A 72,089-nucleotide genomic window follows, 5' to 3' on the forward strand; every position below is an offset into this window, starting at 1 on the left:
ATTAGGGGGCTCTGACTCACTCAGGGCAGGGGGAGGGAGGGGTAAGGAATGCGGGGCGAGCCTGTGGTGTCAGAGGCCAGCGTGAAGTTGCAACAGCCTGAGGCTGTGTGTTCTCCCAGGGAAGTTGTCCCTGGATCAGGGGACCGTGGCAGCGGCAGGCTGCAAGGCTCCCGGGAGGGGAGGTGTGGAAAGTGACCTGTGCCTACACACAGGCTTCTTGGTGGCTACAGCAGCAACATTAGCGTTTCATACCCGTCTCTGGTGTCCACGCTGATAGCCGTGGCTCTCACCCATCTCTGAAGATCATTTAGGCAGTGCTCTGAATCCCCTCTCCTCGCGCACCCCGAAACAATTGTCTCTTGACTCTTAGGCAGTTCCAGACTTTTTCTTGGACTCCCTCCCAGCTAGCTGTGGTGCACTTGCCCCCTTCAGGCTCTGTTCATGCAGCCAATCCCAGTCCTCTCCCTGGGATCTGACCTCCGAAGCTTGAGCCTCAGCTCCCAGCCCCCGCCCGCCCCGGCGGGTGAGCAGACAAGCCTCTCGGGCTGGTGAGTGCTGGTTGGCACCGATCCTCTGTGCGGGAATCTCTCTGCTTTGCCCTCTGCACCACTGTTGCTGCACTCTCCTCCGTGGCTCTGAAGCTTCCCCCCTGCCCAGCCCCCGTCTCCAGTGAAGGGGCGTCCTAGTGTGTGGAAACTTTTCCTCCTTCACAGCTCCCTCCCACTGGTGCAGGTCCTGTCCCTATTCTTTTGTCTCCGTTTTTTCTTTTTTCCTTTTGCCGTACCCAGGTACGTGGGGAGTTTCTTGCTTTCGGGGAGTCTGAGGCCTTTTGCCAGCGTTCAGTAGGTGTTCTGTAGGAGTTGTTCTACATGTAGATGTATTTTTGATGTATTTGTGGGGAGGAAGGTGATCTCCACATCTTACTGCTCCGCCATCTTGAAGGTCCTTCTCGCCATTTGCTTTCTTGGTTCTCTAGCTTGCAGATTGCAGATTGTGTGAGCCAATTCCTATAATAAATCTCCCTTTATATCTATATCTATATCTGTACTCTATATCTATCTATATCTATACTCTATATCTATATATCCATATCTATATTCATATCAATATCTATATACTCTATATCTATCTATATTTATCTCCTATTGGTTTTCTTTCTCTTGGGCTGGATCTCTGGGTATGTGAGTTTGAGATTCTGATATATATTGCCAAAATATTTGCTCTAGAGGCTGTACCTATTTGCAACCTACCAACTACGATTTAGCATGTTTGTTTCCTTTGATATAGGAAAACAACACAATGTTACCATATTTTTGGGTCATTGCTCATATAATAGGGGAAAAATGGTATCCCACTGTACCTGTAAATTCAGATGGCTATTATGTGTAATGCTGAGCCTCATTTCAGGTCTTTGAAAGCCATTGGTTTCCTTTACTTTGAATGATGTCCTCCCCTATTTTTCTTTGAGGCTCTTGGTTTTTTCCTCATTGATTTGTAGAAATATTTTATATGCTAACAAAGGTAGCTGTTGTCTATAATATATGTTGCAAATATTTTTCTCAGGTTGTTATTTGACCTTTGACTTTGCGCTCTTTTTCCTAGGCAGAACATTTTTTATGATATGTGGTCATGTTTATCATCTTCTTTTTAAGTTTTCTGTATTTTGTGGCATACTTAAAAGTCTTTCTCCACCCCAGAACAGTTAAACAAACTCTTTATATTTTCTTTTAATGCCTCGATAGTATTTATTTTTACACTTAGTCTGTAATTAATTTTTCTGTAAAGAATAAGGAGCAATCCAATTTTTATATATATATATATATATATATATTTTTTTTTTTTGCGGTACGCGGGCCTCTCACTGTTGTGGCCTCTCCCGTTGCAGAGCACAGGCTCCAGATGCGCAGGCTCAGCGGCCGTGGCTCACGGGCCCAGCCGCTCTGCGGCATGTGGGATCTTCCCGGACCGGGGCACAAACCTGTGTCCCCTGCATCAGCAGGCGGACTCTCAACCACTGCGCCACCAGGGAAGCCCCAATTTATATTTTTATGCAAATTGGTAAAGTGCTACTTAATTTTCCCAATAGCATTTATTTATTAATTTTTATTTTATTTATTTACTTTTGGCTGCATTGTGTCTTTGTTGCTGCACGCAGTATTTCTCTAGTTGTGGCGAGCAGGGGCTACTGTTCATTGCGGTGTGCAGGCTTCTCATTGTGGTGGCCTCTCTTGTTCCAGAACATGGGCTTTAGGCACATGGGCTTCGGTAGTTGTGGTGTATGGGTTCAGTAGTTGTGGCTTGCGGGTTCCAGAGCACGGGCTCAGTAGTTGTGGAGCACGGGCTTAGTTGCTCCACGGCATGTCAGATCTTTCTGGACCAGGGTTTGCTTCTGTGTCCCCTGCGCTGGGAGGCGGATTCTTAACCACTGCACCACCAGGGAAGTCCCTCCCAACAGCATTTGTTGAGTAATTCATTCCCTCCTTTGATTTGCAAGTCTACCATATAATCTTCTAAATGTCTGTATTCTATTCCATGGTTTGTCTGTCTAATCATGCACTTGTATCATACCATTTTAATTACTGTGTCATAATAATGTATTTGAGTATCTGGTACGTTTGGGTTTGCCCTGATTACTCTTCTTTTTCAGACTATCTTGACTATTCTTTTTTTTTTTTTTGCAATTAAGTCGGGTTTTATTTATTTTTAAAATTTTTATTTATTTAATTTATCTATCTTTGGCTGCATTGGGTCTTCACTGTGGTGCACGGGCTTCTCACTGCAGTGGCCTCTCCAGCTGCGGAGCACGGGCTCCAGAGCGCAGGCTCAGTAGTTGTCACACATGGGCTCAGTAGTTGTGGAGCAGGGGCTCAGTTGCTCTGCGGCATGTGGGATCCTCCTGGACCAGGGCTCGAACCCGTGTCCCCTGCATTGGCAGGCAGGTTTCCAACCACTGCGCCAGCAGGGAAGCCCTATCCTGACTATTCTTGAATGTTCATTTTCACATATGAAATTTAAAATTAGCTCTTGTTGATATTTTAATTGGTATCACATTCATTTTATAAATTATTTTAAGGAAAATTGGCATCCTTGCAGTATTCCTGTCCACAAATAAGGTATACCTTTCCCTTAATTCAGCAATTTGTCATTTTAAAATCAAATTTTATTGAAACCAATTTTAAGTTAATATACTCCAGAGTTTTTTGGTCATAATTTAGACTAATTTTTTAGTGAAGTATAGGTGATTTACAATATTGTGTTAGTTTCAGCTGTACAGCATAGTGATTTGATTTTTTGTTACTTTTTTTAGATTATAGTCCATTATAAGTTATTACAAGATATGGAATATAATTCCCTGTGCTGTACGTAAATCTTTGTTGCTTATCTATTTTATGTATAATAGTTTGTATCTGTTAATCACATACTCCTAATTTGTCCCTCCCCTCTTCCTCTCCCCTTTAGTAACCATGTTTGTTTTCTATGTCTGTGAGTCTATTTCTGTTTTGTACATATTTCACTTGTATTATTTTTAGATTCCATGTGTAAGTGATATCATATAGTATTTTTCTTTCTCTGTATGGCTTATTTCACTAAGCATAATGTTCTCTAGGTCCATCCATGTTGCTGCAAATGGCAGTATTTCATTCTTTTTTATGGCTGAGTAATAGTCTGTTGTATATATATACACCACATCTTTTTATTGTATGAGCTGTTTGTATATTTTATATATTAACCCCCTGTTGGTGGCATCATTTGCAAATATTTTCTCCATTCCATAGATTGTCTTTTCATCTTGTTGATGGTTTCCTTTGCTGTGAAAGAGCTTTTAAGGTTGATTAGGTCCCATTTGTTTATTTTCACTTTTATTTCTTTTTCCATGGGAGACTGATCTAAGAAAATATTGCTTCAATTTATGCCTGAGAAGGTTCTACCTATGTTCTCTTCTAGGAGTTTTATGGTGTCATGTCTTACATTTAGGTCTTTAAACCATAATGATTTTTTTTTTTTAAATCAGTATGTTTTATTTATTTATTTATTTATTTTTGGCCTTGCCGTGGAGCATTCAGGATCTTAGTTTCCCTACCAGGGATCAAATCCATGCCTCCTTCGATGGAAGAGCAGTGTCTTAACCACTGGACCACCAGGGAAGTGCCCATTTTGAGTTTATTTTTGCATATGGTGTTAGGAATGTTCTAATTTCATTGTATTACATGGAGTTGTCCAGCATTCTTAACACCACTTGTTGAAGCGGGCTTTCTTGATATACTTGTTTAACTATGAACAGTAAACAAGTAGGAAAACATACTTGTTTAACTACTTTTAAAAACTGAGTATATTTGACATATACATTATATTAATTTCAATTCAGAGTATGGCCCAGACCAAAATATGGACGTCAGTAGGCAGCTTGTTAGAAATGCAGAGTCTTAGCCACATCAGACATGCTATACCTGAATTTGCATTTAACATATCTCCCAGGTGACTTATGTGCCCATCAACATTTGTGAAGTGCCAGTTTAGTCTCCACACCTTTTTAATTTTATTTTTATTTATTTATTTAATATACATAAAAATTTATTTATTTATTTATTTTTGGCTGCATTGGGTCTTTGTTGCAGTGCGCGGGCTTCTCATTGAGGTGGCTTCTCTTGTTGCAGAGCACGGGCTCTAGGCATGCGGGCTCAGTAGTTGTGGCTCGCGGGCTCTAGAGCACAGGCTCAGTAGTTGTGGCGCACAGGCTTAGTTGGTCTGCGGCATGTGGGATCTTCCCAGACCAGGGCTCGAACCCGTGTCCCCTGCATTGGCAGGTGGATTCTCAACTACTGTGCCACCAGGGAAGCCTCCACACCTTCTTTTTTAAATCATGCATCCCTATCCATTATAAAAAGTAATACTCTCCAATATGTGTGTATATATTTGCAAATTATGTGTGTATTACTGTAGCATGTTGCAATATATATTTTGGAAACAATGCATAAAAAATTAAAATTACAAAAAAATACATTATATTAGTTTCAGGTGTGCAACATAATGATTTTATATTTGTGTATATTTCAAAATGATCATCACAGTAAGTTTAGTTAACCTCCGTCAGGACTTCCCTGGTGGCACAGTGGCTAAGAATCCGTCTGCTAATGCAGGGGACATGGGTTCGAGCCCTGGTCAGGGAAGATCCCACATGCTGCGGAGCAACTAAGCCCATTTGCCACAACTACTGAGCCTGTGCTCTAGAGCCCGTGAGCCACAACTACTGAGCCTGCGTGCCACAACTACTGAAGCCCCTGCACCAAGAGCCTGTGCTCCACAACAAGCGAAGCCACCACAATGAGAAGCCCGCGCACCACAACGAAGAGTAGCCTCCGCTCACCACAGCTAGAGAAAGCCTGCATGCAGCAATGAAGACCCAACACAGCCAAAAATAAATAAATAAATGAATACTAATGCACTCATTAAAAAAAAAAATCCATCACCGTGCATAGTTACAAAATTTTTTTTCTTTTGATGAGAAAATTTAAGGTCTACCCTCTTAGCAACATTAAAAAATACAATACAGTATTATTAACTATAGTCACCATTATATCAGGACTTATTTATCTTATAACTTGAAGTTTGTACCTTTGACTCCCTTCACCCATTTTGCCCATTCCTGACATCTTCCCCTGGCAACCACCAACCTGTTCTCTGTATCTATGAGCTTGAGCTCATTTTTGTTTTTTTTAATATTCCACATGTAAATGAGATCATATGGTATTTGTCTTTCTCTGTCTGAGTTATTTCACTTAGCATAATGCCCTCAGTGTCCATCCATATTGTCACAAATGGCAAGGTTTCATTCTTTTTTATGTCTTAGTAATATTCCATTATACACGCACACGCGCGCACGCACACACACACACACACACACACACACACACACACGTCTTTATCCATTCATCCATTGATGGACACTTAGGTTGTTTCCATGTTATGGCTATTGTAAATTTTGCTGCTATGAGCATGAGGGTGCAGATATCTCATCAACACAGTGTTTTCATTTCCTTCAAATATATTCCCAGAAATGGAATTGCTGGATCATATGGTAGTTCTATTTTTAATTTTTTGGAAAACCTCCATGCTGTTTTCCATAGTGGCTTTACCAATTTATGTTCCTACAAAGAGTGCACAAGGGTTCCCTTTTCTTCACATCCTTGCTAATACTTATTATTTTTGTCTTTTTGATAATAGTTGTCTTTTCATTTTGCTGATGCTTTCCTTTGCTGTGCAGATGCTTTTTAGTTTGATGTTGTTGCATATATTGATTTTTGCTTTTGGTATCAAATCCAAGAAAACATCACCAAGACCAATGTCAAGGAATTTACCACCTATGTTTTCTTCTAGGAGTTTTATGGTTTCTGGTCTTATGTTCGGTTCTTTCATCTATTTAGAGTTGATTTTTATGTATTGTTTAAGATAGGGGTCCAGTTTCACTCTTTTGCATTGCCTATCCAGTTTTCCCTGTATCATTTATTGAAGAAAACCCATTGTATATTCTTGGCTCCTTTGTCAAAAATTAATTGACCATATATGTGTGGGTTTATTTCTGGGCTCTATATTCTGTTCCGATGACCTGTCTGTTTTAATGCTAATACCATAGTATTGATATTTCAATTACTATAGCTTTGTAATATAGTTTGAAGTCAGGGAGTGTGATGCTTCCAGTTTTGTTCTTCTTTTTCAAGATTGCTTTGGCTATTTGGGGTCTTTTGGTTCCACACAAATTTTAGGATTTTTTTTTATTTCTATGAAAAATGCCTTTGGAATTTTGATATGGATTGCATTGAATCTGTAGATTGCTTTAGATAATACTGCCATTTTAACAATATTAATTCTTATAATCCATGAGCGTGGAATGTCTTTCTATTTCTTTGTGTCTTCTTCAGTTTCTTTCATGAATGTATTATAGTTTTCAGTGTACAAATCTTTCACTTTCTTGGTTAAATTAATTCCTAAATCTTTTATTCCTTTTGATGTGATTGTAAATGGGATTGTTTTCTTAATTTCTCTTTCTGATTGTTCATTGTTAGTGTATAGAAATGCAACAGATTTTTGTATATTGATTTTGTATCCTGCAACTTCACTGAATTGTTTTATTAGTTCTAACAGTTTCTTGGTAGGGTCTTTAGGGTTTTCTATGTATAATATCATCATCTGCAAATAGTGACATTTTAAGCTACTTTTTGATAACATTTCTTTGTACGTTAATGCTGTAAAATCAACATTTCACTTTTGATTTTTTGATTTTGATTTTTTATTTCGTACCAAATTTCATTTTTCTTACCAAATTTCATTTCGTACCAAATGAATAGTAAATGAATATTAAAATCTAAGAAAAAATTGGTAAGTTACTTAAGTGTTGGGATATTGGAAGGATTAATTGGTTATAAGAACAGGAAAGATAAAATCTGGCTAAATTCTGACTCCAAATTCCACATTACTTGTTTGATGAAACAGCACTGCCAGTGGATAGTTAAGGCATTTCCCCTATGTTAGATAAGCTACTTTGAGGACTGTGGAAAAAATTGAAGAATACAGTAAATGTCTTCCTACAAGGCAATCTGTAGGAAACTAAACATACATCCAATGACAAGCTGGACAACATCAGGATCAATTGTTGGACATTCAAATGATCAAGTATAAATTTATCTTGAATTCACTCAATACCTGAAGTCAATTCTTCAATTTTGAGCTTCCCAAATATTTTCAGGGCAATATATCCATTTCTTATTTAAACGAAATATTCAAAGCCGACTTCTCAAATTCAGCATGTTGTGATTTTTATCTTCAAAAGGGTAGGAATTGTTTTAAAATCAATTTTATTTAAACATTCAAACCAAAGTTAAGCATGAAGCTAGTTTTGAATGTGTGCATTGGCACAAAGACCATCTGAACCCGTTCTATGTAAAAACTTAGAGTGTTGTATGCAGGGATGAGTTTTTCATGGTCTTATTGTTGATAGGTATTTCTTTCACTGCAAATACATATTATGTGTGCTTACCTCTTGCCTTCTTAAGAAAGTGACTTCAGACAATGATCATGAGTCAACATTTTAATGAATCTGAATGTTATATTGCTAAGTTTGCTAAGGGGAAGGTGAGATGGAGGTGGGAGAGAGGAATATAAGAAGACACAGGACTGACAGGTAAAATAAATGGGGACTCTTTAAAGAGTAGCTTTCCTTCAAAGCTTCCAGGAACACTTCAGATCCCTTGACTCAGGGGACTTCTAAGCCAGCAGTATGAAGATCAAACTAAATTGCTTGCAAAAGGTAGAAGAACTGATGGCTGTTAGTTTTTGAGAAAAGAAGATCTGTGGGTTAAGGTGAAATGGAGGGAGTGAAATGAAGACAAAACAAAAATGATGTTTTTGCAGTACACCTCAGGGGAAAGAGAGACAGTGACGAGAGCCTTGGGATGGCCTTATTACGAACTGAGTGAGTGAGTGTGGAAACGGGACCCAGGTCAGAATGTCCTGTTAAGTTTTGCTGGGCTCTAAGAATACTCCCAGAAGAATTACAACTCTAACACTACACACCAAGGAGGGTGTTGGAAAAGCCTCCTGCCGTGAATAAAGCTTTTCCACCTGCTTTTCAAAAATTGTTCTGTGTCAATAAATTTTCCTTATTTATTTCCTCAAACACCTCATGTTCTGCATCTCTGTGGTCACAGCTACATTAAGAGTTGGTAATAAACTACTACCTTTTTTGCGTGCCCAATTCTAAAGCATAATCTATCTAAGAACATCTTTGTTAGGTAATAGCTCATGATGATTATAAACAAACCCTGTAGGATGTTATTTCTTGTCTGCTACAGTGATTTCATGCTAGCAACAACATTCAGAATCCCTTTTCAAGGCTGCATTAGATATCAGGGAGAATAAGTTTGGCCTCTGCTAATTATTTTGGTTATAAAAGAGATTTTATTATTTTATTTCTTAAAATAGAAGATTTGCTACAAAGTCAATAGTTTGACCTTTAAGCTACTGGTTTGAACTGTCAAGTTACTAGTACCCTTCCCTGTCTACTGTTTTCCTCTTTTCAAAGAAAGCATAAAAAAGGAGTCTGGAAAAATATATAGTCATTTGGAATGGATTGTACCAATCCATATGCAAAACAATGCAATTAGAGCTATCTAAAGAACTCTTACCTCTTCCTTCTGTTCTAATTTTGCTTCTGTACATTTTAATACTCTTATGCTAGCATGTAGAAAATAACATGCGCATTTGAAAGTCTGGCTTTTGACTGCTGCAATAAAATTATAATCACCAATAGCTTTTAGAAGACAATATTCCTTCATAATTAAATACAAACAAAGCACTTATTTTCCTTTCCTTTCTGACACTTGTAGAGGGGAGGGGATGAACCTGATGAGCCGTGGGGGAATGTAGATAGAGGGTGGCCAACACTGATGGTTGCTGACCCCAGAGCCACTTCTTCCCCTCTGCTGTGTTAGGCAGAATGAGGTCCTCCAGCCCCAAGGCGTCCACTTCCTAATCCTTAGGACCTGTGAAAATGTTACCCTTTATGACAAAAGGGACTTTGTAGATGGGGTTAATTTAAGCATCTTGAGATGGGGAGAATATTGTGGAATATCTGGGTAGGTCCAATGTAGTCACAAAGGTTTTTATAAGGGAAAGAGGGAGGCAGGAGAGTCAGAGGAGATATGATGATGGAAGCAGAGGTTGGAGTGTTGTGAAGAAGGGGCCATAAACCAAGAAGTGCAGGAGGCCTCTAGAACCTGGAGAACACAAGGAAATTCTCCTCTTGAGTGTCCAGAAGGAGCTCAGCCCTTCCAACACCTTGATTGTAGCCCCATGAGACCCCTTTTGGACTTCTGACTTGCAAAACTGTAAGAAAATAAATTTGTGCTGTTTTAAGCTACAAGTTTGTGGTAATTTGTTACATCAGCAATAGGAAACTAATACACAGCCCTAGAAGATGAATCAAAATTTGTCTAAATCAACTGTGGAAATTCCACTGACCTTTGCCAAGTATCTCTTGTGATTTGCCATAAAGAAAAGTCAGCTTTCAATTGCTGGGAAATTTTTTCCTTTCTTATCCATCCATCCTTTCCCTCCTGCTTGGGATGTTGGTATAAGAATGTAATGCCTGGACCTGCAGCAGCCATCTTGTGACTGTGAGTTGACAATATCTTAAAAATCTAAAGACCTAAAAATCAACACGTTGAAGATGCCAGAGTTAAAGGTCCTTGATGACATTCCTGAAACATTGCACCAAATCTGGAACCATCTATATGTGAGATTATGTATGAGATAATTAACGGTTATTATTGCTTATGCCACTATTACATGTGGAATTCAAGTTAGATACATTTCATATGTGTGATGTAATTAACGAATAATTGACTAAATATTTTTCAATTAAATTTCTTCAGGTTTATCCTGTCATTCATTCTGAGAAGACTGATTTCACTGTTAGGCTGTTGAAAGCATCATATCAACTAGAAGAATATTTGCTTTGCTAGCAATTTGAATCAAACTACATATTTTTTGCAGACATTTTGGAGAAAAATATGAGTTATACCAATTTGTTGGCTTTGCTTGCAAGGTAACAAAATCAAGAACTAAACAGGCAAACTCATTTTGATGGCTAAGTGAAAACCTGGCTGACATTCCACTGATTAGAGACCTAGGCAACTAATGAGTACATAAAGTATAATGGAATATTATATGTGAAACACTTAATGTAGTTCAAACAAATTAGACAGCAAAGTATTAATTACCCACTTTGATAAATGGTCTTCTGGCCTTATCCTGCATGTTCTTCTCTATAACTATTGTAGCAGTAGAAAAATGAGTCATATTTAAATAATTTCAAGACAAAGAAAAACAAGATTGTGCATTGAAAAATATTTAAATTATACTCCTAGATTTGCAAAATTATTCATGAGGAAATTTTAAAATAACCTTTAATTAATAATATCCAAATCCCTTGATTTTCTTTGACTAATAGAATAGCTGAGTTTATAGCTATAACTGAAAACGTGAATTGATTTTTCTTCCCCTCTAAATAGCTTGAAACACATTTATCTAGTGAATTATAGACCCTTCAGAGTTAGGATTTTCTCCACTTTTCTTTCTCTACAAGTAATCAAGTCTTCATCCCATTAACATTTTTTGGAAGAGAAAATACTACAACACTATGTGCGGCAACACCTTCCTATTTATTTTTAAACTTCAACCCATAAACTCTTTTTTTAAAAACCCATAAACTCTCTATTCCTTTTCTCAGGTCACATTGAAGAGGGCAATTCATTTGAGTTATTCCTGGACTATTTCAACTAGACACCACTTCTCATCTTCAAAAGTAACCTTGGCATAACTCACTCTTCCTAATTCCCTAGGAGTGACCTCAAGGTTACCCGAGGCCATTTCCAGACACTCCAGGCTAGGGCCACATTCATTACTTTGGTTTTTTGTGTTTTTTTTTTTGCCTGATTGTCTTCCCACATGCTGGGAACTACTTGAGAAAAACCCATATCTTTCATCTATGCAGACCCCAAACTTAGCCCAATGCCCCGAAGTTGGTCGGGAAAATGCAGGAAAAATGAATGAACACAGAAAAGGTACCTATCAGGGAAATACATTTTACCTTATCATGTATCTGATACTACCTGATCTCAGGCCTTGAACATATGTTTGGAACTTATGCAAAGTTTTGAAGTATGTTTTTCTCCTGTATTTTAATAATTAGAAAGTTATTACATGGAGAACTGAAATTTGAGTTGTATAGCCACTGTTGCCAAATCACTCTTTTGTTCTGCTAATCTTACCATACATTATTAATAAGAATGCTTGGCTGAAAGTTAAAATAAAAGTTTAACCATCAAAAAAAAAAAAAAAGAAAGAAAAAGAAAAGATGTTATCTCACAAAGTAAGAATTTCAAGCACAGTGCTTTTCAGGGTTGGTTAGTTCAGTGGTTCTTTGATGTTATCCAGCACTTAGGTCTTTCCAGAATTCTTCTTTGCTGCCCTCAGTGTGTGGACTTGCGTTCTTCAAGGGAACAACTGTAGTAGTTCAAGATATCATGTCCAGAGCATCAATGTCTAGAGGCAGAAGTGAGCTACCATCTCTTCCTAGTATCTTTCTCTCTTTTAAAATATATCCAAACTTATATATGTTCATAGTTTAAAGAGTCAAATAGTTTGACCAAGTTTGTTATTTAAATAACAGCAAGCTCCTCTCCTCTCCATTGTTCTTCTCTCCCCAAAGCCTTTGAGCTCTCGTAGCTGATTATTATCTTACCTTTCACCTCTATGTCTCCAAATAACAAACTTGTGTCACATGCTTCTTGATTTTTCAGTCATTAGACATTATATATTGATTTCTCACTGTGGAAAAGGAAGATTTTTCTCTCTTTTTCCCCAGACTCACTTCTCTTCTCTGTGTCTGGCATAAAGTTTTATTTGATCTTCCTTTGCTATTATCCTGGGGAATCCTTTTGCTCCTCTTCTGCTATTTACTATTTACAGTAACTCTTGCAATGCTCTTTCTTTCTTTCTTTCTTTCTTTTTTTAACATCTTTATTGGAGTATAATTGCTTTACAATGCTAATTTCTGCTGTATAACAAAGTGAATCAGCTGTACGTATACATATATCCCCATATCCCCTCCCTCTTGCGTCTCCCTCCCACCCTCCCTTTCCCACCCCTCTAGGTGGTCACAAAGCACAGAGCTGACCTCCCTGTGCTATGCAACTGCTTCCCACTAGCTATCTATTTTACACTTGGTAGTGTGTATATGTCCATGCCTCTCTCTCACTTCGTCCCAGCTTACCCTTCCCCCTCCCCACGTCCTCAAGTTCATTCTCTATGTCTGTATCTTTGGAATGCTCTTTCATATTTTAATCTCTCATTTTATGGAGAAACTTCTTCTAGTAGTTTCCTGAGAAAGGGTGCCAGGGAAGTAAATTTTTGAAACTTTGAATTTTTTATTCTCCTTTATGCTTTACCCTTAAGTGACAGTTTGATTAGGTGTAGAATTTTAGGTTGGAAATAATTTTCTTTGAGAATTTTGAAGGCATTGATTTCTGGCTTCCAGCTTCTAGCTTCTGGCTGCTGTTCATATGAAGTTGTTTCCTGGTCCTTTGTAGGCCATCTTCCTCCCCCCAGCCCCCTACCTGGAGGCTTGTTTTTGTTCCCAGTATCCTGAAATTTTATGATGATTTTCACTGTTGTGGTTCTATTTTCATCTGTTGTGTTGGGTGGCTGGTGGATAATTTCAATCTGGAAATTCACAGTTTTCATTTTTGGCAATTTTTCTTATACTATTTCTTTGATGATTTATTCTATCATCTTTTCAGGAATTCTTATTATTTGAATGTTAAATCCCTGTCATGGTCAGCCTCCAAAATGGCTCTCAATGATTCTGGAGTCTTGGTATTCATATCTTTGTGCAGTCCCCTCCCACACTGAATAGGCTGACCTGTGTAACCAACAGGAGATTGTGAAAATGGTGAAGTATGCCTTATGAAGTTAGATCATAAAAGACATTGTAGCTTCCAGCTTGCTGCCTCTGGAATAATTTTCTGGGGGCGGGGGATGTCAACTGTCATGTTGGGAGGATACTCAAGTAGCCCTGTGGAGGGATACTTGGGTAAGGAATGGAAGCCCCTGCTAATGTCCAGCATTAACTTGCCAGGAACGTGAGTGAGCCACACTGGAAGCAGATCCTTTAGCCCCTGTCAAACCTTCAGATGATTGAAACTCAGCTGTCATCTTGACTGCAACTTCATGAGACCTTGAACTACAGCCACTCAGCTAAGCCACCCCTGAATCGCTAACCCATAAAAGCTGTATGAAATAAACATTTATAGTTTTAAGCCAGCATAGTTTGTTTTTGCATAGTTTATTATGCAGCAGTAGATAACTACTACGACCTTGCTTGAGTCTTAAATTTTCTTATGTAATGTTGAAGTCCCAAGCTATCAGCTAATAGCTTGGGACTTCAGCTGCTCTCTATGTGGGCTCTCTGTGTGAACTAGTTTGGTCTTCCTCACACTATATAAGCTAGACTCCAGAAGTCATGCTGCATCACTCTTGTTGCATTCCGTTCATTGAGGCAGTAACAAAGTCCTCCCCAGATCCAAAGAGAGTGCAAGGTTCTGGGAGAGCATGTAGGACTGGAAATGTTGCTGTGACCATTTTTTTAAACAATTTTTAAATTTTGGCTGTGCCGGGTCTTCGTTGTGGCATGTGGGATATTTTTAGTTGCGGCATGCGGACTCCTAGTTGTGGCATGCATGCGGGATCTAGTTCCCCGACCAGGGATCGAACCCGGGCCCCCTGCATTGGGAGTGCGGAGTCTTACCTACTGGACCACCAGGGAAGTCCCTGCTGTGGCCACTTCTGAAAACACAATCTGCCACACAGAGTCTATACTAAAACATTGATTAAGACTCAGAATTTAACTTCATGCCAATGGGGCCAACACTTACATGTTGGAAGATCTCAACTTTTGTCATTAAAAATTAAATTAAATACTACCTTCATAACAACGATTAAAGAGCAAACTTCTCTCTCCACCCCACACCTTTCTGTTTTCCCTTGCCTTCACCTATTTTTATTTCAATACAATAGTGGTTAATATAAGCTGTAGTATCTTTGGCTTATTCTCTATGGGTTTTTTTTTTTTTTTGGTGTTTGTTTTTTTTTTATGTTGGGGGTAGGAGTTTATTAATTAATTAATTAATTTTTGCTGTGTTGCGTCTTCGTTTCTGTGTGAGGGCTTTCTCTAGTTGTGGCAAGTGGGGGCCACTCTTCATTGCGGTGCGCGGGCCTCTCACCATCGTGGCCTCTCTTGTTGCGGAGCACAGGCTCCAGACGCGCTGGCTCAGTAGTTGTGGCTCACGGGCCTAGTTGCTCCGTGGCATGTGGGATCCTCCCAGGCCAGGGCTTGAACCCATGTTCCCTGCATTAGCAGGCAGATTCTCAACCACTGCGCCACCAGGGAAGCCCTGTTTTTTGTTTTTAATTTGAGCATGTTGACTGATACACCAGCAATGGTCTCTGACTACAATGATGTCTTCAGCACTGAATTGTCCTCATTTCTTTTATGTAAATGTTATTTTTCTCTGATCCATGAGCAAAGTGCAATACTTGTAACTTGACTGCTTTCTCCTCAGTTGTTTTGAGCCTTGCTGTTGAGCTGTCTAACCCCATTTGCATGCCTGCACAACAGGATCTCTGGTTGTCCCAGCACCTGAGTTGAGCTTCCCCGGGCTGGCAGGTTCATGATGACAATGTCAATCTTTATCTTTATGAAGAAACAGCTTGAAGTTATTTCTTCAAAAATACTCTTTCCAAATCTGCAACAGATGGTGTTGGCTTTAAAATCAGAATTGACAATCAGGTGGCTACACTGAAGTTTTAAGGCTACTCTGGAAAAATAAAGTTTTCTGAAGAATCTGATTTATTTTAAAAAATAAGGGCTAAAACCGAAGCATATATACTTGGAAATTTCAGGTGATACTTAACGATTTACTCTCAGAATATATTAAAAAACATTCTCAAATTAAGGACTAACACAAAATAACTTTAAATGTAGCATTCTCCTGATTCAAATAGCTCTGAACCTGCATTTTAGCTGACTCAGACTTTTGAATGAACTAAACATTTTCGTTAATTAAAAATGCATGTTATGTTATCAATAAAATCATTTTTTCCCCATATGGAAGAATTCCATTATTCCACTCTCCAAAGTTACAGTTAAAAATTCTAAGATTTAGAGAAGACTTCATGAACTTAATTTAATATTCTCAAATAGTCTTCCTTCAATAGTTCCATAGTTTCAAAAGTTTTTTTTAATGTTATGAAAGAGGGAAATCAAAAAGATACACTTATAAAAATCACTTTTCCAGTCCAAGTTTGATCATTCATTTATAGAGACGCTACTGTAGGCCAGGCTCTGAAGAAATAGAGAAAGTGGAGGAGACAATTTTGTAAGCAAACTATTTCAAACCAATATAATAGGTAACAGAGATAGAAATACAGAGGAGTGGGAGCACAGACAAGGGGGCGACTTATTTGTCTAAGGAGTTGGAAAAATTTCATAAAGGACAAATACTCTTCATAGAAGAGGGATCTTTTTTTTTTTTTTTTTACGGTACGCGGGCCTCTCACTGTTGTGGCCTCTCCCGTTGCGGAGCACAGGCTCCGGACGCACAGGCTCAGCGGCCATGGCTTACGGGACCAGCCGCTAGCTCCGCGGCATGTGGGATCTTCCCGGACTGGGGCATGAACCCGTGTCCCCTGCATCGGCAGGCGGACTCTCAACCACTGCGCCACCAGGGAAGCCCCAGAGAATGACTTTAAACAGGGCAACCCCGTTAACAGCTTACACTGAAGGAACATAAACACTGGGAGGGGAATCAGATGGTGTGTAGAGTGAACAATAGTTAGGAGAGGTGACAAGGAGTTGCAGCAATGGGGTGGAATGGGGAGAAAACTGAGAAGTAGTTTATAGGTAGAATTAATAGAGTTAAGAAACTGATTTGGCGTTCAAAGGAAGAATGCATCACTTAGTATCTAAAACTGAATTTATTGCTTGTTACAGAAGAGTTTGCTATGCTTGTACTATACAGTCTCCCTGAGAAGTAAACTGCTTTTACGAAGCATGGAGATTGTGAATTTGTGAACATCCATTGACAGGAATTTTAGTGATTGGTTGCCTGTTAGCCATGGAAACATGGTTACTAGAGTGAGGCTGTTGTTGATTGTAACAACAAAAAGCTGTCATTGAATGTTCAACGTTTAGAAGCGTGGTTTCTTTTCTTTTTTAAAAAATTTTATTCATTTATTTATTGGCCGCGCTACCTGGCATGCAGGATCTTATTTCCCAGATCAGGGATCAAACCCGCAGCCCCTGCATTGGACGCACAGAGTCTTAACCACTGGACCACCAGGGAAGTCCCTAGAAGTGTGGTTTCTGAAGTGAAGTTGTCATTGATTGAGTGGGATGTGTTTAAAACTGATTCTGATGGTTACTTCTTCCTTTGGGCAAAATGCAATCTATCTCTTCCTTTCTTTCTTTCTCTCTTTTGCTGTAATTTATTTATTTATTTTTGGCTGTGTCGGGTCTTCAGTTCTGTGCGCAGGCTTTCTCTAGTTGCGGCGAGCGGGGGCTCTACGCGCATGGGCTTCAGTAGTTGTGGCACATAGGCTCAGTAGTTGTGGTGCGTGGGCTTAGTTTCTCTGTGGCATGTGAGATCTTCCCGGACCAGGGCTTGAACCCGTGTCCGCTGCATTGGCAGGTGGATTCTTAAACCACTGTGCCACCAGGGAAGTCCCTCTTTTCCTTTCTTTAATTGAAAGAATAAGAACTTTTATTTTTAGGGGTTAAAATGGAAGAAGAAAAAGTCACCGTTAACTTTTGCTTGATGGAAAGAACTAGAACAGGAAGAAGAATCAGTGTGGGACATAGGTGGGGAAAGGAGCAAGAGTGCACAGCAAGATGTGGGGATTTGGCCATGTTAACATGTATGTAGGACATCCAGTAGGAAGCTGGAGATTTGGAAAATGGTTGGTCTTTAGGCATCATGGACGTATAGGAGGGAATTGAAACCATGAATGAAATAAAGTAGCTCAGGAAAAGTTTGTGGAGTAAAAGTGGACATTGTCCCGTTATAACACTGAGCAGTACTTGAGAACAGAAGAACCAGGAGACGGTAACTGGAGAAAGCAAAGGAGGAAAGAATTTCAGACTCTTGAGTTGTCAACACTAGGGATTTTTTTAATAAAAAAAAAAATCTGGGGCTTCCCTGGTGGCGCAGTGGTTGGGGGTCCGCCTGCCGATGCAGGGGACGCGGGTTCGTGCCCCGGTCCGGTAGGATCCCGCGTGCCGCGGAGCGGCTGGGCCCGTGGGCCGTGGCCGCTGGGCCTGCGCGTCCGGAGCCTGTGCTCCGCAGCGGGAGGGGCTGCGGCAGTGAGAGGCCCGCGTACCGCAAAAAAAAAAAAAAAAACCAAAAAAAAACTGAAGAGGCCATTGTCTTCAGTAAGAGTCACTTCAGTAAAATTATAGCTCTGAAAATGACATTTAAGGGGTATCTAAACATTTTGGCTGTCAACTTCTGATATAGTGCTTCAAATTTGTTTCATTTGTCTTAGGTACTCATGAATTTTATCAATGTTTTAATGTTAGAAGTATTTAACTCAAAAACTACTTATTAAGCACTTGCTATTTAACTACATTGTGAATTTTTAGCTTGAACATCCTAACAGATCACATCACGTCCTTATAGCACACACATTTTAGCAATGGGAAGTTAAATTTTATATCATAATTAACTTGATAAGCAAGAATGAACTTTTATATCTTAGAAGGTGATCTGAGCAGTACAGTGGTACTCTAATTGACTAAAAAATGAACAAATTGAGTCATATCATAAATTATTCCTAAAACGTATATGTTAACATACAAACTGGGTACAAAATAGCTATTAAAAATAATAACATGACTAATCTCTTAAGGGCAGAATTTTATCATGTTTGGTATCATACTATCAGTATTGCACTACTGAGCACTTTAATTATACTTTCTTAATCATACTTGTTTTGGTGTGAAATGCCTGTCTTAATTCCTGACTTTTTCATGCTTTTTACACTGTGAACATGTCTTTAATTTTATATTCCCTGACTTTTCAGAATATCTGAATCCTCAGAAGTTGCTCAATAAATATTTGGCAGTTAATAATCTGTCCCATAAAGGGCAGTTTGACAATGCCTGCCCAAGTTCTTGTTTATCCTTGTCCAATATTTTTTCTGATTAAATGTGACTTTTATACACTGGGATCATTTCCTGCCTCTCACCTCACTTAGGAACTCTAAGGAAATAATTTCTTGATGTTGAGTGTGATTTTTGTAGTGGTGCCTTTTTTTTTCTCTCTCTCTCAAAATTTCTGCTTAATAGAATAAAATGAAAGGTTTTCTTTCTTTTTTTTTTTCCTGCTTTTTTTCCCCTTGGCTTTTATCACTTTCCAATATGCTGCTTCATTTACTCATTTGTTGTTTATTGTCTCTCTCTCCTTTGCCTGAATGTAAACCTGGTGAGGAGAAGGGTCTTGTGTTTCGTTCAGTGATCTCGTCCAAGTACCTAGAAAGAACACATAGTAGGTGCTAGTTGCATATTTGTTGAATTAGTAAATAATACTAACAGTAGTGACCATTTTTTAAGCCTATTATGTGCCACATACTCTACAAACATCCCACATAAATCTCATAAAGTAGAATTTTGTTTTAATTTCACCACACAGCGTGGCTTGTGGGATCCGTTTCCTGACCAGGGATTGAACCCTGGCCACCACAGTGAAAGTGCCAAGTCCTAACCACTAGACCACCAGGGAACTCCTGAAAGGGTTTTCTTATACTTTTATCTTTTTGGAATATTTTGGGAAAGTATCATCCTCATTCTCTTTACCCCCTGAGTTGCCCCACCTCTTAAGGATAGTACTTCATTTGATAGGTGAAATGGGAGAACTTTCAATAACTGGAACTCACTGCATTAGAAAGTGAGGCTGGAGGGTCTTTGGGTGGCTCTTTCTTTCTTGTGTGAAGTGACCACAACCTCCAGATGGCTGGGAATGGGTCTGCTCTGTACTCGCAACTGTTCCCACAAAGTTCTAAAGTACAACCTTGAGAGGAGGTGAATGGAGGCCCTTATATTTCAAGTGTATGTCTAAGCTGGATTAATTACTAATTTATTTATCAAATCTAAGACCTGTTAATTGCAAGCTGCACCTTTGTTTTCTGTGCTACTAAGAAAAAAATGTTGCCAGTTGAACCACAGTAAGATGTTTTATTACTTAGATTTTTTATCTTATGCTAATTGTGAGGGTCTTTTAGATAAATTTTGCATGGGTTTTTCTCACAATCACTCACTGTGTATTCATAAAAAGAAAAATATAAGGAAAACAAATTGATTAAGGTATTCTTAAAATTTCTTCACATTAAAACTTAGACTCCGGGTTGTATTTTGATTGGGTTGTCAGTGTCTGTGATTTGCACACATTATTTTCCTCTGTGCCACAGCACTAGTGACCCAACATTTCTTAAAAGCATGCTTCACGCTGTCATCAGGATTCTTTCCTAAGCCACTGGTACCCTTTCTGCAAACATGGCCGTGCAAGAGTAGTGGCTGGGCAATAACAATTCCAAAACACATCCTCACTTCAGATTTGTTAAAGTATGAAAAAAGTGACTTTAAAAAATATATTTTACTACTCACATCTTTTATTAAGGATATGATCTATGTGTAAAACAAAGCATCCAGGAAATTTACTCAAGAAATCAAAACACAGTATTCTTCTTCCTGTGACTTATGGGAGGAAAGCAGATGTACAGATGAGTTCGGGTTAGAGGTTCAGCTTGATAGCACGAGGGAAAATGATAGAGGAAAGAATAGTTTAGCTAAAGCCAGAACCACGAATTAACAGTGAGATCATGGGAAATACATTTAATTTCCAATCCTCAGGTACGTCCATTGTAAAGTCAAAATCAAAATAATTGTCTAGTGAGGCTCAAAAGAGATAGAGTTTGGGAAAGCAGTTTATAGACTAAAACTTCTCCTGAGGGATGCTGTAATTGTGGTTGTTACTGCAGGCAGATAGATCCCTTCCTCTGATTTTCTCTGATCAAAATGCCCTTTGCTCCATGACTAGGAGCAAATCTGTACCAATCCTGAACTATAAAATATACATTTTAAAAGTGGCTCTTAAAATGGATGAAACTTCGTGTTTCTGCTGTGTCCATAGTCTTCTCATTTCCCGGTACCCAACACTCTAATAAGAAAACATAGTAGGGAACCTCCCTGGTGGCACAGTGGTTAAGAATCCGCCTTCCAATGCAGGGGACACGGGTTCGAGCTCTGGTCCGGGAAGACCCCACATGCTGCGAAGCAACTAAGTCTGTGTGCCACAACTACTGAACCTGTGCTCTAGAGCCCGCGAGCCACAACTACTGAGCCCGTGTGCCACAACTACTGAAACCCACACACCTAGAGCCCATGCTCTGCAACAAGAGAAGCCCCCACACTGCAACAAAGTATAGCCCCTGCTCGCGGCAACTAGAGAAAGCCCGTGCACAGCAACGAAGACCCGATGTAGCCAAAAATGAATTAAAAAAAAGAAAACATAGTTAGGGAATCACTGTTAAAAGTCAGTAGATTTTTCAGTCTTGATTCTAGACCTGGGTAGTTCACACAAATCAGTGCTCTATTTTCAGGTGCAGGCATAGTTGCTAAAGCATGGTTTTAGCTGTAGATGCAAGTAGCTGCAAAGTAGGCTGGGTGGTAACTTGGGGTGTTGCAACCAGGGTTGTGTGGCTCTCAGGATGAAGCCCACTCCACAGGTCAGTTCTCTGTTGTATTGGCTCCTCCAGGATCATCGTGTCTGAGAGTGGTGTTTGGCCAATGGATTTAGGTAGAATGTGACTTTTATTGTTGGGAGACGCCTTAAAAATCTTCTAATACAACTATTTTATTTTACTTTATTTTATTTTATTTTTTATGGCTTAATAGCTCTTTATTTTTTACTGTGGAATAATATTCCAGTGCGTATATGTACCATAGTTTATCCATCTATCAAGGGACATCTTGGGTATGTATGGGGGGTGGGGACTTTTTGGTTTTTGGCAATTACGAATAAAGCATTACTTTTCAAATCAGTTGGAGAAATATCTAGCAATGCAATTGCTGAATCACATGGTGGCAACTCTTTCATTTTAAATATAAAGAACCCTGTTCTGGAGAATTTAAGTTCTTTGCATAAAATAACATTGTTAGGGAGTGGCAGAAATGGGAGCTCCAAATGCTTTTTGTGAATTGCCCTGCGTTCAACTCTATTTGTGCTGTAAACAGGGTAATAGGACTGTATTTTCATGGTGTATGTTTGTTTTGAAAATTCATAGCAGAGGAGATGGAGAAGAAACCCTTGGATTTTCATTTGTTTGATGAACGTTTCTCTGAAAAACCACGAAATAACTGATTTCCCAAGAAGTGGTCTAGGGCAGTCTGAAGGAATGATCTTAGAACAATCATGTTTGAGAGGTATACTTTGGAATCTTTGGTGAAGAGTAAGCTGGGAGGAAAGAAATTGGGACAATATTCCCTCACTTTTTCTGTAATACCCTCATCTAAACTCCTTACCTCACTTCTTTTTTTTTAATAAATTTATTTTTTTATTTTTGGCTGTGTTTGGTCTTCGTCGCTGCATGTGGGCTTTCTCTAGTTGCAGCGAGTCGGGGCTCCACTTCGTTGCGGTGCGTGGGCTTCTCATTGTGGTGGCTTCTCTTGTTGAGCATTGGCTCTAGGTGTGTGGGCTTCAGTAGTTGTGGCACGTGGGCTCAGTAGTTGTAGCTCGTGGGCTCTAGAGCACAGGCTCAGTAGTTGTGGCTCATGGGCTTAATTGCTCCGTGGCATGTGGGATCTTCCCGGATCAGGGATTGAACCCATGTCCCCTGCACTGGCAGGTGGATTCTTAACCACTGGGCCACCAGAGAAGCCCTAAACTCCTTACCTCACTTCTAATTCTCCTTCCTTCAAACAAAATACTATTAAAGATATCACAATTCATGACAAGCTAAAGAGCTCTGGGTGCCTGCAAGCCCCCTGTCTTGAAAGATAATCTCCAGCACTTGGTTTCTGTGGGATAGGATACTATCTGGTATCTATTCACAAAGGCAAATTCCACAGGCAGTGCTTTTCTTTCTTTCTTTTTTTTTTTTTTTGCGGTACGCGGGCCTCTCACTGTTGTGACCTCTCCCGTTGCAGAGCACAGGCTCCGGACGCGCAGGCTCAGCGGCCATGGCTCACGGTCCCAGCCGCTCCGCGGCATGTGGGATCTTCCCGGACCGGGGCACGAACCCGTGTCCCCTGCATCGGCAGGCAGACTCTCAACCACTGCGCCACCAGGAAAGCCCTGGCAGTGCTTTTCTTCACTGTAGATTTAATTATTTCCTAGAGGCTCCTGTGATGCGACTCTTTTGGTTGAAGTAATGAACTCTTTAAACTACCTTAAGTAAGAAAGGACACAAAGCGTTTCATGGATCAGAAGATCAGGGTTGCACTCAGCTGTAAGGATAGAACTGGAACCTCAAATCGAACACCTGAAGAGCCTTTTTTCTCTGTTCCTCTCTATCCAGCTGCCTCGCTCATGGCTGATTGACTTCCTCTGCTTCTCTGGTTCAGGTGAAAAGTGAAAATACGGCTGCTGACAGCACCCAAGTATATATTACAACTCAAGCCTCCTGCCTCCAGGAAGAGCAAGTGCTAGTAATAGGTAGGTTTGGAGCACATCTGTAGAAGGTCTTGAATATTTGGTTAATAAAACAGTGCTGTTATTATTATTATTATTATTATTATTATTTGTCTGCACGGCATGTGGGATCTTAGTTCCCCGACCAGGGATTGAACCCATGCCCCCTGCAGTGGAAGCACAGAGTCCTAACCACTGGACTGCCAGGGAAGTCCCTATTTTTCTTATATCATTAAACATCTTATACCAATATACAGAATAGCTTTAGTGAAATGTTTTCAACTAATTAAATTCACTATTGTAATAAGATGAAAAGAAATAAGGGAAAACTGTAGACATATGCTGACAACTAAGAAGCATTTCATTGAAAGACAGAGTTGGAAAGCGTGGCTATATGTGATGAACTCTGGTCTCCGGTTGAGGAGGTGGGCTTGAAAAATAATTGAATATTGCAGAGTAGAGTGTTGCTATGGGAACAGTTACCTAAAGATCTAATCAGTGTCTTGCTGAGTGAAAGGATTTTCTCTTTAGTATGAAATATTTCAGCAAGTGCTAAAAATAGTTCTTTTTAAAAGCCCCACAATTTCTCTGCTAGTTCCCCCCAAATCTGCTAGTTCCTAAGATTTTTAAAACAAATTATTAAAAGCAATCAGAACAATGTAATGAGCATGTTGCTAAATTTTGATAAATGTGATGAGGTTAAAACTATGTTTATTACATCATTTATTTAGTTAGAAGGATCAAATGTGTCATGGTTGGCTTCCCCCAAAGCAGAGCCTAAGAAAAGGACCTGGGGGAGAGGTAGTTTACTTGGAAGGTGATTCAGCAAGCAGGTGGGCGAGAGTTGGCAGAGTGAGGCAGGGAAGAATTGCCCCTCTGAAAGATGGAGGCTAGGGCATTTATCCACTAGTTCTGTCCCCCATCGGTTGACGGTTGCCTCCTGAATGTGTTTGTTTCTCAGCTGACCTAGAAAGAGGGCCAAGTGACCTCTGGCAACCTGGGAGGAGGTACTTGGGCAGAATGTGGAAAGATGAGAAGCTCAGGCTTGAAGCAGGATGCTGGCAGTAGTTGAGTCTAAGCCCATACAGAGATGATGTGACACAAGTAACAGTGATGTCTGCTATATCTAATTCCAGGACAATAGTTCCCTGACCTCCCCCTACACCCAAGTCTCTTTTCTTATGGCATATTACTTTAACTTCTAGCACAACGACACTTAGTGAGTTATTTAATCTCTCTCTGCATTAGTTTCTTTGTCTCTAAAATTGGCATAAATAATATTATTTGCAAAAGAGTTGTGGTGGGGATTAAATGCATTAGAATCTGTGATGCCCTTAACACAGTGTGCAGTCCATAGTAAGTGCTGGATAAGTGTTAGCCATTATTACCATTAATAGTGGTGGAGTAGTAATATGCCACCACCACTACGATTGATGGTGAAGCCTATTGTTGCATCTAGTACCTCCACAATGTCAATAACTTCCAGGTTTCTGGAGTTTCCACTTCTAGTTCCCATGTCTTCTGGCACATTACAGATTACATGAGAAAGCATGTGTTTCGGAAACTATGACCCTTTGTACTACCCACTTTCCTAAGCTGTGTAAAAACCAAGTGAGGAAAAGCAGTAGGAAAATTAGAAAATAAATCCTAAGGGTGGATGAGCAGGTTTATTTCTTTATCTTCCTATGGATTAGCTCTGTTGTTGCTTTCCTTTTCAAAACTGTAACCCTCACGGCCAGCTGATGAATTCTTAGAGAATCTTTAGAGACTCTTTAATGGAAAAACAGAGGCTGTGTTTTTGGTATGCTTAAGTGGAAAATCAGTACCTCCTGCTTAGGGAAATGAGAAACATTAAAAAGTTAGCTGTGGGCTTCCCTGGTGGCGCAGTGGTTGAGAGTCCGCCTGCCGATGCAGGGGACACGGGTTCGTGCCCCGGTCCGGGAAGATCCCACATGCTGCGGAGCGGCTGGGCCCGTGAGCCATGGCCGCTGAGCCTGCGCGTTCGGAGCCTGTGCTCCGCAACGGGAGAGGCCACAGCAGTGAGAGGCCCGCGTACCGCAAAAAAAAAAAAAAAAAAAAAAAAAAAAGCCGTTGCCTTACGTAGCAATCTCAGTCTTCAGCTATAAGTTTTCAGTTGAACACCCATGATGCTTTACAGTGCAGATATGCTAGTCATTTAGCAATTATGTTATACTCACAACCATTCCACATAGAGCTCAGCTCTAAACAAAATGATCAAGGCAGAACAAAAGAAAGGCAAATTTGGGATTGGTGGCCCAACAGAATTAAAACACACCATTATTAGATGGCAGCGCTGGTACCTGCTCTATATTTTACATTCCATAGAAAGAGAAGACTATCGAGATCCATTTTCTCATTAATTCCTTAGGTGTTTTTGTGTTCTTATGTTTGCTGGGCATTGCTCTAGGAGTTTGGAATAAAATACTCAAAGTCTGTACTTGCATTGAGCTTATATTCTAGTGGAGGTGGCAGACATTAAAAAAAAAGACAAACAGTAAACAAACAAGATAATTACAGATGGCAACACTTGCTTTGAAGACAATAAAACAGTACAGTATGATAGGGTTGCATCATGTACGATGATTTTTGTTAAAAAAGGTATGTGTCAATTATAACTCAATAGAAAAAACTCCCCCAAACAAACAAACAAAAAACCCCAATCAAAGTGGCTTAAATAACATGGGAATGTATTGGTTCACTTCACTGAAAATACAGAGGTAATAAAAGTTGGGGGTTAGTTGATCTAGGAGATTAGCAGTGTTAACACTGACCCAATTTTCTCACCCTTCTGTTCTGTAGTCCACAGAAGAGGCTTCATCTTAGGGCTGGGTAGGAGGCTGTCTACTGGCAGGAATCATGTGTCAGGGTCCCATGTGTTCTTGTTCATATTCAGCAGGGCTTCTGCATTTTAGTAAAAGGTACTGAGATTCATTAACTTAAGGCTTTTGCCCATCACTGTATCAATTACTGAGGCTGGGAATAAAATCTTCTGATACTGTAAACCAATCAGGGTCCATCCCTGGATCTGGAAGAGAGGGGCTGCATGGGAGTGGGTAGATACCTGGGAAAGATCTATCTGCTATTATTAAGGAAAGAGGGAGGAATTGATGCTGGCTAAGTAACTAAAAATGTTCACTACAGAAAGCAACCAGGAACAAGAGATACTTTATATAAGGGAAGAGGTGAGTGGAGAAATGAATGATGAGAAGAAGCTAGGTATGCTAGAATCTGGGGAAAGAGCGCTTCAGGCAGAAGGAGCGGCCAAGTATAAAGGCCCTGAGGTGGAAATGAATTGTTATATATTCTTAGAGCAGAAAGATGTAGTGGAGTGCAATGTCATAGAGGTGGAGCAGTGTGGTGATTTAGTACTTGTCTGTTTAGCTAAGCTGGAACTACATTTGCCAGAACTCCCTTCCCTGTACAGTCATAGATTAGGGTTGGCCATAGCAACATTTCAAAAGCAGTATCCACGTTTATATGCAGAGGGTTGGTGTACCATCTGGCACTGTTGCATTTCCCATATTCTTGTTGCTGATCTGCTGACTCACCTTAGCAGCATGTGGTGGCAGGCATGCTTGCAGTTCTTCCAGCTCCTGCCAGACTGCTCCCTAAGCGTCTCTGAATCCTGGACCACGTGTTTGTGTGGTGAAGGTGCAAGCACCTCCTGCAGATCACCCATTATCATCCAAGTTGGAGGCCTGGAGGTAGTGAGAAACATAAGGGGGCTCCAAGTTCCTACTTTCGGTGTCCAGCTTGTTCTTTCAAGTTCACATTAGTCCTCGCTCTCTTCCACCTATCTTTTCTTCCAGATTACCGGCCTTGCTAACATTGAGCGAGGTACCAGGTATGGAAGCAGCAGCCTCATATAGACTGTTTGACCACCTTCTGCAATTGCTTAAGGTCAAACTCGTCTAATAGCTTTTGATCAAACCCTAACTCCACAGAATTTGGTACAGGAAGTGGTTCCAGAAAAATAGGACCCTAAAAAAGAGTTTCTGAACTGGTTCTCTGAATTAGTTCTTTATTCTCAGGAATTATTTCTCTGATCTGATTAAATTTAGAGACATAATAATCCTGTTTCCAGTGGTAAAGGAGACACTGGTAGTTCATAGCGTGCAGAGGTAAACAGTTAATAATATTACCACCTGTAGTTACCTGTAATCAAATGTCTGTAAAAGACCCTTAGGGGATCAAGTATTTGCCGCCGTAAAACATTTTAATGAAAATTGGGAGTGAAATGGGATTGAGTGGTTGCTTATATATGCACTGGAATAGAGGTAGAACGAAAATGATGAGTATAGGGCTTCAAATTTCCAGATAACTTCTATTACTGTTATAAAAAACCCCACTTATCTCCTGTAGCTGTAGGGCTGCGATTTCTGAAAACAAACACCCCCAAAGTCTAGGCTTGTATATGGCTAAATAGCAGGATAAATTGAATTCTCAATCTCTCAAGGTCTTTTGTGTCAATTTAGGGCTTGGATTGGGAAGGAATGGGACCCTGAAAATTGAGAGAAAGATATATGGGAAAATTCTCTTGAAGCTAGGGCTCTTTAACCTCTAAATTATGCTGAGTTTCCCTCACCGGAAGCAGCCCTTCTTCTCCCTGAGAAGATATTTGCCTTGCAAGGGACTGATTATCTTCACCAAGCACTTCCCAAATACCTTTCAGTGCCATCCTCTGCGATAGCTATTCTCTACTTAACAGAGTCAATATGAAATTAAATTATCTAAACTTATAATTAAATAAATTGCATTAAAATAATGGTAACAAATACCCCAAACTCATCACTTTATAATTAGGTATATTACATTTTACTATTGTTTGTATTCTGGAGGTTGTTTATATATATGGTATCTGTAAGGTGGGAATACTATATATATAATATATATAATATATATAATATATTATATATATAAAAATATATATTATATAAAATACATATATAATATATATAGTTATTGAAGTGTACTTGATTTACAATGTTGTGTTAGTTTCATGTGTACAGCAAAGTGATTCAGTTCATATATATATATATAATTTTTCAGATTTTTTTCTGTTATAGGTTATTATAAGATATTGAATATTGTTCCCTGTGCTATTCAGTAGGTTACTGTTGTTTATCTATTTTATCTACAGCAGTGTGTAGCTGTTAACCCCAAACTCCTAATTTACCCCTCCTCCTTCCCTTTCCCCTTTGGTTTGTTTTCTATGTCTGTGAGTCTGTTTCTGTTTTGTAAATAAGTTCATTTGTATCATATTTTAGAGTCCACATATAAGTGATATCATATGATGTTTGTCTTTCTCTGTCTGGCTTACTTCACTTAGTATGATCGTCTCTAACATGGTCCATCCATGTGCTGCAAATGGCATTATTTCATTCTTTTTTTTATGGCTGAGTAATGGAAATACAACATATTGATGTGCTACTGTGTATTTCTTTTCAACTCTGCTTTCAGTGATATCACATTTGGTGCCATGAAATTGAGCATGGTGGGAGTATTTATACAATGGAAACTGGCAAACAGTATGTATCATGGTTTGTAATTCCTCAGAGAACTCGTTACTAAACATTTATCAGCAAACCACTTCTTATATCTCAGTGTTTAAATTACAAGATATCAAACAGAGAGGGTGACTCAGCTAGAAAAATTAGGCAGAAACATAATTTTTCTACTGTCATTATTTATAATTTAAGTATGGTTAAAAGAGGTGTGTTTGGGCCAGATTCACAAGAGGTGGCTAGTGGTAGGCTTATACTGTGTTAATCTACCTGAGCTAGAGCTTGGAGCCTTGCCTTCCTTATATGATTCTGAATAGGGGAGACCCTTGCATGAGATTTGGAAGACGTAAGCAAAGGAGCAGTCACATCTGTGTTCAGAATGTCCACGTGTAGACATTGCCCACACACATCGTCTCTGACCTGCTGGCTCACGGTGCTGTCATGGAACAGCAGCTGAGCTTGCAGGTACTCCAGCTGCTGCCGGGTCTCCTTCAGTTCCTCCTAAATGTAGGCCAGGTATGTGTGCAAAGCCAGGATGAAGAGCATCAGCTTCTTCTGCAGGTCACTCACGTCACTGAAATTGAGACAGACACAAGTTCTACTTCATTCTCATGGCTTCTAGCCTATCCTTGAAGGTTTCAGCTCATTCTTGCCCTCCCTCACTTCATGTTCATCCTTCCTTTCGCAGCATCAGATACAGGAACAACATCCTTACATAGACACTATTTTTTTTTCCCTCTCTCTCCCTTTTCTTCTCCCTCTCCCTCTCTTCTGACCCCACCACATTCTACCCTCAGCCTTTCTTCCTATGTATCTCTTCTTCCCAAACATCAATATGAAGTTATGTATTAAAGTACATGCAAACACTAATTATAAAACTATTCAATATAATTCTTTTTTTCTTTAGATCTTTATTGGAGTATAATTCCTTTACAATGGTGTGTTAGTTTCTGCTTTATAACAAAGTGAATCAGTTATACATATAATGCGTCCCCATATCTCTTCCCTCTTGCGTCTCCCTCCCTCCCACCCTCCCTATCCCACCCCTCTAGGTGGTCACATAGCACCGAGTTGATCTCCCTCTGCTATGCGGCTGCTTCCCACTAGCTAGCTATTTTACGTTCGGTAGTGTATATATGTCCATGCCACTCTCTTACTTTGTCACAGTTTACCCTTCCCCCTCCCCATATCCTCAAGTCCATTCTCTAGTAGGTCTGTGTCTTTATTCCTGTCTTACCCCAGGTTCTTCATGACAATTTTTTTTTCGTAGATTCCATATATATGTGTTAGCATACGGTATTTGTCTTTCTCTTTCTGACCTACTTCACTCTGTATGACAGACTCCAGGTCCATCCACCTCACTACAAATAACTCAATTTCGTTTCTTTTTATGGCTGAGTAATATTCCATTGTATATATGTGCCACATCTTCTTTAGTCATTCATCCGATGATGGACACTTAGGTTGTTTCCATCTCCTGGCTATTGTAAATAGAGCTGCAATAAACGTTTCGGTACATGACTCTTTTTGAATTATGGTTTTCTCAGGGTATATGCCCAGTAGTGGGATTGCTGGGTCATATGGTAGTTCTATTTGTAGTGTTTTAAGGAACCTCCATATTGTTCTCCATAGTGGCTGTACCAATTCACATTCCTAACAGCAGTGCAAGAGTGTTCCCTTTGGGTTTCCCTGGTGGCGCAGTGGTTGAGAGTCCGCCTGGTGATGCAGGGGACACATGTTCGTGTCCCGGTCCGGGAAGATCCCACATGCTGCAGAGCGGCTAGGTCCGTGAGCCATGGACGCTGAGCCTGTGCGTCCGGAGTCTGTTGCTCCGCAACGGGAGAGGCCACCACAGTGAGAGGCCTGCGTACCGCGCAAAAAAAAAAAAAAAAAGAAAAAAAAAAAGAGTGTTCCCTTTTCTCCAAACCGGCTGCAGCATTTATTATTTCTAGACTTTTTGATGATGGCCATTCTGACTGGTGTGAGATGATATCTCATTGTAGTTTTGATTTGCATTTCTCTAATGATTAATGATGTTGAGCATTCTTTCATGTGTTTGTTGGCACTCTGTATATCTTCTTTGGAGAAATGTCTATTTAGGTCTTCTGTCCATTTTTGGATTGGGTTGTTTGTTTTTTTTGTTATTGAGCTGCATGAGCTGCTTGTATATTTTGGAAATTAATCCTTTGTCAGTTGCTTCATTTGCAAATATTTTCTTCCATTCTGAGGGTTGTCTTTTGGTCTTGTTTATGGTTTCCTTTGCTGTGCAAAAGCTTTGAAGTTTCATTAGGTCCCATTTGTTTATTTTTATTTCCATTTCTCTAGGAGGTGGGTCATAAAGGACCTTGCTGTGATTTATGTCATAGAGTGTTCTGCCTATGTTTTCCTTTAAGAGTTTGATAGTTTCTGGCCTTACATTTATGTCTTTAATCCATTTTGAGTTTATTTTTGTGTATGGTGTTAGGGAGTGTTCTAATCTCATACTTTTACATGTACCTGTCTAGTTTTCCTTGCACCACTTATTGAAGAGTCTGTCCTTTTCTCCACTGTACATTCCTGCCTCCCTTATCAAAGATAAGGTGACCATATGTGTGTGGGTTTATCTCTGGGCTTTCTATCCTGTTCCATTGATCTATATTTCTGTTTTTGTGCCACTACCGTACTGTCTTGATTACTGTAGCTTTGTAGTATAGTCTGAAGTCAGGGAGCCTGATTCCTCCAGCTCCATTTTCCATTCTCAAGATTGCTTTGGCTATTCGGGGTCTTTTGTGTTTCCATATAAATTGTGAAATTTTTTGTTCTAGTTCTGTGAAGAATGCCAGTGGTAGTTTGGTAGGGATTGCATTGAGTCTGTAGATTGCTTTGGGTAGTAGAGTATTTTTCACAATGTTGATTCTTCGAATCCAAGAACATGGTGTATCTCTCCATCTATTTGTATCATCATTAATTTCTTTCATCAGTGTCTTATAATTTTCTGCATACAGGTCTTTTGTCTCCTTAGATAGGTTTATTCCTAGATATTTTATGCTTTTTGTTGCAATGGTAAATGGGAGTGTTTTCTTGATTTCACTTTCAGATTTTTCATCATTAGTGTATAGGAATGCTAGAGATGTCTGTGCATTAATTTTGTATCCTGCAACTTTACCAAATTCATTGATTAGCTCTAGTAGTTTTCTGGTAGCATCTTTAGGCTTCTCTATGTATAGTGTCATGTCATCTGCAAACAGTGACAGCTTTACTTCTTCTTTTCCGATTTGGATTCCTTTTATTTCCTTTTTCTTCTCTGATTGCTGTGGCTAAAACTTCCAAAACTATGTTGAATAAGAGTGGTGAGAGTGGGCAACCTTGTCTTGTTCCTGATCTTAGTGGAAATGCTTTCAGTTTTTCACCATTGAGGATGATGTTGGCTGTGGGCTTGTCATATATGGCCTTTATTATGTTGAGGAAAGTTCCCTCTATGCCTACTTTCTGCAGGGTTTTTATCATAAATGGGTGTTGAATTTTGTCAAAAGCTTTCTCTGCATCTATTGAGATGATCATATGGTTTTTCTCCTTCAATTTGTTAATATGGTGTATCACGTTGATTGATTTGCGTATATTGAAGAATCCTTGCATTCCTGGAATAAACCCCACTTGATCATGGTGTATGACCCTTTTAATGTGCTATTGGATTCTGTTTGCTAGTATTTTGTTGAGGATTTTTGCATCTATGTTCATCAGTGATATTGGCCTGTAGTTTTCTTCTTTGTGACATCCTTGTCTGGTTTTGGTATCAGTGTGATGGTGGCCTTGTAGAATGAGTTTGGGAGTGTTCCTCCCTCTGCTATATTTTGGAAGAGTTTGAGAAGGATAGGTGTTAGCTCTTCTCTAAATGTTTGATAGAATTTGCCTGTGAAGCCATCTGGTCCTGGGCTTTTGTTTGTTGGAAGATTTTAAATCACAGTTTCAATTTCAGTGCTTGTGATTGGTCTGTTCATATTTTCTATTTCTTCCTGATTCACTCTTGGCAGGTTGTGCATTTCTAAGAATTTGTCCATTTCTTCCAGGTTGTCCATTTTATTGGCATAGAGTTGCTTGTAGTAATCTCTCATGATCTTTTGTGTTTCTGCAGTGTCAGTTGTTACTTCTCCTTTTTCATTTGTAATTCTATTGATTTGAGTCTTCTCCCTTTTTTTCTTGATGAGTCTGGCTAATGGTTTATCAATTTTGTTTGTCTTCTCAAAAAAACCAGCTTTTAGTTTTATTGATCTTTGCTATCGTTTCCTTCATTCTTTTTTCATTTATTTCTGATCTGATTTTTATGATTTCTTTCCTTCTGCTAACTTTGTGGTTTTTTGGTTTTTCTTTCTCTAATTGCTTTAGGTGCAAGGTTAGGTTGTTTATTCGAGATGTTTCCTGTTTCTTAAAGTAGGATTCTATTGCTATAAACTTCCCTCTTAGAACTGCTTTTGCTGCATCCCATAGGCTTTGGGTTATCGTGCCTCCAGTGTCATTTGTTTCTAGGTATATCTTGATTTCCTCTTTGATTCCTTCGTTATTAAGAGGTGTATTGTTTAGCGTCCATGTACTTGTATTTTTTACAGATCTTTTCCTGTAATTGATATCTAGTCTCATAGCATTGTGGTTGGAAAAGATACTTGATACAATTTCAATTTTCTTAAATTTACCAACGCTTGATTTGTGACTCAAGATATGATCTATCCTGGAGAATGTTCACTGAGCACTTGAGAAAAATGTGTATTCTGTTGTTTTTGGATGGAATGTCCTATAAATATTAATTATGTCCATCTTGTTTAATATATCATTTAGAGCTTGTGTTTCTTATTTATTTTCATTTTGGATGATCTGTCCATTGGTGAAAGTGGGGTGTTAAAGTCCCCTACTATGAATGTGTTACTGTCAATATCCCCTTTTATGGCTGTTAGTATTTGCCTTATGTACTGAGGTGCTCCTATGTTGGGTGCATAAATATTTACAATTGTTATATCTTCTTAGATCGATCCCTTGATCATTATGTAGTGTCCTTCTTTGTCTCTTCTAATAGTCTTTATTTTAAAGTCTATTTTGTCTGATATGAGAATTGCTACTCCAGCTTTCTTTTGCTTTCCATTTGCATGGAATATCTTTTTCCATCCCCTCACTTTCAGTCTGTATATGTCTCTAGGTCTGAAGTGGGTCTCTTGTAGACAGCATATATATGGGTCTTGTTTTTGTATCCATTCAGCCAGTCTGTGTCTTTTGGTGGGAGCATTTAATCCATTTACATTTAAGGTAATTATCGATTTGTATGTTCCTATGCCCATTTTCTTAATTGTTTTGGGTTTTTTTATTGTAGGACTTTTCCTTCTCTTCTGTTTGTTGCCTAGAGAAGGTCCTTTAGCATTTGTTGTAAAGCTGGTTTGGTGGTGCTGAACTCTGTCAGCTTTTGCTTGTCTGTAAAGATTTTAATTTCTCCATCAAATCTGAATGAGGTCCCTGCTGGGTAGAGTAATGCTGGTTGTAGGTTTTTCTCTTTCATCACTTTAAATATCTCCTGCCACTGCCTTCTGGCTTGCAGAGTTTCTGCTGAATGATCAGCTGTTAACCTTATGGGGATTCCCTTGTGTGTTATTTGTTGTTTTTCCCTTGCTGCTTTTAATATGTTTTCTCTGTATTTAATTTTTGACAGTTTGATTAATATGTGTCTTGGCCTGTTTCTCCTTGTATATACTCTGTATGGGACTCTCTGTGCTTCCTGGACTTGATTAACTATTTCCTTTCCCATATTAGGGAAGTTTTCAACTATAATCTCTTCAAATATTTTCTCAGTCCCTTTCTTTTTCTCTTCTTCTGGAACCCCTATGATTTGAATGTTGGTGTGTTTAATGTTGTCCCAGAGGTCTCTGAAACTGTCCTGAGTTCTTTTCATTCTTTTTTCTTTATTCTGCTCTGCAGTAGTTATTTCCACTATTTTATCTTCCAGGTCACTTATCCATTCTTCTGCCTCAGTTATTCTGCTATTGATCCCTTCTAGAGTATTTTTAATTTCATTTACTGTGTTGTTCATCGTTGCTTGTTTCATCTTTAGTGCTTCTAGTTCCTTGTTAAATGTTTCTTGCATTTTCTCTATTCTATTTCCAGGATTTTGGATCATGTTTACTATCATTATTCTGAATTCTTTTTCAGGTAGGCTGCCTATTTCCTCTTCATTTGTTAGGTCTGGTGGGTTTTTATCTTGCTCTTTCATCTGCTGTATGTTTTTCTGTCTCTCATTTTGCTTATCTTACTGTGTTTGGGGTCTCCTTTTTGCAGGCTGCACGTTCGTAGTTCCCGTTGTTTTTGGTGTCTGTCCCCAGTGGCTAAAGTTGGTTCAGTGGGTTGTGTAGGCTTCCTGGTGGAGGGGACTAGTGCCTGTGTTCTGGTGGATGAGGCTGGATTTTGTCTTTCTGGTGGGCAGGTACACATCTGGTGGTGTGTTTTGGGGTGTCTGTGGACTTATTATGATTTTAGGCAGCCTCTCTGCTAATGGGTGGGGTTGTGTTCCTGTCTTGCTAGTTGTTTGTCATAGGGTGTCCAGCACTGTAGCTTGCTGGTCGTTGAGTGAAGCTGGGTGTTGGTGTTGAGGAGGGGATCCCTGGGAGATTTTCGCCGTTTGTTATTATGTGGAGCTGGGAGGTCTCTTGTGGACCAGTGTCCTGAAGTTGGCTCTCCCACCTCAGAGGCACAGCACTGACTCCTGGCTGCAGCACCAAGAGCCTTTCATCCACACGGCTCAGAATAAAAGGGAGAAAAAATAGAAAGAAAGAAAGAAAGAAAGAAGGAAAGAAAGAAAGAAAGAAAGGAAGGAAGAAGGAAGGAAGGAAGAAAGAGGATAAAATAAAATAAAGTTATTAAAATAAAAAATAATTATTAAGAAAAAAAATTTTTTTAAGTAAACAAAACAAAACAGAAAAACGGGCGGATAGACCCTAGGACAAATGGTGAAAGCAAAGCTATACAGACAAAATCTCACACAGAAGCATACACATACACACTCATAAAAAGAGGAAAAGGGGAAAAAAATCATAAATCTTGCTCTCAAAGTCCACCTCCTCAATTTGGGATGATTGGTTGTCTATTCAGGTATTGCACAGATGCAGGGTACATCAAGTTGTTTGTGGAGCTTTAATCCGCTGCTCCTGAGGCTGCTGGGAGAGATTTCCCTTTCTCTTTTTGTTTGACCAGCTCCCGGGGCTCAGCTTTGGATTTGGCCCCGCCTCTGCGTGTAGGTCGCCGGAGGGCGTCTGTTCTTCGCTCAGACAGAACGGGGTTAAAGGAGCCGCTGATTCGAGGCCTCTGGCTCACTCAGGCCGGGTGGGGGGGGGAGGGAGGGGCAAGGAGTGTGGGGCGGGCCTGCGGCGGTAGAGGCCGGCGTGACGTTGCACCAGCCTGAGGTGCGCCGTGCGTTCTCCCAGGGAAGTTGTCCCTGGATCCTGGGACCCTGGCAGTGGCGGGCTGCACAGGCTCCCGGGAGGGGAGGTGTGGATAGTGACCTGTGCTCGCACACAGGCTTCTTGGTGGCGGCAGCAGGAGCCTTAGCGTCTCATGCCTGTCTCTGGGGTCGCAGTTTTAGCCGCGGCTCGCGCCCGTCTCTGGAGCTCCTTTAAGCAGCGCTCTTAATCCCCTCTCCTCGTGCACCAGGAAACAAAGAGGTAAGAAAAAGTCTCTTGCCCCTTCGGCAGCTCCAGACTTTTCCCCGGACTCCCTCCCGTGTAGCCGTGGCGCACTAACCCCCTGCAGGCTATGTTCACGCCGCCAACCCCAGTCCTCTCCCTGCTCTCCGACCAAAGCCCGAGCCTCAGCTCCCAGCCCTGCTGGCCCCGGCAGGTGAGCAGACAAGCCTCTCGGGCTTGTGAGTGCAGGTCGGCACCGATCCTCTGTGCGGGAATCTCTCCGCTTTGCCCTCCGCAGCCCTGTTGCTGTGCTCTCCTCCGCGGCTTCGAAGCTTCCCCCCTCCGCCACCCGCAGTCTCCGCCCGCGAAGGGGCTTCCTAGTTTGTGGAAACTTTCCTCCTTCATAGCTCCCTCCCACTGGTGCAGGTGCCGTCCCTATTCTTTTGTCTCTGTTTTTTCTTTTGCCCTACCCAGGTACGTGGGGAGTTTCTTGCCTTTTGGGAGGTTTGAGGTCTTCTGCCAGTGTTCAGTAGGCGTTCTGTAGGAGTTGTTCCACGTATAGATGTATTTCTGATATATCTGTGGGGAGGAAGGTGATCTCCGCGTCTGACTCTTCCGCCATCTTCCCCACCGTCCCATAGACTCTTTTACTAGCTCTCACATTGCCCAGTGTCAGACCTCTACGATAAATCTTATTCTGTATCACTCATAATGGATCTCTAATTTGACTGAGCCCAAACTGATATAGAGAAACAGTTCAAATTAATATTAATAGGCTAAGGTAATGAGTGTTGATTTTATTTTAAATGCATCAGGAGCTTTTTGGATAGTTTTAAGCAGCTTGCTCTAATGAGACTTAATTTAGGAGAGTCATGGGAATAAGGCAGCTGAGCAGTTCTATTGTAATAGTTTAAGTGAGAAATGATGGTAACTTGGACTAGAAAGGTAGCATTGTAGCTGGAAGTAAGTGGATGGATTCAGGATACTTTGGAGATGAGGCCAATATGACTAGCTAATGAATTGGATGTAGATGATGAGGGAAAAAAAGAATCAAGACTCCTAGGTTTTTGACTTGAGTAAACTAAGTGGAAGAGCCCTAAAAGACTGGAGGAAAACAGATCAGTAGTTCTGTTTTGCAGTTATTAAATTTGAGAATCATATTGGACATATAAGCAGTCAATAATATATAATAACTGGATCTCAAGAGAGAGTTCAGTGCTGAGTATATGAACTTGGAAATTATCAGCACAGAGGTGATATATGAAACTCTGAAGTTCGATGGGATCATCCAGAGAGAAAGTGCATTATTCACTTATGGCATAATAATTGAGTAGAGAATACTGTCTTCTCATGTTTTCTTGGAAGTCCACCATGTACTCACCTTGGTACCTTGGTTATTATATAACACAATGCCCCACACATTATAATTCTTTGGCTCCCAAATGGGAATCAAATGATATAAAGTAATCATAATGGTAACTCTAATGGAATAACCGTTATTAATATGAATTAACTTTACAAAAGGAAAAATATTGTGACACACTTAATGTTATTCACTATTCCTTGCCTTATCAGGACAGTGTAGGATATGACTTGCATGTTTAGAAGTATATCAGGTATCAAAATTATGAGTCAGAGACTATTAGGCGGGTTCTGGTTCTTGTCCTTGGAATAAAGACAATGTGGGCTTGTCTGAAAAGCTACTTTAAGATATAAATTTTTTCCTTTTTAAAATCAGCTTATTCTCTTTTATTGTCTAGAGACACAACTAATTCAATTCATGTCTATGTTACTCTTGGATGAGTGGGAAAATTGCTCTTTTCAGTTCTGCACTAAGATTATGAAAATGTAACACCATCTGAAACCGGTCCCATAGCTTCTTGCATACAATTGTAGAGACTTAGGTTAGAGAAGTATGAAAGCAATTACTGGGGGCCAGAATCTGGACTTTCCAATTTGGCATTGGCATGGTCACATGTCATCAATGAGATGCAATGCAGAGGCTTTGGTGTCAGAGTTCTGGGTTCCAATTTTGGGTCTATCGCTATCTAGCTGTGTGACCTTAAAGATAAGTTATTTATTCCCTTTGAGTCCTAGTTTTCCCACTAAAGTGAAAATAATAATAACAAACTTCTAGAAATATTATGAGGATTTAATGAAGTAACACAGTGCCTGGTATTCCCTGAGCATATGCTTAATTTCTACGAGCTGTCATTTGCAGCTCAGGTGTAGTTATTTATACATATTCTATTTATGTCTCTGATCTCCCATAACACCCTAAATTCAACAGCCCTTCTTCTTCCTCTTTCTTGTTTTCCTCTTTATCCCCCCCTTTCTTTTTTAAAAATTTTTTTAAAATTTATTTTTATAAATTGAAGTATAGTTGATTTATAATATTAGTTGTAGGCATGTCACAGAGTGCTTCTGTATTTTTACAGATTATACTCTATTAAAAGTTATTATAAAATAATGGCTATATTTCCCTGTACTATACAATATATATTTGTTGGTTATCTATTTTATTTTTTTATTAGAAATATTTTATTTATTTTTGGCTGCGTTGGGTCTTCGTTGCTACGTGCGGGCTTTCTCTAGTTGCAGTGAGCGGGGGCTACTCTTCATTGTGGTGTGCAGGCTACTCATTGCAGTGGCTTCTCTTGTGGAGCATGGGCTCTAGGCGTGCGGGTTTCAGTAGTTGTGGCACACAGTCTCAGTAGTTGTGGTTTGCGGGCTCTAGAGCACAGGCTCAGTAGTTGTGGCGTACGGGCTTAGTTGCTCCACGGCATGTGGGATCTTCCCAGACCAGGGCTCAAACCCATGTCCCCTGCATTGGCAGGCGGATTCTTAACCACTGCGCCACCAGGGAAGCCTGCTTATCTATTTTATACATAGTAGTTTGTATCTCTTCATCTCATACCCTCAATTTGCCCTTCCTTCTCCCCTCTGGTAACCACTAGTTTGTTTTCTATATCTATCAGTCTGTCTATGTTTTCCTATATACATTCATTCATATTATTTTTTATATTCCAGGTATAAGTGATATCATACAGTATTTGTGTTTCTCTGTCTGATTTATTTTACTAAGCATAATATTCTCTAGTTCCATCCATGTTACTGCAAATGGCAGAATTTCATTCTTTTTTATGGCTGAGCAATATTCCATTGTATGTATATACCACATCTTTATCCATTCATCTGTTGAAGGGCACTTGGGTTGCTTCCATGTCTTTCCTATTGTAAATAGTGCTGCTATGAACATTGGTGTGCAAGTGTCTTTTTGAATTAGTGTTTTCATTTTCTTCAGATATATACCCAGGAGTGGACTTGCTGGGTCATATGGTAGGTCTATTTTTAGTTATTTAAGGAACCTCCATACTGTTTTCCGCAGTGGCTGGACCAATTTACATTCCCATCAGCAATGTACAAGGGTTCCCTTTCCTGTACATCCTCACCAGCAATTTGTTATTTGTAGACTTTTTGATGATAGCCATTCTGACAGGTGTGAGGTGATATCTCGTTGTTTTGATTTGCAATGTATAAATGTATCAAATGAATGTGTAGTGTGCTTTAAACTTACATGATGTTATATGTCACCTATATCAGTAAAAAAGAAAATTTTAAATTATAGCTCTCTCTTTCTTAGAGATATATGCACATGATACACAAATAAAATTGTGGTGGTTTTGAATATTTCCACAAATGATGTGATACTCTTCAAGAGGTAGAAGTCCAGTTCACCTTTCCTTGAGTGTGAGCCGACTTAGTGATGAGCTTGTGATGAATAGAAAAAAGCAGAAGTGGCGATGTGGGACTTCAGAGACTAGGTCATGCAAGATACTGTCACTCCTTTCTTTCTCTTGAATTGCTCACTCAAGGAGGGCTCTTGCCATTGGCCAATGAGTTACCAAGGCCTCCAGCCAACAGCCATGTGAATGAGTCTTTTTGGAAGTGAATCTTCCTGGCCTGACCACCTTCAGATGTCTATGTCTGCATCTCCAACCAACATTTTGACTGCAACCTCATAAGAGATGTGGAGCCAGGAAAACCCAGCTAAGCTGCTCCTGGATTCCGGACCTTCAGAAACTCCTGTGAGATGATACATGCTTCCTGTTTTAAGCCACTGAAATTTGGGTGTAATTTGTAATGAAGCAGTAGATAACTAACATAAATATATTCCTTTATAGGAATAACCTTATTAGATAATTTATTATATTAAAAAGTTAAATATTATGTACTTATTGTATATCAGACACTGTATTAAATATTTTACCTGTACTGTCTTGTTTGATTCTTATTGGAATCTAACGGTATAGGCTCAATTTTACATTCTTATTTCACAGAGGAGTAAACTGAGCCTTAGGGAGTTTATGTAACCTGCTTACCTTGGCATTGTAACGCAGATGTCCACATTAGACTGACTCATCCTTCTGACAGTTGGAATAAATCTCTTATTAATGTCCTTGGGAAAGTGAGATGCCAAGCATTATACGTTCCACATTCCAATGCTCAGAATGCTATTTTGTCCTTTCTTTTCCATATTATATGCTTTGAGCTTCCTAAACCTGCTTCTTTTTCTGTCAGTGGTAACCAAAGGAATCGCAGTACTTAGGCTTGAAATGCAGACCCTCCTAATCATGAAGAAAAGAAGACAGTGCGATATAAGAAGGAAATGTTTGTTTCCTCTTTCTTTGCACTTGCAGAGAAAAACAGAAACTATTCTTGCTTATATTAATTCTAGATAAGGATTTTTATAAGGTACCTGGATTCGAGAGATTGTTGCTAACTACTCTTGATAATAACCTTTCATCTCTGAAAGGTCAGTAATTTTGATTGGTTGTTTTATTTAATAATGTGTTGCCTTGGTGATAATTTTATAGTAGCCATCATTTTTTTCTAAAAGCTATAAAACTTGTGGACTCTGAAATCTGAAGGAGATCATTGTTATTTCCCTCTTATTTCACATGCTTGAGGTAAAATAAAATTACTCTGCCAATTTCTTATTTAAACAAAGATCTTGGGAATCTTGTCTTATTTAAATTTAACAAGGACATACTTCAGTAGTATGTTTTTTAGTCTTATTTGAGAAAGTCTTTCTGTTTCTGTCACAGATGAATAATTACTTGAATAGCTATAAAATTCCTATGTCACACCTGTGACCTGCTACTCATCATTCATCAGAATCTGATTGTTCTACTGTCTTCTGGTATGTTTAGGGTTGGAGAGAAATGTGAGGCAGATATTTTCCCCAGATACTTGTAGACTCTCTTTTTCTTTGAAATTATGGAATGGTGTGTGTGTGTGTGTGTGTGTGTGTGTGTGTGTGTGTGTGTGTGTGTGTGTGTGTGTGTATGTCTGCATTTTGTCTTATTTTTTTCTAGGATCCCCATGAATACTTGGCTCATGTGTTTTTTCAACTGAGGTGTTTTCTTCTATTTGATTATCATTTGTGTTCCATTATTTTTCCTTTCATTGGAAAATGTATATTCTTAACTCTTTGTCCTCTACCCTCCACATGTATTATCTTTCTCATTATTTTCTTCCGAGCTTCTCATTTTTGTCTTCAGTACTGATTTTCTGGGGGTGGGGTGCCCTTTCCTTCTGTTTCAGAGGGTAGAGTAGGCGATACATGGTTCAGTAATGTACATCTCAATCCATCTTGACTGATGATGCATTTAGTGAGAATTCCACCAGGATTTTCCAAGATCTTTTCTTATCATTTTGTCTCAAAGTCAGCTTTTTCATTTTTGTGTGTCTTCAAGGATATTTTGCTAGGAAATTAAGAAAAAGTTTGTTAGACATTTGTCATCATATAGAATCTTCAGTAATTTAAAATGCTTGCAAACACAACATGATATATAGGTCATACTTTTTTTCAGACATCTCTTTGGAAACTTACTAGACTCTATATCTCATTCTTTCATTAGTGATTAGGGTATAAATATATCACCTTCTACATTTTCCCTGTTGATTTTGTTAGCAATGTACTTCTAATAATACAAAGTTTTAAACAATCTTTTGATCTCTGTCCTGGGAATTAGGAACACTCACTATTTGATCTTTATGAAACGTTACTTCCTAGGATAAAAATATTAATCAGGTTTTTATAAATTTCTTATTAATTAACAAGGTTGAAAATTTGCAAACACTTGTAAAAACCTTCACCAACTTTCTAAAAATCTTGCATAATGCTTGGAAGAAAATACACTATATCATAGAACATGTTCCTTTGTGTGAATTTCAATTTAAGAAAAATATATTATCTTGTATGTCTAGAACTGTTCTTTATGCAGTGGGGAGCACAAAAGAAAACATAGTTCCTGATCTTAAGGGAGTTCAAAACCTTCTTGGAGACAAAAGAAACATGAAGTAATACAAGACTATATATATATGTGTGTGTGTGTGTGTGTGTGTGTGTGTGTGTGTGTGTATAAAATTGATCATGGATCAAAAAGAAAAAGAAAATTACCTACGAGGTGATTCTGTCCACTGGCAGTTAATTTGTTTATTTATTTTTAATTAGAAGATAAAGCAAGGTATTGAATTGCTTAATATTTAAAAATAAAATAAAATCTGCGTTCTTCTCTGTGGGGTTGTCTTAAGTCTGTGTTTAAATTGCATAAGGAGCAACATATTTTCCAAGATGGATTGTTTAGACAATAGTTTGTGTTTCAAGGATTGTTGACTGTCTTTACTTTTAACAAAATCTTTAATCTCTTTTCTTACTAAAAACAAAGAAGATAAAAAGAAAGACATCTCTGAAGCTGCAATATCTCTTTAAACTTGATTTTTTTTTTAACAAATAAAAAAATCAGTATTTGTGGGTCAGAATTTCTGCTGCTGGGAAATTATGTATAAATCGATATTGGACAGTAGCAAAACGCCGTTTTTTCCAGCTTTTTTTTTTTTTTTTTTTTTTTGCGGCACGCGGGCCTCTCACTGTTGTGGCCCCTCGCGTTGTGGAGCACAGGCTCCGGACACGCAGGCTCAGTGGCCATGGCTCACGGGCCCAGCCACTCCGCGGCACGTGGGATCTTCCCGGACCGGGGCACGAACCCGCGTCCCCTGCATCGGCAGGCGGACTCTCAACCACTGCGCCACCAGGGAAGCCCCCAGCTATTTTGAACCTTAGCATGCCACCTAGCAGTGCTGGATTCAACAGCAAACATTTCTTCAGACAGAAATTCCCTGGAATCAATATTTTGGCCATATTGTGTCATTGAATAAAGTCCTTATTAGTTTCTTTTCCTTGGATAGTTTCAGATTTTTTCCTTGTTATTGGGCTGTTTAAGAATAGACAAAATGAGGGCTACTTTGAAATATCTGCATGACAATACTCAGGAAAAGTTTTCTTAGTATATCAAATCTCTTAACTTCCTAGGACAAAAAAAGAAATAGAGTGAGGGGAGAGAGAGACAAAGAGAGGGGGAGAGAGAGAGAGAGAGAGAGAGAGAGAGAGAGGGAGATTAATAAAGTCCTACATATCAGAAGTGACCTTGTTTTACAAATTTTTATGAGCTGTTACATGGCTTTAAATAAGTTGTTTAATAGCTCTGTTCATAACTCCAGAAATGAAGGTGCTGTTATTGCGCCCAGAAGGGAATTGTGTCGGTTAAGTAAAAGAATTGCACAGGTTCCCCTTGCCCCAGCCAGTTGCACCAGGACCTGGCCCAGTTGCATCAGCCTTGGGCACCCCCGAAAGGTCCTGCAGCCAGCCACTCAGGGACCAGGTCCACCAACCAGCAGAATAGCACCAGACCTCCTACGCCCTGCAGTGAGCTGTACCAGGACCCAGCCACATACACCAGTGGGCCAGCAGATACCACTCAAGGCAGGGTCTGGCTGCCAGTTGGACCAGGGGGCCCTGTCTACCAGCATGTCCACAGTAGTAAGCCCCATCACAACAGAAGGGTCCACGAAGTTCATTGCAACACTATTTACAATAGCCAAGACATGGAAGCAACCTAAGTGTCCATCGACAGATGAATGGATAAAGAAGGTGTGGCACATATATACAGTGGAATATTACTCAGCCACGAAAAAGAATGATATAATGCCATTTGCAGCAACATGGATGGACCTAGAGATTATCATACTAAGCGAAGTAAGTCAGACAGAGAAAGCCAACTACTACATGATTTCACTTATATGTGGAATCTAAAAAACAAAACAAATGAACAAACATAAAGCTGAAACAGATTCATAGATACAGAGAATGAGCTGGTGGTTGACAGAGGTGAGGGATGAGGGAAATAGGCAAGGAAGTTTAAGAGGTGCAAATTTCCAGTTATAAAATAAGTCATGGTGTTGTAAAGTACAGCATAGGGATTATACTCAATAATATTGTGAAAACTTTGTATGATGATAGATGGTAACCAGACTTATTGTGGTGATTATTTTGTCAGGTATAAAAATATTCAATCAGGCTTCCCTGGTAGCGCAGTGATTGAGAGTCTGCCTGCCGATGCAGGGGACACGGGTTCGTGCCCCGGTCCAGGAGGGAGGATCCCACATGCTGCGGAGTGGCTGGGCCCATGAGCCATGGCCGCTGAGCCTGCGCGTCCAGAGCCTCTGCTCCGCAGCGGGAGAGGCCACAACGGTGAGAGGCCCGCGTACCGCAAAAAAAAAAAAAAAATTGACTCACTTTGTTGTATGCCTGAAACTAATATAATATTGTAAGTCAATTATATTTCAATTAAAACAATAAAAGGAATTGCAAATTTTTTAAGACTGTGTGGTTGCTGTTTCATATACCTTACTCTACTGATTTCAGGCCAGGTTGCTTCTATGTATGTATAATACTTTCACGTTGTCTACTTTTTCACTGACCCAAGCGAGAGGGAGACATCACAGGACTGCCACATAAAAAATTCTGAGCACGTGGTCCCTGTTTAATCCTCTTATGCATAATTCAAATTCTTTTCCTCAGGATCTCATCTTTTATTTGCTGCAAAAATGGCTCCTTCACTCCTCTCCAGATCCTTCCTCAAAGTGGGATTAGTTCTGCCTTAATTATTATAAGCTTAATTTGCGTGTTACTTTCTCATTGTGGTATCATTAACCTAAGAGGATTCTGCTGCTGAGGGCACCTACATGGCACGTGCATTTTAGTCTCAGTTGGACCCTCTCCTCCATCTGATCAAATTCTGTTCTTGATTTGTTTCAATTTTGTTGTAACAAGAAAGAAAATAGTCTCCAGTTTCTGTCCTCTTACTTTGTTTTCACAAGGTCTTGGTAACTTGTAAGCGTTACCTTGAATTTACTGACATCACACATTCTATTCCTATAACTAACCCTGACACATTTCCTTTTTTCCAATAAAAACATTCTCCTCTGACCGGTGCTGCCCACTCAACATCACTCAGTTAGAGTCTATTGATTGGCAGCCGAATCCAAAATTATTCTCTCCCAGGGCATAGTTCTGTGCAATTTCTCATTTCATATTTTGGAATTCTTTCTGTTCCAGTTAACTCCTGCTGTTTAACAAACTACCCCTAAACTTAGTGGCTTAAAACAACTATTTTGTTATATGTCACTGTTTTGTTGATCAGCAATTTGAGAATTCTCGTGATTCTTCTATTCCATGTAGTGCTGCTAGAGGTCCCTTGGTGGTACTGAGCTGGCAGATGGGCTGCTCTGAATGGTTCAAAATGGCTTCGCTCACATGTCTGCCACTTTGATGGTGGTGGCTGGGAGACTGGCCTTAGCTTCTTGGGAGAATTGGACTCCTTACATGGAGCTCAGGTATTCTAAGTGGCCCAGGCAGAAGCTGAAAGCCTTTCAAGACCTATCTCAGAATTTCCAGAATGTCAGTCCTGTCACATGCTATTGGTCAAACAATTCACTAAGGCCAGCCCAGATTCGAGGTGAGGGAAATTAGAATCACTTCTTCAATAGAAGGAATAGTAAGAATTTGTGGTTATCTTTAACCTACTACACTCTTCCTGCAGATTTAGTCTAAAACTTGATGTTTAGGGTAAGTGGCATGGCAAACAATTTAGAAGTGATTACTTTGTATGCCTGAATTCACGTTTATTAGTGTGTGTGTTTTATTATTTATTTTAGGAACCAACCAATAGAGATAGATACATGTCCCCTTGAATTCTGTTACGTATGTAGTGACTGCAAGATGAATTTGGTTGTAGAGGAAGTCCACTCCAGCCATGACAGTGACAACAATGATGATAGCAACAACAGCTACTACTGCTATTACTGTTCCCACCTCCACCACCACCGTGTACCTAGGACCTGTGAACTGTGTGCCTGGCACTGTGCTATGAGCTTTATATAAATTGGCTTTAATACCAAAACGGTTGTACAAGGGAGGAGTCATTATCTTCATTTTGTACATGAATACAGTGGGGCTCTGAGCAGCTAAGTAAACTGCAGCATAGTAGACACAGAGGGAGGTATCTGGAACCAGACTGAGTTCAAATTCCAACGCAGCCACTAACTACTAGTCTCGCTTTTGAGCAAGTTCCTTAATTTATTTGTGCTGCAGTTTCCTCCTCTGTAAAAAGGGGACTAATAGCAGCAACCACCTCATGAGAATGTAATGGGTAAATATAGGCACCAAGGACAGTACCTGACATTTGGTAAGTGTTAGCTATTACTATTATCATTGCCCAAGGTACACAGCTGATAAATATTACAAAATTCTGCATGCTGCAACATGGGATGAAAGTGAACAGCTCCAAAATACCCAAGAGACCTTACTGACTTAGGGACTAGAGCTACAGTAAGTCTACATATTGTAGAAAGTTGAGTGGACTTTGGAATTCATAGCACTAAATTCCAATGAATCTGAAAATTAAGATCTGACTTTGCAAATGCTCTCCCTGTGTATCTGTCTCTGGGGGCTGTTGGAGATCTGCTTGTTCACCTTCAAGCTCAGTGGCTGTGCTTAGTGTCCTGTCAAAGGACTTTTAACTTTCATATCAGTAGATCCTAGACTGCTGACAAGGGTAGACTTAGCCTACCTGACTCTGATAATTCCACAGCATCCTATCTTTTAAATGAAAGTCAGAGGAAAACATATCCTGTGTTTTTGTTTGTTTTGTTTTGTTTTTGATTATATTCCTTTAATTGTTACAGTGCTTTTTTTATTAAAAAATTTTTTTATACAGAAGGTTCTTATTTGTTATCTATTTTATACATATTAGTGTATACATACCCATCCCAATCTTCCGATTCATCATACCACCCCCACTCCCACCCCTCCACTTTCCCCCCTTGGTGTCCATACGTTTGTTCTCTACATCTGTATCTATTACTGCCCTGCAAACCGGTTCATCTGTACCATTTTTATAGATTCCACATGTAAGTGTTACTATACGATATTTGTTTTTCTCTTTCTGACTTACTTCACTCTGTATGACAGTCTCTAGGTCCATCCACGTCTCTACAAATGACCCAGTTTTGTTCCTTTTTATGGCTGAGTAATATTCCATTGTATATATGTACCACATCTTCTTTATCCATTCATCTGTCGATGGGAATTTAGGGTGCTTCCATGACCTGGAATATATAGTGTATATATTGTATATAGTGCTGTATATTGAATATATAGTGTATATATTGTATATAGTGTATATATTGTATATAGTGCTGCAATGAACATTGGGGTTCATGTGTCTTTTTGAACTGTGGTTTTCTCTGGGTGTATGCCCAGTAGTGGGATTGCTGGGTCGTATAAGAGTTCTATTTTTAGTTTTTAAAGGAACCTCTATACTGTTCTCCACAGTGGCTGTATCAGTGTACATTCCCACCAACAGTACAAGAGGGTTCCCTTTTCTCCACAACCTCTCCAGCGTTTGTTGTTTGTAGATTTTCTGATGATGCCCATTCTGACTGGTGTGAGGTGATACCTCATTGTAGTTTTGATTTGCATTTCTCTAATAGTTAGTGATGTTGAGCAGCTTTTCATGTGCCTCTGGCCATCTGTATGTCTTCTTTGGAGAAATGTCTATTTAGGTCTTCTACCCATTTTTGGATTAGGTTGTTTGTTTTTTAATATTGAGCTGCATGAGCTGTTTATATATTTTGGAGATTAATCCTTTGTTCGTTGATTCATTTGCAACTATTTTCTCCCATTCTGAGGGTTGTCTTTTTGTCTTGTTTATAGTTTCCTTTGCTGTGCAAAAGCTTTTAATTTTCATTAAGTCCCATTTGTTTATTTTTGTTTTTATTTCCATTTCTCTAGGAGGTGGGTCAAAAAGGATCTTGCTGTGATTTATGTTGAAGAGTGTTCTTCCTATGTTTTCCTCTAAGAGGTTTATAGTGTCTGGTCTTACATTTATGTCTTTAATCCATTTTGAGTTTATTTTTGTGTATGGTATTAGGGAGTGTTCTAATTTCATTCTTTTACGTGTAGCTGTCTAGTTCTCCCAGCACCACTTATTGAAGAGACTGTCATTTCTCCATTGTATATCCTTGCCTCCTTTGTCATAGATTAGTTGACCATAGGTGTGCAGGTTTATCTCTGGGCTTTCTATCCTGTTCCATTGATCTATATTTCTGTTTTTGTGCCAGTACCATATTGTCTTGATTACTGTAGCTTTGTAGTATAGTCTGAAGTCAGGGAGTATGATTTCTCCAGCTCCATTATTTCCCCTCAAGATTGCTTTGGCTATTTGGGGTATTTTGTGTCTTCATACAAATTTTAAGATTTTTTGTTCTAGTTCTGTAAAAAATGCCATTGGTAATTTGATAGGGATTGCACTGAATCTGTAGATTGCTTTGGGTAGTAGAGTCATTTTCACAATGTTGATTCTTCCAATCCAAAAACATCGTATATCTCTCCATCTGTTTGTGTCATCTTTGATTTCTTTCATCAGTGTCTTATAGTTTTCTGAGTACAGGTCTTTTACCTCCTTATGTAAGTTTATTCCTAGGTATTTTATTCTTTTTGTTGCATTGGTGAATGGGATTGTTTCCTTAATTTTTCTTTCTGATCTTCTTTTGTTAGTGTACAGGAATGCAAGAGATTTCTGTGCATTAATTTTGTATACTGCAAGTTTACAAGATGCATTGATTAGCTCTAGTAGTTTTCTGGTGGCATCTTTAGGATTCTCTATGTATAGTATCATGTCATCTGCAGACAGTGACAGTTTTACTTCTTCTTTTCCAATTTGTATTCCTTTTATTTCTTTTTCTTCTCTGATTGCCATGGCTAGGACTTCCAAAGCTATGTTGAATAATAGTGGTGAGCGTGGACATCCTTTTCTTCTTCCTGATCTTAGAGGAAATGCTTTCAGTTTCACCATTGAGAATGATGTTTTCTGTGGGTTTGTCGTATATGGCCTTTATTATGTTGAGGTAGGTTCCCTCTATGCCCACTTTCTGGAGAGTTTTTATCATAAATGGGTATTGAATTTTGTCAAAAGCTTTTTCTGCATCTACTGAGATGATCATATGGTTCTTATTCTTCAGTTTATTAATGTGGTGTATCACACTGATTGATTTGCGTATATTGAAGAATCCTTGAATCCCTGGGATAAATCCCACTTGATCATGGTGTATGATCCTTTTAATATGCTGTTGGATTCTGTTTGTTAGTATTTTGTAGAGGATTTCTGCATCCATATTCATCAGTGATATTGGTCTGTAATTTTCTTTTTTTGTAGTATCTTTGTCTGGTTTTGGTATCAGGGTGATGGTGGCCTCGTAGAATGTGTTTGGGAGTGTCCCTTCCTCTGCAATTTTTGGGAAGAGTTTGAGAAGGATGGATGTTAGCTCTTGTCTAAATGTTTCATAGAATTCACCTGTGAGGCCATCTGGTCCTGTACTTTTGTTTTTTGAAAGATTTTTAATCACAGGTTCAATTTCATTACTTGTGATTTGTCTGTTCACATTTTCTATTTCTTCCTCGTTCAGTCTTGGCAGGTTGTGCATTTCTAAGAATTTGTCAATTTTTTCCAGATTGTCCATTTTATTGGCATAGGGTTGCTTGTAGTGGTCTCTTATGATGCTTTGTATTTCTGCAGTGTCTGTTGTAACTTCTTCTTTTGCATTTCTTACTTTATTGATTTGAGTCCTCTTCCTCTTTTTCTTGATGGGTCTGGCTAAAGGTTTATGAATTTTGTTTATCTTCTCAAAGAACCAGCTTTTAGTTTTATTGATCTTTGCTATTGTTTTCTTTGATTCTATTTCATTTATTTCTGCTCTGATCTTTATGATTTCTTTCCTTCTACTAACTTTGGGTTTTGTTTGTTCTTCTTTCTCTATTTCCTTTAGGTGTAAGGTTAGGTGGTTTATTTGAGATTTTTCTTGTTTCTTGAAGTAGGATTGTATTGCTGTAAACTTCCGTCTTAGAACTGCTTTTGCTGTATCCCATAGGTTTTGGATCGTCTTGTTTTCATTGTCATTTGTCTCTAGGTAATTTTTGATTTCTTCTTTGATTTCTTCAGTGATCTCTTGGTTATTTAGTAGCGTTTTGTTTAGCCTCCATGTATTTGTGTTTTTTACATTTTTTTCCCTGTAATTTATTTCTAATCTCATAGTGTTGTGGTCGGAAAAGATGCTTCATATGATCTCAATTTTCTTAAATTTACTGAGGCTTGATTTGTGACCCATGATGTGATCTATCCTGGAGAATGTTCCATGTGCACTTGAGAAGAAAGTGCAATCTGCTGTTTTCAGATGGAATATCCTATAAATATCAATTAAATCTACCTGTTGTATTGTGTCATTTAAAGCTTGTGTTTCCTTATTAATTTTCTGTCCTGGTGATCTGTCCATTGGTGTAAGTGAGGTGTTAAAATTCCTCAGTATTATTGTGTTACTGTCGATTTCCCCTTTTATGGCTGTTAGTATTTGCCTTATGTGTTGAGGTGCTCCTATGTTGGGTGCATATATATTTATAATTGTTATATCTCCTTCTTGGATTGATCGCTTGATCATTATGTAGTGTCCTTCCTTGTCTCTTGTAATATTCTTTATTTTAAAGTCTGTTTTATCTGATATGAGTATTGCTACTCCAGCTTTCTTCTGATTTCCATTTGCATGGAATAACTTTTTCCATCCCCTCACTTTCAGTCTGTATGTGTCCCTAGGTCTGAAGTGTGTCTCTTGTAGACAGCATATATATGGGTCTTGTTTGTGTATCCATTCAGCCAGTCTGTGTCCTTTTGTGGGAGCATTTAATCCATTCACATTTAAGGTAATTATCAATATGCATGTTCCTATTACCATTTTCTTAATTGTTTTGGGTTTGTTTTTGTAGGTCCTTTTCTTCTCTTGTGTTTCCCACTTAGAGAAGTTCCTTTAGCATTTGTTGGAGAGCTGGTTTGGTGGTGCTGAATTCTCTTAGCTTTTTCTTGTCTGTAAAGCTTTTGATTTCTCCATCGAATCTGAATGAGATCCTTGCCGGGTAATCTTGGTTGTAGGTTCTTCCCTTTCATCACTTTAAATATGTCATGCCACTCCCTTCTGGCTTGTAGAATTTCTGCTGAGAAATCAGCTCTTAACCTTATGGGAGTTCTTTGTATGTTATTTGTCATTTTTCCCTTGTTGCTTTTAATAGTTTTTCTGTCTTTAATTTTTGTCAGTTTGATTACTATGTGTCTTGGCGTGTTTCTCCTTGGGTTTATCCTGCCTGGGGCTCTGTGCGCTTCCTGGACTTGGGTGGCTATTTCCTTTCCCATGTTAAGGAAGTTTTGACTATAATTTCTTCAAATATTTTCTCGGGTCCTTCTCTCTCTCTTCTCCTTCTGGGACCCGTATAATATGAATGTTGTATTTAATGTTGTCCCAGAGGTCTCTTAGGCTGTCTTCATTTCTTTTCATTCTTTTTCCTTTATTATGTTCTGGGGCAGTGAATTCCACCTTTTTGTCTTCTAGGTCACTTATCCGTCCTTCTGCCTCAGTTATTGGTTCCTTCTAGTGTATTTTTACTTTAGTTATTGTAATATTCATCTCTGTTTGTTTTGTTCTTTAATTCTAGGTGTTTGTTGTTTAATTCTTCTAGGTCTTTGTTAAATATTTCTTGCATCTTCTTGATCTTAGCCTCCATTCTTTTTCTGAAGTCCTGAATTATCTTCACTATCATTATTCTGAATTTTTTTCCTGGAAGGTTGCCTATCTTCACTTTATTTAGTTGTTTTTCTGGGGTTTTATCTTGTTCCTTTGCCTGCTACATAGTTCTCTGCCTTTTCCTTTTGTCTATGTTTCTGTGAATGTGGTTTTCGTTTCACAGGCTGCAGGATTGTATTTTTTCTTGCTTTTGTTGTCTGCCCTCCAGTGGATGAGGCTATCTCTAATTGTTACAGTTTGGAGCCGTGAGTCATAAGTGGAGACTGCCACAGAATCCAGTGCCAGGTAGGAAAATTGAACCCTAGTTGATGAGTTGCTGGAGGCTAAGTGTAGACAACTCTGAGAGTTAAATAGTCCAGGGGAACCCAGTCATTGATGGCTCCCACAATTTTCTGAGAGTTGCCTCCACGTTCTCAACCAGGTCCTCTTAGGGGAAATCAGAGAAAAATCCCCTAATGCATCTGGCAGGAGGAGAGGAAATGTAACATCCTTATATCCTGGTTTCATGAGTGTGTGTCCTCCTTGTATCACTGCTCTCCTTGCCCATGTAACCACTAGCTCTATTCTCAATTGTGTTTATCTGCATTGTTTTACTGGATGTTTTTGGCTTCTCAGGCTGCTATAATGAAATACCATAGACTGGGTGGTTTAAACAGTTTTCTGAGGTTTATTTTCTTAGTTCTGGAGGCTGGAAGTCAGAGATCAAGGTACCAGCATATTTGGGTTCTGCTGAAGACTCTCTTCTGGGCTTGCAGATGGCTACCTTCTCCCTCTGTCATCATATGGCCTTTCCTCAGTGTGTGCATGTGAGGAGAGATGAGTTCTGATGTGTCTTCCTCTTCTTATAAAGGCACTGGTCCCGCCATGGGGCTCCACCTTCATGGCCTCATCTAAACCTAATTACCTACAAAGACCCTACCTCCAAATAACATCATATTGGGCGTTAGGGCTTCAACGTAGGAACTTTGGGGAGACAGAAACACTGTCTATAATACTGGATATGAACAAGAGATCAGCTTTAAACAAGAAAATTTCTTCTTTGAAAATAAGCATACACATGCTTGCTTTTTCAAAAAAAAAAAAAAAAGCAGAAGAAGTAAAACTTGGTTGAAATTTTTATGTGGTTTCTTTGGAGAAAACGCTGTTTGCTTCCAAAAAAGTGATCTCAGAAAAATCAAACCTTCTTGTGGGCTGAATTACTGCCAGGCATTGTTGTGTGTGACAAAGACAGTGAGCACAAAGGAAGCATCACACTTTTCTCCTGCTTGATTTTATTGCACTTTTTTCAAGAGGCCATGCACATGGAGTCTACATACTGGAAAAATATTGATACATTGGCCAATATTTATGAATTACTGCTGGATGGTAAGAACTGTGCTGGTTGGTTGAGGTGATGATAATGTTGGAGGGTAATGGTCAAGATAGTTCATTGACTTTGAGCAGCTTACAATCTGGTTGGAGAAAGCATTTGTTCTCCCAGCCCTTTCCCATGTAGGTGTTTAGGGCGTATTTTGCTGGCTTCATACAGAATCCTTAGGTCCCTCTTCGTTTAATGCACAGAATGGAGTTTCTGACAACGCAAACCAAATTGTTTGGATGTGTGCATTCTCAAGGAGAGGAGAGTAAGAATAATATTAACGTTTTGGCCTCCTAACATTCCACTGCATATGTCATAGGTGGCACGTACACTTTTCCATAGGAAACTGGAGGAGAGAATTAGGAGCAGAGGATTTATGATTTCCATCACTTCTTTACCATCAGACTCTGAAACAAACGAATGCTTATTTGTCAGCAAAAGAAAAACGTAGTTTCTTTAGCTGCAATGGAACCTGTGTTTTAGAAAGATCTAGTGTCCTCTGCAAAAGCCTTGACTGAACTGTGATAGCAGCCACTTGCCTGTCAGATGTCTAATTATATTTCTCTCCTCCTCAACCACGCCAGTAGCAGGGCACTACTGAGACCATATGTTGCCCATATGTTGGAAAGCTGCTAAATTAAATCCCTGTGTAACATGCTGACAAGTCTACTGCAGGAGTTGAAGTTTGGGTAACTAAGTTTCTCTAACCTAGCACTCCATTATTAGTATTTTTGAGTTTTCTCTCTTTATGGTGCAGGCTGGCTGTTCTTTGTCAAGGCCTGAGAGGTTGTTATCACACATCAATACCATCGAAAAAGAAACTGAATATCTGGGTTAGACTGGATTTCAGCAGTTGATAAATTAGAGTTAGGTCTAAATCCCTAATGTTAGATCACAAAAACGTGATGTTCAGTTTGTCCTGCTCTGAAGTGTGCAAGATGTTTAGAGAATTTAGGTCAGGGACCAGTGATGTTCTGTCCATTTCCAAGCCCCAGACATAGTCTTCTGATTTTCACAGTTCATGGCAGGAAAGGGTTTTTTCCATGCCCCATTTCTTTTGCCTTTACTATTGTACTTCTTTTAGCATGGCTGACATATTATTTTTTGATGCATTTTATATTTGGGGGTTAACTTTAGAAGAAGAGAACTGACCCTTAACTGATCCTAATTTTCCTTCATCTATAAGTAACTACTATCCTAATGAGAATGCTACTTTTCTTTTTCTTCTGTCCTCCTAAGGGGGATGGATAATCCTTCCTTTGGGGAAGAACAGAAAACCTTTTTTTCAATGACAGGCAATATAGTATAAAGTATTGTCTTATTTAAGAATAAGAACAATCTATGAATTCTGCCTTACTGCCTAGTTTGCATTTGGGAAACTGAGGCTCAGAGAAGGTAAGTAACTTTCATGAGGTCATGTGAATCCAGTAATGGCAGAATTGTGGTCTCTTTGGCTCCAGAATCCTGTGCCTTTTCTTCTCAAGTCTGCTTATTGGCTTGAACCAGACAACAGAAGATTTCTCAGACTTTGCTCCACAGGGCACTGATGTCCTTCTAAATGTTAGTAGATGTTCTCCACAAAGGGGTCTATGGTCAAATATGTCTAGTATATTAGGGTTCACCAGAGAAATAGAATCAATAAGATATACACACACATATTTTTCAGTTGACAGGTAAAGAAGCGTACTGTCATCTTCTGCAATGATAGGGAAAGTCACTATTTCAGTCAGGCTGAAAAATCTGCACAGCTCTTTAAGAGGGGAGTAGTCAGGGCCTATCTAATTTTAAAAATTTTACCTAAAACAAATAGAATATTTTCTAATGTACGTGCCCTTGCAATTAAAGTGTTATATGTAAAGATTTTCTGATTACTCAGAAATCTGATTCTTGAAAGGCTTCAGAACAAGGCATATATACTTGCTGCAGCCCAAGAGAGCTACTGCCATTAAACCAAGTTTATTCCTTGATTCAAAGTCACCTATTTTGGTGAGTTTGTGGCAAGCCTAAAATGGTTTTCAACTGGCAAGTTTCTAAAAAACAAAATCCCAAACACAAGCCTGATTCATTGTAATTGAGGAAGACCCTGGCATGAAAAGAAAAACTCTTGCCTGCTTGACTTTTCTCTAGAATCTCAGTAAACAGGATTGGGTCACTTTAAGCAAAATTTATTTAGCGCCCAGAAAATTTCAATTCATGCTATTGACCTATTAACAAATATTTTATTAGATTGCAGAGAAAGAAGGAATATTCAGATCTTCTCGCATAGAGTAGAAATAATTTCCTTTATGGCTCACCTTTTGGACCCCATCACTCTAATTTCAATATCTTTTATTGACATTATAGAACAGAGGCTTTCTTGTGTATGACTTGAAACAGCTGATCTCTGCTCTCTGTGGATACAGACAGTTAATGAAGCAGTTAAAGTCAACTATTCAATAACTCCCTAGATCCTTGGGTTCAGTCAGTCAGCAACATTTATTTAACACCCTTGGTGAGCACAGAGTCTTGGATGTTGTCAGGGATAAAAAACTAATAGACGTGGTTCTTCCTTCAAGGATTTTTCAGCTGGGGAGCTAAGAAGAACACACACATATGAAAAACAATGAGGCTCTTAAAATAATATTTAAACAGTTTTAGAGAAGCCTAATAGCAGTTTATGAATTTATGTTGGTCTCACTTTTATTTCCAAATAATGAACTTTAATTATTTTCAAGTTTAGGTAAAGCAATTCCCCCCTTCTTCAGCTACACTTACAAAGTTTTGGGGAATAAAGACTTTTAGGGGCACACTCTGTTAGAATAATTTTTGCTTAGTAGAACAACTCTTCACCTGTAAATCACCTTTGAAAGTGAACGATGGCCATGATCTACATAGCATAACCCAAATATGCTGTCTGTGCAGGTTGCGGGAAGAACGAGCAGCTGATTCAAGGTGAGTCCATGTATAGCATAAGCAGTGGTCTTGGAAGTGGTCAGGCTCAAAGTTCTGCCCAACAAAGATGACAGTCATCAACTGAGACTAGGAGCTACTCTCTCTGAGGAGTTTGAATGTGAAACACAGTGAAGGTTAAAATGCCCTTGATAAAAGTAGAGGCTGAAAAGGGTTCAGATCTATATTGTTCCACCCAAATCTTCAAAGACAAGTAAGAGTAATATTTTGGATATCCTAATTATGAAATTCTGCTCCAAATCTCATTCCATTAAATGACTGGGGATCTCTAGACTTTATTTATTTATTTATTTATTTATTTTTTGCGATATGCGGGCCTCTCACTGTTGTGGCCTCTCCCGTTGCGGAGCACAGGCTCCGGACGTGCAGGCCCAGCGGCCATGGCTCACGGGCCCAGCCGCTCCGCGGCACGTGGGATCTTCCCGGACCGGGCCACAAACCTGTGTCCCCTGCATCGGCAGGCGGACTCTCAACCACTGCGCCACCAGAGAAGCCCTAGATTTTATATCTTTATTTGGTGTTTTTTTCGTATTCAATCTCAAAAGTAGGCATATGAGATAATACAATTCTACGTTAATGCTTAGCCTCCTCTTCTCTACGGATCTATATTTATTTCTTCAAAGCCCAAAGGAGTTTAGGATTCTAAGGAAAATTTGGAAATTAGTGTCCAAGCCTGTATAAGACTTTAAAGCTCCTCTACTTTTCCAAACCAAAAATTCACCCTCTCAAGTCTAATTCCTCCAGTGCCACACACAGTGAGCTGTAGGCATCACTACTCACTACCCTCTTGAGCTCTCTTCTTGTACCTGCTTCTGTCCTGTCAACTTAGAGGCCCATCCTCTCATTTTTGTTCTCTCCTGACCCTTGAAATTTTATGTTTGACAGTATTTCTCTGATCATGTTTCTGGCCCTCGAGGACACCGTTGTTGGCTATTTTGCCTAAGATTGCAGGAATAAAACAGTTTCCCCAGGTCAACTTGTCCTAGGACCCTGGCTCTGACAGTGGGTGACAGCACTTCCAGTGGACTTAACCTGTGGGACACAGAAATTTTCCCTGGAAGAGCAGAGTGTGAAGATGAATAGTTGAAAAATAGGTGAACAGAGAAGTTGTTTATTTAATTATTTGGAGCCATTCTGCTACTTAGTAGCTGTGTGACCTACAGTATGTTACTTAACCTCTCTGAGCCTCAGTTTTTTAAGTTTATAGATTGGGGATAATAATAATTTACTCATATGATTGTGATTAGGATTAGTGAGATAATATGCAGAAAATAATTTGTATACTTACAGTGGTATAATAAGATCGATAATACTACTTAAACATTTTAAGTAAAAGTTAAACTTTAGAAAAGGTAAGAGAAGAGTAAGAGAAGTCAATAAGCTTGATCTTTAGGGTAATGCAGTGAAACATAGTTAAAACAGCCAACTGTGGAAGTACTAGGGAAGAAAACTTGACTTCCAACATGTATGAGGAAGTGGTGCTCTGGGTGAAAAGGCACGTGCTGGAAGAGAGTATGGCTAGGGATGTGTGTGGCAACTCCTTCCTATCAGACTGAGTGGGAGGTATGGATAAACTATTGAGATTCTGTAATGACTCTTTTAAAAAATTATTTTTTATGAACCGAAGGTCAGTAACAAGTGGGAGCTTCTAGATGGACATAACTTAGCTTTAAGGAGGGGCTTTAGGAAAGAAAGCTGCCTATATGCATGTCCAAAAAAGGGACAGAAAAGGGGTGATGGATTCAGAGCAAAGACAGCATTCAAGAAATGGAAAATCAGGTTTTCAATGTACAAACTATCCACCAGGAGGACCAACCTGATGGCCTTCTACTGCAGGGGTGATTTAGGGAGATGAATGATGTGTAACACAAACTGTCTGTATAATTCAATATGTAGATCGTGTCAGTACAGGAAACTCTACTAGATACTGTGGGACATACAAAGGTAAAAGAAATATGATCCTTGCCTTCTGAAAGAATACAGTGTACTGTAGAGACAAAACATGGACACAAATATTATTAAATGTGATTGGCAATATAAAAAGATAAAATATATATCTCTATATATCTATACATGTAATGTTAGAAGAGGAATAGGTAATTTTGGCTGGGTGACTAGAGAAGGAAGTGGCATTTGAGCTGGGCTTTTAAGCATTTTGACAGCCAGATATAATAGGGTAGTTATTCCTGGCAACAAAATAACACAGGCAAATTATATTATTTGGTGTAGGCACCAACTCTCAGTAGAGTTAGATAGGCACTGAACTCTCAGTAGTATAACAAAATAGAGGTTTATTTCTCAGTCATTTTCTTTAGAGAGGGTATTCAATGAGCAACCTTCTTTGCAGTGGCTCAGGGACCCTCTCTTAGGGACTCAGAATTTTTCCTGAGTTTCACCCTGGTTTCACCCTCGCTTAAGGACTCAGGATTTTTTCTTTGAGCAGGGATATGGGGAAAAAATACAGATCATGGAGGACTGTATGGGAGACTTTTATGGTCCAGACCTGGAAGGGACAAACATCACTTCTATCCATATTCTATTTGTTTTTGTTTTTTGAAAGTTTGGTTAGAGTGTGTCACAGTGTAGGTGTCTTTGAATTCATCTTACTTGGAGTTGGTGGAATTTCTTGGATGTTTATATTCATACCTTTCATCAGATTTTGGAAGTTTTCAGCCAGGATTTCTACAAATAATTCTCTCTTCCCTTTTCCTTCTCTCTCTCTTCTACTGGGACTCCCACAGTGTGTATGCTTGGTCTGTTTGTGTGCCATAGGTTCCTTTGGTTCTTCACTTTTCAATCTTTTTTCTTTCTGTTCCTTAGACTTAATAATTTTCATTGTCTTATCTTCAAGTTTGCTGATTCTCTATTCTGCCTGCTCAAATCTGCCTTTGAATCCCTCTAGTGAATTTTTCATTTCAGTTGTAATTTTTGGCTCCAGAATTTCTTCTAGGTTATCTTTAGCTTTTCTATCTCTTTATTGATATTTCCATTTAGTTCATACATTGTTTTATTGACTTTCTTCCCATCTTTTCTTTAGTTCTTTGAGCATCTCTAAGACAATGTTTTATTGTCTTTATGTAATAGATCTGTCATCAGGTCTTTTTCAGAGACAGTTTCTGTTGATTTATTTGAATGGGCCATACTTTCCTGTTTGTTTGGTTTATGATTTTTTTGTTGTTATTGAAAACTAGACATTTTAGCCCAATAATGTGGTAACTCCAGAAAGCAGATTTTCCCCATTCCCAAGGGTTTACTGTTTTTTTTTTTTTAAATTGTTTTTGTTTTTTTAATTCTTGTAGGCAGTCTATATGCTGAGGATCAGTCTGAGGTATAAATTTAAGGTCTTCTCACATCTTTTCTGAGCCTTACCCTGGACATGCATGGTTACTTTCTAACTTTCCCCATATATGCAGTTATTTTTGAATGTCCTAGTCTTTAATATCTGGTTCCAAAAAGGGGAAAAAAGAAAAATGAAAGGACAAAATTGTGCTGACCCTTTAAATCCCCTGGAAGTCACTTCAGCTGGAGGGGCTTGAAACAGTGGAGGAAGTTTCAACAACAATGACTGCCCACTTCATCATCTACATCTTTATGATCTGAGGTAGCAATCAGTGATCAGAGAACAGACCCTTAGTATTTGGAGGACAGGGTCCTTTTTGCCTACTCTGACTCCCACAAGCTGTCTGCAAGCTGCTTCAGGAACACAGCTGCCTGCCATGAGGCTGGGGTTTGGGATGGGTAGCTGTTTTCGTGCTAAGAGCTGGAATTGACCTCAACTTACTGTACAAGCCTTCCCCTGGAAGTTTCAAGTCTTCAATAGACTCCAAAGTTCCAAAATAGTTATATCAGATTCTTCTAGTGCAGTTATTTTCTAGGCAGGGAGACAGATTCCTGGTGCTTCATACTCTGCCATCTTCCCAGAATCCTCAGATGACTTTTTGATACCAAGAGATTGTAAAATGAAGAAACCTGCCCATGATCTCACCTGGAGATGGAAAATAATTTTCAACAGAGCTGGCTTAACACAGAGGAGTTTCTATCTGCTTGGAAGAGTCTAGCTTTTTCCATAAGTTGGTTACCAACTTAACAAATATGGGTAGCAAATTGAAAGAAGTGTTTGATGGAATTTTGAGTGGATGTTTGAGGTAAGTAGGATGAGTGGTTGGGAAAGAGTTTATTGTTATAATCATATTGAGTCAAGGTGTCAGTGGGACATCTGAGTAGAAGTGTTCAGCAGTCATAAGAAATGCAGAACTGGATCTGGGAGAGAAGTAAGGGCTGGAGATGAGGATTTGGGGGAAAAAATCCATGACAGCTGTCTTTTCTCCTCCTGAACTACACTCAGCATCTCAGTGAGAGAGAGTACCAGGCAGAATTAAACAGGGTTCTGATACAGATGGCAATTCTTATGTGAATGTTTGGCTCATGTACTTAATAAACAAACATCAATACAGTAGAAAAAGCTGGTGACTTGACTTACATATATTGTGAAATGATTACCACAGTAAGTTTAGTTACTATCCATCACCTCATGTACTTACAAAAAATGTTTTTATCCTTGTGATGAGAACTTTAAAGATCTATTCTTTTATCAACTTTAAAATATACCATAGAGCAGTGTTAACTACAATCATTATGTTGTACATTACATCCCTAGTACTTATTTATCTTATAACAGGAAGTTTTGTACCTTTTGACCACCATCATCCAATTGCCACAAATGTAAACTTTTTTTTTTTTTTTTTTGTGGTACGCGGGCCTCTCACTGTTGTGGCCTCTCCTGTTGCAGAGCACAGGCTCCAGACGCACAGGCTTAGCGGCCATGGCTCACGGGCCCAGCTGCTCCGTGGTATGTGGGATCTTCCCGAACCGGGGTACGAACCCGTGTCCCCTGCATTGGCAGGCGGATGCTGAACCACTGCGCCACCAGGGAAGCCCTAAACTTTTTTTTTTTATTTGGTTTAATTTTCACAAACCTAAAAGTAGATTTAGCTTTCTTTTTTTTTCTCTTTTATTCTTGAATATTATTTTATTTATCTTTTTATACAGCAGGTTCTTATTAGTCATCCATTTTATACACATCAGTGTATACATGTCAATCCCAATCTCCCAATTCATCCCACCACCCCCACCCCACACCCCACCGTTTTCCCCCCTTGGTGTCCAAATGTTTGTTCTCTACTACTGTGTATCAATTTCTGCTCTGCAAACAGATTCATCTGTACCATTTTCTAGGTTCCACATATATACGTTAATATACGATATTTGTTTTTCTTTCTTCACTCTGTATGACAGTCTCTAGATTCATCCACATCTCTACAAATGACTCAACTTCGTTTCTTTTTATGGCTGAGTAATATTCCATTGTATATATGTACCACATCTTCTTTACCCATTCATCTGTCAATGGAAATTTAGGTTGCTTCCATGTCCTGGCTATTGTAAATAGTGCTGCAATGAACATTGGGGTGCATGTGTCTTTTTGAATTATGGTTTTCTCTGGGTATATGCCCAGTAGTGGGATTGCTGGGTCATATGGTAATTCTATTTTTAGTTTTTTAAAGAACCTCTATACTGTTCTCCATAGTGGCTGTATCAGCTTACATTCCCACCAACACTGCAACAGGGTTCCCTTTTCTCCACACCCTCTCCAGCATCTGTTGTTTGTAGATTTTCTGATGATGCCCATTCCAGCCCATTCTAACTGGTGTGAGGTGATACCTCATTGTAGTTTTGATTTGCATTTCTCTAATAATTAGTGATGTTGAGCAGCTTTTCATGTGCTTCTTGGCCATCTATATGTCTTCTTTGGAGAAATGTCTATTTAGGTCTTCTGCCAATTTTTGGATTGGGTTGTTTGTTTTTTAATATTGAGCTGCATGATCTGTTTATATATTTTGGAGATTAATCCTTTGCTTGTTGATTTGTTTGCAAATATTTTCTCCCATTCTGAGGGTTGTCTTTTCATCTTGTTTATGGTTTCCTTTGCTGTGTAAAAGCTTTTAAGTTTCATTAGGTCCCATTTGTTTATTTTTGTTTTTATTTCCATTTCTCTAGGAGGTGGATCAAAGAAGATCTTGCTGTGATTTAGGTCAAAAAGTGTTCTTCCTATGTTTTCCTCTAAGAGTTTTATAGTGTCCGATCTTACATGTAGGTGTCTAATCCATTTTGAGTTTATTTTTGTGTATGATGTTAGGGAGTGTTCTAATTTCATTCTTTTACGTGTAGCTGTCCAGTTCTCCCAGCACCACTTATTGAAGAGACTGCCTTTTCTCCATTGTATATCCTTGCCTCCTTTGTCATAGATTAGTTGACCATAGGTGCATAGGTTTATCTCTGGACTTTCTATCCTGTTCCATTGATCTATATTTCTGTCTTTGTGCCAGTACCATATTTTCTTGATTACTGTAGCTTTGTAGTATAGTCTGAAGTTTGGGAGCCTGATTCCTCCAGCTCCGTTGTTTTCCCTCGAGACGGCTTTGGCTATCTGGGGTCTTTTGTGTCTCCATACAAATTTTAAGATTTTTTGTTCTAGTTCTGAAAAAAATGCCATTGATAATTTGATAGGGATTACCATGAATCTGTAGATTGCTTTGAGTAGTATAGTCATTTTCACAATATTGATTCTTCCAATCCAAGAACATGGTATATCTCTCCATCTGTTGGTATCATCTTTAATTTCTTTCATCAGTGTCTTATAGTTTTCTGCATACAGGTCTTTTGTCTCCCTAAGTGGGTTTATTGCTAGGTATTTTATTCCTTTTGTTGCAGTGGTAAATGGGAGTGTTTGCTTAGTTTCTCTTTCATATTTTTCATCATTAATGTATAGTAATGCAAGTGATTTCTGTGCATTAATTTTGTATCCTGAAACTTTACCAAATTCATTGTTTAATTCTAGTAGTTTTCTGGTGACATCTTTAGGATTCTCTAAGTATAGTATTATGTCATCTGCAAACAGTGACAGTTTTACTTCTTCTTTTCCAATTTGTAGTCCTTTTATTTCTTTTTCTTCTCTGATTGCCATGGCTAGGACTTCCAAAACTGTGTTGAATAATAGTGGTGAGAGTGAACATCCTTTTCTTGTTCCTGATCTTAGAGGAAATGCTTTCAGTTTTTCACCATTGAGAATGATATTTGCTGTGGGTTTGTCATATATGGCCTTTATTATTTTGAGGTAGGTTCCCTCTATGCCCATCTTCTGGAGAGTTTTTATCATAAATGGGTGTTGAATTTTGTCAAAAGCTTTTTCTGCACCTGTTGAGATGATCACATCTCACTTTGTTTTTCTTCTTCAATTTGTTAATATGGTGTATCACATTGACTGATTTGCTTATATTGAAGAATCCTTGCTTCCCTGAGATAAATCCCACTTGATCATGGTATATGATCCTTTTAATGTGTTGTTGCATTCCATTTGCTAGTATGTTGTTGAGGATTTTTGCATCTATATTCATCAGTGATATTGGTCTGTAATTTTCTTCTTTTGTAGTATCTTTGTCTGGTTTTGGTATCAGGGTGATGGTGGCCTTATAGAATGAGTTTGGGAGTGTTCCTTCCTCTGCAGTTTTTTGGAAGAGTTTGAGAAGGATGGGTGTTAGCTCTTCTCTAAATGTTTGATACAATTCACCTGTGAAGCCATGTGGTCCAGCACTTTTGTTTTTTGGAAGATTTTTAATCACAGGTTCAATTTCATTACTTGTGATTGGTCTGTTCATATTTTCTATTTCTTCCTGGTTCAGTCTCGGAAGCTTATACCTATCTAAGAATTTGTCCATTTCTTCCAGGTTGTCCATTTTATTGGCATAGAGTTGCTTGTAGTAGTCTCTTAGGGTGCTTTGTATTTCTGCAGTGTCAGTTGTTACTTCTCCTTTTTCATTTCTAATTCTGTTGATTTGAGTCTTCTCCCTTTTTATCTTGATGAGTCTGGCTAGTGGTTTATCAATTTTGTTTATCTTCTCAAAGAACCAGCTTTTAGTTTTATTGATCTTTGCTATTGTTTTCTTTGTTTCTATTTTATTTATTTCTGCTCTTATCTTTATGATGTCTTTCCTTCTGCTAACTTTGGGTTTTGTTTGTTCTTCTTTCTCTAGTTGTTTTAGGTGTAAGGTTAGATTGTTTATTTGAGATGTTTGTTGTTTCTTGAGGTAGGATTGTATTGCTATAAACTTCCCTCTTAGAACTGCTTTTGCTTTATCCCATAGGTTTTGGATCGTCTTGTTTTCACTGTCATTTGTCTCTAGGTATTTTTTGATTTGCTCTTTGATTTCTTCAGTGATCTGTTGGTTATTTAGGAACGTATTGTTTAGCCTCCATGTGTTTGTGTTTTTTCCGTTTTTTCCCTGCAGTTGTTTTCTAATCTCAGAGTGTTGTGGTCAGAAAAGATGCTTGATATGATTTCAATTTTCTTAAATTTACTGAGGCTTGATATGTGACCCAAGATGTGATCAATCCTGGCGAATGTTCCATGCGCACTTGAGCAGAAAGTGTAGTCTGCTGTTTTTGGATGGAATGTCCTATAAATATCAATTAAATCTATCTGGTCTATTATGTCATTTAAAGTTTCTGTTTCCTTATGAATTTTCTGTTTGGATGATCTGTCCATTGTTATAAATGAAGTGTTAAAGTCCCCCACTATTATTGTGTTACTGTCAATTTCCTCTTTTATAGTTGTTAGCAGTTGCCTTATGTATTGAGGTGCTCCTATGTTGGGGTATATATATATATATATATTTTTTTTTTTTTGTGGTACGCGGGCCTCTCACGGTTGTGGCCTCTCCCGTTGCGGAGCACAGGCTCCGGACGTGCAGGCTCAGCGGCCATGGCTCACGGGCCCAGCCGCTCCGCAGCATGTGGGATCTTCCTGGACCAGGGCACGAACCCGTTTCCCCTGCATCAGCAGGCAGACTCTCAACCACTGCGCCACCAGGGAAGCCCGCATATATATTTATAAGTGTTACGCCTTCTGCTTGATTGATCCCTTGATCATTATGTAGTGTCCTTCCTTGTCTCTAGTAACATTGTTTATTTTAAAGTCTATTTTATCTGATATGAGTATTGCTACTCCAGCTTTCTTTTGATTTCCTTTTTCATGGAATATCTTTTTCCATCCCCTCACTTTCAGTCTGTATGTGTCCCTAGGTCTGAAGTGGGTCTCTTGTAGACAGCATATATATGCGTCTTGTTTTTGTATCTATTCAGCGAGCTTGTGTCTTTTGGTTGGAGCATTTAATCCAATCACGTTTAAGGTAATTATCAATACGTGTGTTCCTATTACCATTTTGTAAATAGTTTTGGGTTTCTTTTGTAGGTCCTTTTCTTCTCTTGTGTTTCCCACTTACAGAAGTTCCTTTAGCATTTGTTGTAGAGCTGCTTTGGTGGTGCTGAATTCTCTTAGCTTTTTCTTGTCTGTAAAGCTTTTGATTTCTCCATCGAATCTGAATGAGATCCTTGCCAGGTAGAGTAATCTTGGTTGTAGGTTTTTCCTTTTCATCACTTTAAATAGGTCATGCCACTCCCTTCTGTGTTGTAGAGTTTCTGCTGAGAAATCAGCTGTTAACCTTATGAGAGTTCCCTTGTATGTTTTTTGTTTTTCTCTTGCTGCTTTCAATAATTTTTCTTTGTCTTTAATTTTTTCCAATTTGATTACTATGTGTCTCAGCGTGTTTCTCCTTGGGTTTATCCTGTATGGGACTCTCTGCGCTTCCTGGACTTGGGTGGCTATTTCCTTTCCCATGTTAGGGAAATTCAACTATAATATCTTCAAATATTTTCTCAGGCCCTTCTCTCTCTCTTCTCCTTCTGGGACCCCTATAATGTGAATGTTGTTGCGTTTAATGTTGGCCCAAAGGTCTCTTAGGCTGTCTTCCTTTCTTTTCATTCTTTTTTCTTTATTCTGTTCCGCAGCAGTGAATTCCACCATTCTGTCTTCCCAGTCACTTATCCATTCTTCTGCCTCAGTTATTCTGCTGTTGATTCCTTCTAGTGTATTTTTCATTTCAGTTATTGTATTGTTCATCTCTGTTTGTTTGTTCTTTAATTCTTCTAGGTCTTTGTTAAACATTTCTTGCATCTCCTTGATCTTTGCCTCCATTCTTTTCCCGAGTTCCTGGATCATCTTCACTATCATTCTGAATTCTTTTACTGGAATGTTTCCTATCTCCACTTCATTTCATTGTTTTTCTAGGGTTTTATCTTGTTCCTTCATCTGGTACATAGCCCTCTGCCTTTTCATCTTGTCTGTCTTTCTGTGAATGTGGTTTTTGTTCTGCAGGCTGCAGGATTGTAGTTCTTCTTGCTTCTGCTGTCTGCCATCTGGTGGATTAGGCTAGCTCATGTAAATGTTTTTACATTTTAAGTTACATTTTAGTGTCTTTACTTTAAATGGAATTTTGCTAAATATCAGATGAATAATACTTAGCACTTCCATGTGTGCAGCATGAGTCACAATAGCCAAGATACAGAAACAACCTAAATATCTATTGACAGATTAATGGATAAAGGAAAGTGGTATATACACACAATGGAATACTATGTAGCCTTAAAAGAAAGAGAAAATTCTACAATATATGACAGTATGGATGAACCTTGAGGACATTTTGGTAAGTAATATAAGCCAGTCAAGGAAAGACACATACTGCATGATTCCACTTATAATCGGAATCTAAAATAGTTAAATTCATAGAATTAAAGAGTGGAATGATGGTTGCCAGGGGCTGGGATGGAGGAGAAATTGGGAGTGAGTAATCAATGGGCATAAAGTTTCAGTTAAGCTGGATGAATAAGCTCTGTAGTACAATTTTGTACCCGTAAACAATAATGTACATTTAAAGATCTGTTGAGGGTTGATCACATGTTCAGTATTCTTACCACAACAAAATTAGATTAAAATATAATAATATTTTATGAAATGTGAAAATTATATCAAATTAAAGTTTCAGTGTGTGTAAATAAAATTCAGTTGGAACCTAGCCTTGCTCGATCATGTGTGTGTTGTCTATGGCTGTTTCCATTCTGCAGGGACAGAATTGAGTATTTATTTGCAACAGAAATTACATAGCATCCTCAATTTTGCTTCTTGGCTCACAAGATCTAAAATATTTACTATCTGGCTTTTACAGAAAACTTTTGCCAATCATGATGCTAGGTTGTGGGTTCCTCTGCTCTGCTCTGTCTGTAGTGTTCCTTTATCTGGTTTGTGTCTTCAGTATGCTTACTGAAATCACCTGATTGATGGCTCTTCTTCTTCTCTTTGTCATTGTGAGTTCAGCCCTTTTTTATTCCTTTGCTAATACTTTGGCAAGCTGAAAAACAGCTAAAATACATGTAGTGTGTACAATGTCCTAAATCGTTAGGGCATTTAATAGATATACATATACATAGGAAATAACTGCTTTTGGTACAATAGGTAGGTACTGTTATTCAATCTACTTTGCAGATAATGACACTGGGGTCAGGGAGGTTAAGTAACTTTCCTAAGATCATCACGCAGTTAGAAAGTATTGAGGCAGAATTCAAACAAACCCAGGCAGTCTGGCTCCAGACTCTTACCCATTCTGCTACTGATTCTTGTGAGAAAGAGAAAGGAACTTGTGTGGTCGGTCTGCTATCATGGTCCATAAATGATCAATGTATTTTAGAATAAACAAAAAAAGTCTGAAATTTTTATTAGGAGGAAAAGAGGGAGAAGAAACGTGTCCAGGGTGGAGGAAGGTGGAATTCTGTGCTCAACAGATGTTAGTTTCTTCTGCTTCAAAAATGTTGCTCAGGGCTAGCCCTGTACTTTCTTTCCTGTTTAGCAATATTTCAAGTTGCCATCTGATGAACCATAGTAGAGGGGAAGACAGTGGACTACCGGGCTCACGATCCCACTGTCCTAAATATGTGGAGATAGCTCTGTTTTTAAAAGCTAGAAGTGCTTCAGAGAGATGGTCTGTGAACATTAAGTTCTCAGACATATATATGGGAAATGGGGCATTCCATATTGTTCTCCTGGAGATTCAGAATTTTTGTAAGCAAAGTAAACGCTCTCAGAAGACTTTGCATTAAATACTTTCTGTTTATTTTTCAGTCCAATTTAAATGACCCTAGGTTTTAATTTTTTATTTATTTTTGTGCCTGTGTAATATCTGTCAACACTCTGAAGAATTAATGTTCAGTGGAAACTACTTTGGAAAATGTTATTCCCCATTTTTTTTCCTATATTGCAAGGTTGCAAATTGTCCTTACACTGTAACGTGAAGAAAAAAATGCTTTATGTTACCTACAATGACTCTCATCTTTTTGTTGAGCTATTCGCTATGGAGTAGCGGGAAAAGAGATTGACTGAATGTATCATCTGGATAAACAAGGCCAGGATATCATCAATTTGGTTTTTTCTCTGGGACAGATATTCACTCAGTCTCTCACATGCCTTTCTCCAGCTCCTGCTTCTTTCCCTAAGGAGGCATCCGGTTGTGTCGGGGGAGGGGCTCCCTGGCCCATGCTGATCCTGGGAGGTATGCTCACAGTTACCTGCTGGTCTCAGGGACAACGTCTCTTGGCTGAATGGGTGCTGCTGGCCCTTTGGTAGACAGTCTACAACTCATGTCACTTTATTTGTTCTCTTTGCAAGCATCTGTCAGTGTCCGGGCTGACTTAGCCCTCAGTCTGTTCCCAAGTGACTGCTGTGGCCTTTGTCCACCCTGCTTCCCCACTGCCTACGAAACTTCCTCCACGAGGTCACCTTGCTCTGCCCAACAGGCCCCTTGGTGGGCCCACTGTCCCTCAGCTACACAAGCGCAGGAACTGGGGAGGTTTGAGAAGCTCGACCTGGAACCTCCCTCTTTATGCACACACTGCACAACCCCATAGATGTGGCTGCATCCCAGGTTATTGTCTTTGTGGGGGGGAGGGGACAACTTGAAAGGTGCTCTTTTCCCGGAGTCTTCCATGAGGAAATGAGTGGGTGGCTATAGTCTATGTTTTTATCATTGCTTTTTTAAAAAAATATTTATTTATTTATTTGGTTGCACTCGGTCTTAGTTGTGGCAGGCGGGCTCCTTAGTCGCGGCTCACTGGCTCCTTAGTTGTGGCTCGCAGGCTCCTTAGTTGTGGTATGTGAACTCTTAGTTGCGGCATGCATGTGGGATCTAGTTCCCAGACCAGGGATCGAACCCGAGCCCCCTGCATTGGGAGTGCAGAGTCTTAACCACTGTGCCACCAGGGAAGTCCCCGTTATCATTGATTTTTTTTTTAACATCTTTATTGGGGTATAATTGCTTTACAATGGTGTGTTAGTTTCTGCTTTATAACAAAGTGAATCAGTTATACATATACATATGTTCCCATATCTCTTCCCTCTTGCGTCTCCCTCCCTCCCACCCTCCCTATCCCACCCCTCCAGGCGGTCACAAAGCACCGAGCCGATATCCCTGTGCCATGCGGCTGCTTCCCACTACCTATCTACCTTACGTTTGTTAGTGTGTATATGTCCATGACTCTCTCTCGCCCTGTCACAGCTCACCCTTCCCCCTCCCCATATCCTCAAGTCCATTCTCCAGTAGGTCTGTGTCTTTATTCCTGTCTTACCCCTAGTTTCTTCATGCCATTTTTTTCCCTTAAATTCCATATATATGTGTTAGCATATGGTATTTGTCTTTTTCTTTCTGACTTACTTCACTCTGTATGACAGACTCTAGGTCTATCCACCTCATTACAAATAGCTCAATTTCGTTTCTTTTTATGGCTGAGTAATATTCCATTGTATATATGTGCCACGTCTTCTTTATCCATTCATCCGATGATGGACACTTAGGTTGTTTCCATCTCCTGGCTATTGTAAATAGAGCTGCAATGAACATTTTGGTACATGACTCTTTTTGAATTTTGGTTTTCTCAGGGTATATGCCCAGTAGTGGGATTGCTGGGTCATATGGTAGTTCTATTTGTAGTTTTTTAAGGAACCTCCATACTGTTCTCCATAGTGGCTGAAACAATTCACTATCATTGATTTTTATCTTCACTTGTATGACACACATTCCCCCGAAGTCTAGGGAGTGGAAATGAGGACACACAAGTTTGACAGCTTCCAATCTCTGTCTCTCTTTTCTCCCTGCAGGCCAGAAACAGCCAGATGTCTCTTCTATTTCTTCTTTATTATATCTTTCCTTCTCTGTCCTGGCTGTTGGTAGGGCTAGGGAACAGCCCTCCCCATTAGTAAACCCCATATTCTAAGTCCTTCAGCCTATTTTTCCCTCAGATAACATCCTGGTGAGCAAGTTTTATTGTCTTGCTGCATATCCAATTTGTACATAGGGTATAAAAAACTGACCTATTTTGTGTCCTTTCTTCTTTTTTATTTTTATTGGAGTATAGTTGATTTACAATGTTGTGTTAGTTTCTGCTGTATCTTTTTTCTTTCTCTACATTTCTTATGTAACAAATTTAATCCTCCCGTAGGCAGATGGATGCCCAATGTGAAATATGGTTTACTCAGGAAGGCAAAGAACAAAGCCTAGTTGTAACATTACCTCTATTTCCCATGTTCTATCAGCCTTTACTCTGATCCTGCACTAGGTAGTCCACAGTTTTAAAGTTTCTTTGATGCTGCTGTCTCTTGGATTTCCTCCTCTTGTCCGCTCCACTATTTTTCAAGCTTATTACCGTTTGTCTTCTATGAAATGTCACTCCTAAAAGTTCTATCTTGAGGTTACTTTTCCTCTCTTTCTGCACACCGGGTGACTTTAACCATACTCATTCTTTTAAATGCTAATCGCACACTCATTTCCCACATGTATATTCTAGCCAGAACCTTGTGTCTTGTTGATCTGTAAGCTCCTCAAAGTCAACACACTGGGTCCACCCACCAGCTGCCGTTTTCTTCTCTTGCATGTGCCATGTCATTTAACAGCAGGAGGATTCAGCCAGTTCCTTAGTTCAGGCTCTCATCATTCCTCATGTGGGCTGTTCCAATGAATTTCTAAAGAATCTTTCTGCTTTCCCCCCTCATTTCACAGCAGTCTATCTCCATATTGCTCTTAGAATGCACCTTTAAACTCCTTTGGGCCCCCCCCCCATTTTGTCCTGCCTCACATCTGGCCACTTCCCACACACTTGTTTTCCTCTAGTCAATCTTCCGACAGTTCTTAGAATGCTCCTGCTGTCTCATGCTTTGCTACTTTTACACCAGTGATTTCTTCCTCTGGGCCACCTTCTCTCCCCCATTCAATGAGCTAACTCCTACTGACGCTTTATGAGTTAGTTCCTGCTGCCCCCTCCAGGAAGCCATCCATTGAAATCCCAGCCCAGATACTGTGGCCTTTTT

Source organism: Grampus griseus (assembly GCF_964374135.1).
Source record: "Grampus griseus genome assembly, chromosome: 13".
Taxonomy (NCBI): domain Eukaryota; kingdom Metazoa; phylum Chordata; class Mammalia; order Artiodactyla; family Delphinidae; genus Grampus; species Grampus griseus.